We start from the raw sequence: 56,232 nt of genomic DNA, 5'->3' as shown, positions 1-56,232 counted from the left end.
TGTTGGTGAAGTGTTAATATCTATAAAAAATTTTTAATTAAGCATATTTTATAATGCAGCAATTCCACTGATAGGAATTTATCTTATGGAAATATGCAAGTGGCCAAGGACACATATACAATGTTCACCGCAGCACCATTTGTCATGGCAAAACATGTAAATATCACACATCCATCCAGTGGGAGAGTGTGTATGATAATGGAGAGTCATGATCTTTGGAAAGATCTCTAAGCTATAGTAGTAAGTGCTAAAAGGAGCGGATCAGCAATTATAGAATAATCTCATTGTCTTATAGAAGGTCAATATAAATATACTGTCTCTGTGTAGTGTGCTTTTAAAGAGTGATCTGAGAGGCTGTGGTTGGCTTGAAGCCCTCAGAATGTCTACTGAAAGAGCACAATTTAAGAAAAAAAAAAAGTGATTTGAGAGGAATTCCAATCAACTTGGGTTATATCTGGGCAGTGAGACTGGAAGTTGGAATATCAGACTCTTCTTCTTCCTTACATGATATTCTATTCAATTTTGATTAAAAAAAATTTTTTTTTTTGGCTGTACCCTATGGCATGCAGGATCTTAGTTCCATGACCAGGGATCGAACCCACTCCCCCTGCAGTGGAAGCATGGAGTCTTAACCACTGGATTGCCAGGGAAGTCCTTCATTATTTTTTAAAACCATGAACATGCACTTAAAAAAATATATTTTATTAGGCTGTGACGGATCTTAGTTGCGGCATGTGGGATCTTTTGTTGAGGCACTGCAGGCTCAGTAGTTGAGATGCGTGGTCTTAGTTGCTCCATAGCATGTGGGGTCCTAGTTCCTTGACCAGGGATCAAACCCATGTCCCCTGCATTGGAAGGTGGATTCTTAGCCGCTGGACCACTAGAGAAGTCCTGAACATGCACTTTTCCAATTTGTGTGTCTTTAATTATTACAAAAAAGGTTTTTAAAAAGGTTTTCCTTACCTCAAGATCATAGAAATACTCACCTATATTTACTTTAAATTCATGTCTTAAAAAAAATTACTTATATGCTTGAATTAACTCACTCAAGACTATAGAATGGGGTTACATACCTAGAATTTGTTGCAGAGAATGGTTGTTTCTTAAAAAAAATTTTTTTGGGGGGTCAGGAAAACAAAACATACTATTTGTAGAAAATCTAGACAAGGGTAGAGAAGAAAATAAAAACCATTGGCAACTCACAGAAAATCTCAGTTAACATTTTGGGACATTTCTTACAAGAAGCAGGGTGCCCAGAAAGGTGGAACCTGGAGTCTTTTCATAGCTTTTTGTTGATGCCATTTATGGGGGACAAGAGGAGTTTGGTGGTTTGGGCTTCTTTTGTTTGGGAAATCCAGCAGAAAGGGTCATATACAATGGTAAGGCAAGTGTTTACCCATTGTTCATGGAGAAAACAGTGAGGTCGCCTTAATCCTGCAAGCAGATGTTACAAACTCAGATATGAAGTATTCTGCCATAGTGAGGATCAAGCGGTCTTTTAGATAAATCTTTTCTTCAAGGGCAAAGAGAAATTGGTTTCCTGGAAGAGTCTCGAAGTCAACTGTCTGTCCCTTGCCACATAATTACTTCAGATGGAATATTCTGTCTGTGTGGAGGGCATACAGAGTCATGTGGGCCACAGATGGCTTGTCTGGGCCCAGCACCCCTTAGCAGCACACGGGGGGATTTAGGAATGAGGAGCTGCCTGGTAGGGAAGGGCTGGCTCCAGGTACTAGGTGTGGCTGATGCTGCTCTGTCCTGGTGACTGACAGTGAGCTGTTTCTCAGGTGGCCCACATTGTCCCCTGGCCCAAGAGGTCACCTTGCATGTGAAAACACTGCAGGACAGAGCCTGGTGGCAGAATGAGCAGACTCTGGTGACGGAAACCTGCCTGGACCCTTGATCTCAGCTTGTCGGAGGTGGAGTCCAGAATTAAACCCACCATGCCAAATTCCTTCTCAGAAAGGAAATACCATAAATATCCTGTAGGCAAACAGTTCTAACAAGGAAATGAGGTAATCCATCAGGTTCACACAGAGAAAAGGGCTTAAGAAACCAAGAAATTAAAAGTGGAGAAGGATGTAGACTTCTCCGAGCCTGCCTGGCAAGAGGTAGAGATCAACAGCTTGGTAATAACATCCTTAAGCCCATAAAAGCAGAAGGGAGAGTGGGATGGATACCTGGAAGTAGGAGACAGAAATAAGAAAATGCGATCCTGACATTTGAAGAAAATATGATGCTTCTCTAAGTCGTTTTAACCTCCTCAGTGATGACATCCACTAAGGGAAACAGAAGGAAGAACAGCCAGATTGGGAGATGGGTGGGAAATGCAGAAAGCTAAGGGGAAAGCTGGTCTGGACCAACTTCCCAATCTTCCATAGATAAGGAAAACCAAGGCCCGGAGACAAGATCTAACGTTCCCCACAGACCCGCACTCAAGGGCTAAGACTCTTGACTCCCAACTTAATGTTCTCTAGCCCTGTCCATCAGGAGTGATCCAGGGCTAAAAACGGAGGAGGGGATTAGAGTCCTGGCAGAAAAAAGCAAAGTTACACACCCAAAAGGGATCACTCCTGCCAAGATCCATCACTTCTCAGCCTTGGAAAACTACTGGTCTGTTTTCGGACGGGCCATGCAGCATTCAGGATCTTACTTCCCTGATCAAGGACTGACACTGTGCCCCCTGCACTGGGATCGCAGAGTCTTAACCACTGGACCACCAAGGAATTCATCTACTCAAATGTTTTTGAGCCTCAATAACTTCACCTGTGAAATGAATCAGGAGGCTGGCAATATGGTAGGTGTTTAACAGGGAGTTCTTTCACTGCTCTCTGGACTATTTACAGCTGAAGAGACACTGCTGGAAGGAGTTAGCATAAAGAGAGGCACGGACATCCTTCGTCCCTCCCAACCTTCCTTGGGCTGGTCAGAGCGCATGGCAGCACCGAGTTGTGAATTGGCCCAGCACTGCTCTCTGTCCAGGCATTCCTGACCTTGGCTTGGCAAGCCTGAAGTGCCAACACAGACTGTATTCATTCACTGCACAGCCCCCTACCTCCATGATGAACTGTCCAGAGTTCCAGCCACAAGGCCAGGGCTGTTCAGCCTGCACAATGCCCAGGTGGCCTACAGATGGCATGGGGAGGCAGTGAGTGTTGAGTATGGCAGGTGGGTGCTCTGAACAAGTCAGCCCACACCTTGCAACCTGGGCTAAAAGAAAGCCTTCCCAAGGCCCAGCTTGGCTGGTCACTGTGAGATGGGCTGGGGCCACCTGGGTCCCCTTCAGGTCACTGTCCAACTCTATGCTCAATAGGAAATCCAAGGGCTGGAGGGCCACAACCACCCCCTGGCCTTCTCACATCCCATGGAGAGTCTGAAATAACTCCTAGAAGCCTAGACCCTTCCACACAACCTCATTCCTGGCCTTCCTATCTTAAAGTAAGAATTTGAGAGCCAGGAGAACTTCTGGTTGAAATCTGAGGGCGAAATAAGGGCAAGAAGATGTGGGGCAAGCCCAGAGGCTGAGGTGCAACTAGAGGGTGGCAAGTCAGAAACCCAGTCGTGCCTCACTTTATGACAACAGGTAGCTGTAGACACTTAACTCTGTTTACCCCTGGACCGCTGAAGCTTACAGTTTATATACCCACCCAACCTGGTATGTCCAAGGTTTGAGTGCATGTCCACAGCCACCATCTCCACCTCCCTTTCTGGGGCAGCACAGCCTTCCTCCTGACCAAGCCCTGGGCCAGGGGAATTTCCCCACTGCCAGGTACCATTACAGGTCTAAACAGATCCCCCACCCTTAGCTACATTCTAGGGTGACTGAAGTCAGCAGCCCTGGTAAACTGAACTGCCTCACAAGAGCTCCTGGAGCAGAGCCCTGGAGTCCTGCACCCTGGTGCCCACGAGGTCTCTACTGGCCTGTCCATCCCTGGGTCCTCCCATAGAACAAGCTGAGTCTGGGGTCGGGTGGGGGGGGTCCTCCACGTTTTATTAGGGATACGGCAGAAGCAGAGGCTGGAGGCAGAGCAGCCGCGTTTTTAACAACAGATAAATTAACCGCAGTGTGGGGATGGGGGTGGGTGGGGGCTGGGTCAGACGCTTTTATATATATATATATAAAAAACAACCAACAAAAAAGGACAGACAAATGGGCCCCAAAGATATGGGGTAGGAGAGGGCAGCACCATCCAGACAGCGGGGAGGACCAGGGCAGACAGAGAGAGAAGGCAACGTGACCCCTCGCCCCTAAACTCCACCAGCACGGGGCTGCTGAGGCAGGGGAGCCGCCAGGGTGGGCGGAGATGGCACGACCGGTGGGCAGGAAGCCCAGCACCACAAGATGGCTCAGCCTGAAGCGGGAGTGGGGGCCGGGACACAGCGGCCTTGAACCCCTCAGTCCCTCAGAGGAAGAGCCGTACTCTGGGTGAGAGAAAGGACCAAGGGTGGGGTCTCTCCCTGAGCTGAGAGCGGTCATCTCCTCCACAGCAGCGGCAGCGGCGGGCAGTGGGCTGTGCCGGGAACCCCCTTCACCTTCTGGTTCATCTGCCTCCTTGGTCCCTTCAGGGCGGGGCCCCGGGGGCGGGGCTTGAGGAGAGCCGTCCAATCCGTGGTCTCCGCCTCCAGCGCGGGGCGTGGCTGCCGCTGCCACTCAGCCTTGACTCCACTCAGCCCTGACTCCCGCAAGAGGACAGCGAGTCGTAGAGCGAGTCGCTGAGAGACTCAGAGGTCTCCAGCCCCGGGGGTCCCCCGCTGGCCACTCTCCCTTCCTCGCCCACGTCCGATGTACTAGGGGTGCGGCTACCCCCAAACGCCGGGCCCTGGGGCGCAGGGGCTGGGCGGCTGGGCTCCAGGCTCCGCTTTCCATCCACGGGCAGGGCCTGGGGGAAGGAGGGCAGGCTCGGGAGCAAGTACCTCTCACTTCTCACCTCCTAAGAGGCTCTGCCCGCCTGAGCGGGGCACTGCAGAGGACGGAAACTGGAGGCGCGACTGAGCCAGTCCTACCAAGGTTCCGGAAGGGAGAGAAACCCTTTCCCCAAGACGAGTGTGAAAAGGCAGGGGGTGGGCTGTCCAGACGGGCATCCAAGGGGCTGACCGCTGAGTCCTCCTCCCGGACAGGGCGGTACCTCACCCCTCGTCATTCCCCGCTGCCCTCCAGTGCCGTTCCCTTTCCCCTTCCGCCATGCTCACCATGGGGGTCCTGGGCAGCCCCTCCAGTTGTCGGGGTGGGCATAAGAAAGGGTCAGAGGAGCCGCTGGTTGCCCTGGCATTGGGGAAGGTCCAGTTCTTGGCCAGCTGGACTGGAGGGGGTGGGCCTGGGTCTTCGCAGGGATCTGTCCGGGGACAAGGGGAAGGTGGGTGTGGGCGGAGCTCCCAGAAAGGCCCGCCCACCCCCTGCCCAGGCACTCACCGTCTGGACAGGTCTGATGGCCCCGGTGGCCTGGGGCAGTGGTGAGCAGGGCAGGGAAGGCCGGCATGCTGGGGTGCCTCCCGCTCACCAGCAGCTCCTCTATGCCGGGCACCTCACGCTCCAGTGTGTGGGCACGGCGGGGGACTTTGGTAAGGGGTGGGGGCCGAGCTGGGGGCACCCCAGGTGGGGGCTCCAGCCGTGGTGGCTTGGTCTTCGGAAGATTCTTGCTGGGGGTCCCATTGCTGCCATGGTCTGGGGGTGGGAAGGTCCCAATGCCACTGTCCAGGGTTCGAGTCAAAGAGCCACAGGCTGGGGAGGGGAAGGGAGGGGATGTGAGGCTCAGGTGCCTCAGCCCCTCTGCCTTTCTCTGGCTTCCTGCCCCAGCCCAGGCTCCACCCTTGGACACCCTTCTAGCTCCACAGGCTCTCAGCTGTCCCTGCCTGCCCTGCCCCATCGCCCCTAGTCTTGGGGAAGAGGACAGGGCAGGTACCCTAAGTGACAGGGAGATATTCCTGGCACTGTGTAGTCCCAGTGCCCTCTGGGGCTTGGCACCTGCTGTGGTGACAGGAAGGAATAAAGTGAACAAGGGGTGAGGGGCAGGTCCCAGCCTTGGCCCTTGACCCTGCTGACCTGTGAAGTGTGAGGTGGTCACTGGCTCAGCCAGACTGTCCTCGGAGGGCATCTCTTCTCGCCTCCCTGGCTCGATGCTTGGCTGTATGGGGTACAGGAGACTTCAGAGCCCCTTCTTCCTCCATGCCAACACCCTCCATCAGGACCCCTGGAGTACGGATCTAAGAGTCCTGGCAACCCGCCAGCCCTCAGAAGGCCCTCTCCCCTCCCCATTCTCCTTGGAGACCAGAAATACATCCAGCAGCCTTCTGGCCCCAGGGCCTGGCAGGGCCACAAAGCCAGGGCCTCCACCCAGCCCCCGCCCCTGTAACTTACCTTCCCAGGAGGTTTTCCACAGCCCTGGAGAGGGCCCACCAGGCCATTTCGGGGCCCACAGGCGGGCCAGGGGTTCTTGGGGTCAGAGGACACTGGCTGGAAATCACCATACTCAGGTTTGGGTTCCCGCCAGCTCTTGGGGGGCAGTTCCTTGCCATCCACCCTAGGGGCAGGCAGTGCAGATAGAAGTGAGGGAGGCCCAGGCCCACCCACACATTCTGGCCTCACTTCCTCCAGTGGGCCTGGGTTTAGAGAAGTACCTACTGCCCCCTGCTCCTGGAGAAGAGAACATATGCCTGTTGGCTTCCTGCATCAACTCTCCTGACACCAGGAATAGGCCAAGACCCCAGGGGAAACCCAGAGGACCAGCAGGGGCAGGAGTGATGGGAGAATGTCTCCATAGCTACCTAGGGTCAAGCCTACAGACCTTTCTGATATGTCCCCCAGTAGAGAACAAACATGGTCACATCCTGGTCCACGTGACACATCCTGCCTACTCTAGCTGACCCTGCGTGTACTTGTTATCCAAAGCATACTCTGCCTGCAGACAGACAAAGCACATTCTGCCTTACCTGGCCCAGACAGAGCAACCCCCTCTCTAAACCACAGCTCCCTTTGCTGAGTCTGTGGCAAGTGCCAAAAGGCAAATGGAAGGGAGCCCTCCTTGTTCTACAGGATATAAAACCCCGGAGGGAGACCTGCATTAGCCCATGGCTAGGTACTAGCATTCTTAACTACCCTGGACCCCAGACACGCTGCCTTACCTGACTCGAGGTGATTCAGGGAAACGTTGACTGGTAGCTCTTCTCAAATGAGAAACAATCTCAGCAAGCTAAATGTCAGACAGCCAGGGAAGAAGGGAGCTGGGGCACAAATCCCTAGCTCCTTGTTTGAGGTCCTGACCCCTCCTCTGGGCTGGGCCATTAACCCTCAGAAGATTTGGTGCCATGTCATCTGACCTCCTACACTCCTTGACCTCTGGGAAGCCCCAGTTCCCAGGAAAGGCAGCCCCAATCCCAGAGTGCCTGGGGAGGGCAAAGTGTCCCCAACTACTGAGCCCCTGCCAGCCAGTCCCAGCTCTCACCTGTTGAGAAGCTGCTGCATGAAGGTGTCTGCACCCTGGTACATGCCAACCAGCTGGCCCTGCCCCTGCCCCAGGCCTGCACTGGTCCCTGGTGCTGGGCCCCCGGGCCGAGGCCGGGCCCTGCTGCTCAGGTATGCCTTTTCTTCCTCCAGGGCCCGGCGCAGGTCTTCCGCCTTAGCCATCAGCTTGGAGATGTTGAGACTCTCAGCCTCCAGCTTCCGGGCTTCCATCTTGACTTCCTTCCGGAGCGGGGAGCCCCCGGCCCCTTCCTTGCCCTTGGTGGTCTCTGTGCGGCGGTTTAACGCTGGCAACTTGCTCTTCTTAAGGCCAAACCAGCTGGCGATGCTGCTGGTGTTCCGATGCTTGGCCTCGGTGCCGGGGGCCCGCTCCTGGCCCTGGAGCCGCAGCATGTTCTCCTCGATGCCCTTCATCACCTTCTCCTCAATGGCCGAGTGCGGGGCCCGCCCTTCAGGACCTGGGCCTGGGTCTGCAGGGCCAGGTGCTGGGGACATGGGCTGGGCCACGGTGCCGCCACAGTCTGCCCAGGGTGGGCCCTTCCCCTTGTCAGGTTTGGGGGGCTCCTTGGTGGCTGGTGGGACCACAGGTCGGGATACCACCTTGGTGGGTGACTTTGAAGGCAGCTTGGTTGGGCTGCTGTGGGGGCTCTTATTGGGCTTGCCAAGGCTGGGGGCTGAGGTTGGCACTTTGGCAGGGGTGCGGGGTACCTGGGGGCACAGGGCCCCTGCCAGCCGGCTCTTGGCCAGCTCCACTTTGGTGAGGCAGCTCCTCGGTGAGACAGGCTCCAGGTCCACCCGGGCCCCCATGGAGTGGGAAGAGTAGACTCGGGCCCCAGGGTCCCCCAGGAGCCCAGATTCCTGTTGCTTCAGGCTGCTTGTGCCTAAGGCCACTGCCCCCCGCAGGGGCCCCTTGGCTTCCGGCTGCTCAGGGGGCCTGGAAGCAGGGGGTGCTGTGTCTCCAGTGCTCTCCCCTGACTTCCCTGCTCCCCGGGCTTTCTCAGTGCCAGGTCTGACTGGCACCCCATTCTTTTCTGGGCCCTGAGGCCCCTCGGGGCCAGTCTTCAGTTTCCCCAGGGCTGCCAGTCTGTCCCGCAGAGGCGTGTAGCCAGGATCCCCAGGTCGCCGTCCTGCCCCCTGGCTGGGCTTCTTGGATGAGCTGCCTGGGCCCCTGCGGCCAGGAAGGGGAGACTCGGAGCCTGTCTTGTCTGAACTCTTCTCCTGGGTGCCCTCATAGGGGCATGATTCTGGGTGGCAAGGGCTGGAGGGGATGCCAGGGCTTCTGAGGACCTCAGGGACCCGTGGCACCTCCAAAGTTAGTTGTGGGTAGGTGGGCACCTGCAGAGGAGATGGAGGCGGCTCTGGGGAAGGCCCCCTAAAAGTGTTCCGGGAAAGGTCCAGAATGTTCTCATAGCAAGGAGACACCGTGGGTCCTGGGGAAAGTGTAGCGGACAAGGCTGGCTGGGGAGGTCTGAGCTGTGCAGAGTCAGGGGTCATGGAGCAGGGTGAAGGGCTGGTGGGCAGGCCCTGTGCCCCCTCTGGGGACAGTTCTCCGCCCAGACCCTTGCGGGCCAGCAGTGGGGAGGGGCTGCCGTCTGAGCCACTGTTCCGACAGGGTATTCTGGAATTCCGGGGAAGCTGGGGGCTAAGCTGGGGGCCTCCTGGGCTGGGGACCTTCTCTGAGGCTGGAGGCAGCTTTAGAAATTTGAGACCTCTGGCTGGAGAGGGCAGAAGGGGTCCTTGGGCTTCCCCAGGAGAAGGGGGGCCAATTTGGAGCTTGCTTTTCACCTGAGATGAAGAGTGGGGGTGGCCAGGCCGTGAGCCCAGGGGGGTGTCCCCTGCGCCCATGAGCATGCTGAGGAAGGGGAGCGACCCCGGGCCCTCTGAGGTAGCACCAAAGCCTGGCCTGTGGGCCTCTGGGGCACCCCCAACCCAAGCTGACTTGGGGAGGCCTTTGGACTTGGACAGTTGTGGGGGTCCCTGGTCTGGGGAGGATGGCTGCCTGGGACCTGGGTGGTCCCCGCTGAGTGGGCAAGCAGCCCCGGCCAAAAAGGCCTGTAGGTAAGACTCTGTGTCTTCAAGGAGCTGGCCCAGGTTCAACTGCTTGCGGGCCAGGGCCCCTAGCAGGGTGTCTGGGCTGGGGGCCTCATTGGGGTCACCGGCCTCATCAGAAGAGGAGGAGGAGCTACTGCCTGGCACACAGGGCGGCCCAGAACCAGTGCCCTGGGCCTGTGCGGAGCCCCTACCAGGGCCCCAGGGCCGCCCAGCACCCTCCTCCTCCCCTGGACCCCCTAAGAGGCGCTCCCAGTGCAGCAGGCCTCCCAGGCTGCCAGGACCTAGTAGCAGGTAGGGGGCCCAGGGAGAGGGTTCAGGCTGAGGCGGGCCACAGAGCTCGCCATTGATGGGCTCTGGGGAGCCAGGACCCTCGCCTGGAGGCTGCCAGGGAGTAGCAGGTGAGCACAGGAGCAAGGGGTCCGTCTCTTCCAGGGCTCTCAGCACCTCCAGGATCTGCGCTTTCTTTCGAAGGAATGGGGAGAGGGCATCCAGCGCTGGGGGTGGGGCGGCTGGGGGTCCTGGGCCTCCTGACCGCAGCTGCTGCTCCCAACACACCTTGGGGGACAAATGGCATGAGGAGGAAACCATGTGCAGGCCTGGGCCCCAAGCTGGCATAACTGAGCTGGCATAACCTGAGCTGGCCTGGTTTGTCTGTGTCCCCAAAAGGAACTGATGGCTTCTGGAATGTGCTGGAAAGTTTCCTCAAGAGTTTGAGTCCTGGTTACCCTAGCTGTCCTTCCTGGCACACTTAGGGGGCACCTATCTTCCTTCCTGGTTATCCCAGCGCTACCTCCTACCATTATGGGTCAGGAAGGCTGACCATCTATACCCCTGATATCTCTGTTTGCCCCAGGGGAGGGAGACCCATCCATTTTTTCAGGTTTTGGAAAGAATACAGATTCAAGAAGGGGATATGATGTGGCCAAGTCCTCAGTCAGTTGCTACAGGCAAGCCCAGGCCTTCTCAGGTCAGACAGCTGTCCTGCTGAGCTGATCCCCGGGGAGAAGCAGATGGAACTACTCCACTGTGAGCCTTTTCCTGCTTCTCCCTGGCCCCTTCTCAGGCCTGGTCCAGTCTGGTACAGCGGTTAACTACCTGGGCTCCTGAGCCAGACTGTGCGGGTTCAAGACCCAGGTCTATTGCTTCACTAGTTATAAGACTTTCAGCAAGTCATTTAATCTCTAAGCTTCACTGTATCATCTGTAAAATAAGATGGTGATTGTGTTTAAATCTCATAAAATAAGATAAATGGGACCAGATAAACAAAAGAATGAATGAATTGGACTTGGATAAATAAATACGTGTAGGATTATAAATGCATGCCAAAAATTAGCAAAAAAGAAAAAGATAAATGAAATCCAGGTGTCCGGCACAGTGCCTGGCACAGAGTAAGAGCTCAGAAGTGTTGAGTCTGACTGCAGTACTAACACGTTTACTCACAAGGCCAGTGGTTAGGGGCGGGGATCTGTTTTTTTTTGGTATGAGGCTGACAGCTGAGGGCTCACACCCAGCCTGGATGAGAATCTGTGTGCCCGGAAGCAGTCCTTCCCCTGAGACTTGTTAGGAAACAGTCGTGGAGCATCAGCTGACGAGCCCAGTGCCAGCGGAGCCACAGACCATGGAGCCCAGCCCTCCTACCTCTCTCTGCCCAGCGCAGCGCCCCAGAGGCAGCGAGGTGGCCGGTCCCTCGGCGGAGCTCAGGGAGGGCGAGGCCGGTGGCTCTGAAGGCGGCTGGAGTGGGGCGAGTGGGATCTACAGGGGAGAGGTGAGGTTAGCACAGATGCTGTCAGCCCAGGGCCCTGTGCCCTCAGGGAGCTAAGGCTTCCTATCCAGGGGCAGGCGAACATCCTTCCCTGCTCCTTCAGTGATGTCTTCTGGCCCAAGATGAGGCTTTCACCACTTGGGTCAGAGGTACCTTGGGAGACCCCAGCACAGGCAGACTGAAGAAATGCAAGCTCAGGGGGCGGGGCAGGGAGGTGGGACCGGGCAGGGGCCTCTGGAGAAAGAAGAGTGCCCCAGGGGCTGCAGGGCAGTGGCAGGACTAACCCAGCTGTCCGCCGAGCCTCCAAGATCCTCTGCTTTTCTGTGGAGCCTCCTCCCTGAGTACAGAGAGGGTGAGCCTCGAGGCCCTTTTCTTTTCTGACCACCTGTGGCCCAGCCTCCACAGGAATGGCTGAGACTAACGGAAGCGGTGTTGTTTACTGGGTCCTGGAATAGAGATGGTGGCAGTTACTACTTCCATCTCCCCTGAATGGCCTCCGCTCGGAGGATTACCAAAGTTGTACTTAATCACAGATCACTTCTCTCTCGTTCCTCTTCTCTTAGGCACCTTGACGAGACACAAGTCCGCTTCAACTCTCCCCTGTCTCTTGCACTCCACAGCTGTTAAGTCCTGTCTCTGTGGTGTCTCTGCCTCCCCTCCGGCCGAGCCATCCGCAGCGGCTCGTTTGGCACGCCATCCTCACAGCTCTGGCCTGAAAGCTGCTCAGCATTTCAGTCTCCCTCACCTGACCGCGTGGCTATCCAATTTGTCTAAAGCATCTCTGTGCTCGCAGCCTCCTCTGCCAGCCTCCACTGACATGTCTGAACTCTTCGGTCGGCATTATAGCCAGATCTACTGGTTCTTCCCTGACACCGTCCGCAGCTTTGTCTCACTTCCTCTTTACACAACCTTTGCTCAAGTCCGGCTGAACAGCTCTCTGCTCCTTAGGATCCCCTGCTCTGTTCCTCTCACAGGGCACCCCTTTTCCCAGACCCCTTCTGTACTCTTTAAAATCTCCTGTCCACCAGAATTCCCTGGTGGCCCATGGTGAGGACTCTGCTTTCACTGCTGAGGGTGTGGGTTCAATCCCTGGTCAGGGAACTAAAATCCCACAAGTGTCATGGTGCAGTCAAAAAATAAAGAATAAACAAAACTAGAATAAAAAAGTAAATATCTCCCATCATCAGGGCGCAGTCACCTCCTCAGGGCACTCTCTTTGGCCCATCTCTGATGGCCTCTCCTCCTCCCTGGGCTTTTGGTCAGCACTGTCACCCTCTGCAGCCCTGCCTTAGTGTCTAGAAGCCCCAGCTCTCTCCAATTCCATGTGTGTTGGCAAAGGCACTGCTTACAGTAAGAGCTTAATTAACATTTGTTCAATGGAGCTTCCATCCTAGCAAAGCACAACTTGGAAATAACATTAATAATGATAACTAGCTGCTAATCATTAACTACTACAGGTCAAGCACTAGATATTATCTCATTTCATCCTCACTACAGCCTGCAATATAGGTATTTTTATCCCCATTTATAAAGGAAAAAAACCGATGATTTGTATGGTTAAATAATCTACCCAAGGTCACACAGCTAAGAATTAGCTAAGTTAGGGACCAAACCCAAGTTTATCTGAGGCCAAGGTTCGTGCTCTTTCCATTACGTCATGTTACTTCTGGGGAAGATAAATCCATGGTCCCAAACCCCAAAATTCATTAAAAAATCTCCAACTCGAATCCCAGAATTCATTTACTAAAAAACAAACGATTTCAGGATGATCTATGCCTCTGCTATCGTCAGGCACTGAGAAGAGTGTGGACAGGGTGAGCTTGGCTGGTGTGATCTGGCCTCCAGGTCAGCCCATGGCAGGGCCAGGACAGGACACAGGAAGCTGCAGAGTCACTGCAGCTCAGACACCCGTGTCTGCACCAACCTGGGGAGACAGAGGCTTCATCTGCCAGGGGTCAGGCTTCCCAGGGAGCTGAGGGCATCCTGCTCAGGGTTTGGGGGGCCAATGGCCACCTGGTTTGTATCCCAGACTTATAAATTTAGACACAAACACACACAAGGTGTTTCTCTTCCTGGCAAGTCAGGGTAGGTGGGGGGTGTGCTGGCTGACCTCAGAACCCACTGTGCACCTTGGGTACGTGGAGCTGCTCCTGATTCTCCACAGGCACACCACATCCTTGGGGCTTCCAGACAGAGTGGACCCCATGTTACATGTTTACTGAGCCCAGGGTTCACTACCACTAGCCTCCTGCTTCTCCCGGGATAAGGCAGGTGTCAGGGCTGGAAGCAGCGATGAGCGTCTGTGGCCAAGACTAGGTTAGCGGGTGGGCAGATGCAGCCGGGCATGCGCAGAGTCATCCGGGTGAAGGGCCTTTCCTAACCTCTCCATGACACCAAGCACTGGGTGCCTTACACCCGGCCCCACCCCTGCCCCTGGCCAAGAAGAGGAAAGGCAGTGGCCAAAGGGGCCTCGTGGGAGCTAGCTTGAAATGACTGCATTTTCAGCATCCACCCATCTCTCTACTCAGGGCGGAGGAAGCAAGGACTTTCTCTGTCAACAAAAAGGGACACCAACTGGCTGGGTGTGCAGTACCTGAGAAGTGGGGGACAGCCAAGCTTAAGGGGTCTTAGAAGTTTCCCCTCACCTAAGGCTCAGATCTATCAGGCGAGGTGGGCCTGCCCTGGAAGGCCACAGCGCCCAGAATGGAGGCCAATGACTGACAACCTGCTTCTGTAGGTGTTTGGGAGAAGAGGGGGTGATGATGACAACAGGGCTGAGTTGGGAGGTAGGAGGCTGAGATGTGAGGAAGGAGGGGGAATCGCATATGCCCACCTGAGGGAGGGAGCCCGCTGTCAGCTGGAGTTTCTGCTGAAACAGGGCGCTCAGCATCTGGTTCTGCCTTTCCAGGTCAAACACCCTCTTCTTCAGCTTGATGCACTCCTCTCGCAGGTCCTGCCGCCCCCAGGAGGCGGAAGAAGGCAAGGCGGTGGGGAGAGGGAGAGTGGTGTGAGCACAGTCGCTTCATCAGAGCAGGGGGCACTCCTGCTGGGCATGCGCTTCTCTTGCAACCTCCTATGAAGGAGCTGAGCCTGCCTATATTTACGGCTCTCGCATCTTCTGGGGATGGTAAATCTTCTAAAGTTTACCACTCCTGGTCGGAAGTAATTCCATTCCCTTTGGCAACTTTCTCATCTCTGGAGCCAATCCTCTGCCTCTTAGAAACCACACATCAAAGAAGGGCTCATGTAAGGCAGAGGAAGACTTGGGGGTCAGAGTAGCCCACATGTCAAGGAATCACCCACAGTACTTGAGTCAATATTTAGATGTCACCTTATGGTCACAACATCAACACTGCTATCAGGGCTACAGTGATCTGGAGAAACTAGCTGGGGCCTGGATAATGGAAGGATTCAAGCCCAAATCAAAGTTACTATTGCTTGGAGACCCGGCCTTACCTAGCGTGGCCCCGGCTCCAGGTCAAACAGTATGGACTGTCCAAGATAGAGAAAGGGGACCCTGCTGGAGAGCCAAGAGGCCATTTCCACCATCCTCGATCCCCTAGCTGAGCAGGCTCAGGGGTCCCCAGGAAGGACCTCCCCTGCTGTGCCCGGGGCCTCCTCCCAGGGCATCTGGGCTCAGGTCAGAGGGTATGAGTGTCTCCTGTGGCCTTTTACCTTTTGGTTCAGCAGTGCCTGCACCACGTGGTTGGCAACCTGGGGAGAGAAAGGCAGAGCTGAGGAAAAGCTGTCAGATGAGTGAGTCCCTGCCTGGAGCCTGGAGCCGACAAGCTGTGCTCGCCACAGGCGGCATCAGCCCACCCACCTCGTCCAGACAGCGCTCGTAGGTCTCCCGCTGACTTTCGTTGGCTTGGGCGAGTGCTGAGTTCTCTGCCTGCAGGGAGGAGGAGGAAGGTAAATGGGCGGCCAAGCGATCATTCTTCCCAGGGCAGGTTCCTCTTGGGAAGGAGAGGCAAGGAGTCCAGTAGCTCTCTCCCTGCCCCAGCTCTTGGCTCCGGGGTGATTCTGTCAGGGGCGAGCATATAGAGACCCAGGGCATCCAGAAGGCAGAGCTGAGACGGCTGGTCCTTTGTTACCTCGACTTCAGTCCATGAGGCTGGAGGGGCTGGGGAGATACAGTGGCCAGGAGGACCAAGGTGGGAGGTGCTAAACGTTACCCTTATTTCCCTGGGGAGAAGGCAGAGGAGGCTGGAGGGCACAGGGCAGGGTCTAGGAATGTGGTAAGAAGCCTAGTTCATGGATCCGTACCCTGGTCCCTCAACGCCGGAGACTTTTCCTTCTGTGGCCTCTGTGGCCACCCCTCTCCTACAGCCGGGGCACGAAAGTGGGGTAAAGAAGGGAGATATCTGGGGGTTAGTACAGCCCCACCCTTGTGCATGCCTCTTGTCCTGAGCTGGCACGAAGGCTGGAGAGCCAAGAGTAAGGAAAGGGCGTCTCAGAGGGGCCTGCTAAAGAAATGTTCAGCTCTGCTCCAGCCTGGAAAACCAGGCTGAGAGGAAGGTTGCCCCGCACCTCCAAACCCACCCAAGCTCGCAGGGCTCCGGCCGGCTGCCCCGTGCCCCACCTCCAGCTCCCGCAGCCGGTGCAGGAGCTCCTGGCAGGTGCCCGGCTCCGCGCTGCCATCACCACCTTCTCCTGGGTTCAGGTTTCCAGGGCTCCCGGCTGACTGGTCCATGGCCTCCGACATCAGGCCCTGGGGGTAAGTGAGAGAAGCCCCGGCAGGCTACTCCAGGGCACAGGGAGGCGAGCGGAGGAGGAGGTGGACAGAGACAGAACTTGTCAGTATCTCCGGAGTTGGCATCCCTGTGATCCCTGTGCCTTGGACACTGTAACAACTTGGAGTCAGGCTCAGATTCTTGCTCATGGGACAGACACATAGACATGCTCTTCCATCTCAAGAATAGAGACCATTGTTTTTATAAACTCATGACTGCCCTTGCCCTCTTACAGATTACACAGACACTGGTCAAGAGCCAAGAAACCTGAATTCTCCGCTGAGGTTGGTCTCAAACTGACACTCTGTATCTTCCTGGCAGAGCCTGAGGTGGCCTGCAAGCCTCCAAGCCACCCTGCTCCGGGCCAGGCCCCAGCAGAGCAGCCTCTGTGAGCGCTGGGCCCTCTGTAGGGGTCTCTTGATACCCATCCCCCTTCCACTTTTCCAGCTCCTTCCTACTCATTTTCCAGGGCCCCCACGCCAAGGCTGAGTCAGGTACTCCTCCAGCTCGGCTCTGTAAATGTCCCCCCAGACTGTCAGCTCTGCGAGGGCAGGGACACTGTCTTCATTTCACTGACTAGATACCCGATGTGATACCTGGTGTGGAAGAGACCAACTGATGGCTGAACAGGCTAGTCTGTCATTGCCTGAACACAACAGAGCCAGGTCTCTGACCTGTATCACATTATGTGATCCCGGCTCCCTCCCCACTCCGAACTGTTGCCATAGTGACTGGCTTTCCTTGATTAGTCTTCATCTTCCATTTGAGTTTTAATTTTTCAGGTAGAGGAAAGTACTCCTTTCCTTCCTCTATACAAATACTGTCAAAATTTCCAGTAGATGGGAAACCCTCCCTAATGCAAAAGGGTAGGGGTCCTTAGTCTACCACCAACTACTTGCCTCCCTGACCCCCTAAAGCTCCCACAAAAGGGGCTTAGGGCTTTTGGACCAAGGAAGAGGAGCCCTCAGCAGCTCACCTACCAGGCATCTGAATGCTTTTTCCTTCCTCCCCTGTGGGGCAGAGGCTGCCTCGCCCAACCCAGCCCTCCTCCAGTCCCCACCACCCGCACACCCAAGTTCCAAAGCCCCTCACCTGTCTCTGCCTCCTCACCCAGGCTGGCACACTCACGCACGCAGCCAGAACGGTCACCTTTCCTGAGGAGACACAGAGGGAGACAAGGTCAGCCATGCATTTAGTGGCTTCCTACTGCCTGGCATCCTGGACCAGTGGGATAAACAAGCCAGAGAAAATCCTGCCCGTATGAAGCTTCCATTCTACTAGGACTGGCAGGTAATACCAGAGATAAACCAATGAACCCACATCAGGTCCTGAGAAGGCACTGAAGGTGACAGCGAGGCAGAGGCCTACCTGCGTGAATGGGCAGATGAAATCCTGGAATGGGAAAAGCATTCCAGGGAGAGGGAAGAGGCAGTGCAAACGGCCCCAGCTCTTAGCCAGAGGGGAACGAACAGCAACCCAGCATACGTCATCTGTTTCCATTCTCACAGCCACAAAAGGGGCCAAGTGCTATTATCGACACATATTTGAGATGAGGAAACCGAGGCAAAGGAAGCTACACCTGCATCCTCGGAGTGTATCCTGCGCGCTGGGATGTTCTCCTGTGTCATGGATCACATCTGATTCTCCTTTCGACCTCGTAAGGAGGGTGACGGGGGGAGGTGCCAGCCTGCTCTGAAGCAAGCTCCAGAGACAAAGGATGCTGCCCACACCATATGGCTGGTTCACAGAGCACAGTGGGCAGGCCTGGGCCCCCTTCCTATGCAGCCTTTCTGTGCATCCTTGTCCTCTGTGCTCCGTGCACTTAGTCTCAGCATTCCCGGAGCTTTGCAGTCAGACAGACCCGGGTTAGACGCTGGCTCAGCAAAATCAGTTTCCTCATCCCTAACATGGGGATAAGAATACCTAGTCCAAAGGGCTGTTGGAGCAGGAAGTGAGATAATGCATGGAGAGAGTCTTGCATGGACTCTGATAAACGAAGGCTTTTCACTCTGGCAGTTCACCTAGAAGCAGACCCTAAGTCCCAGGTCCCTCTCCCTGGCGGTCTTTAAAGGAGGGCTCCTGAAGATCTGAAGAGCTGCTCCTCTGCCCTGCCCGTAGGGGCTTCCTCCTCTCCGACCCCTTCCCTGGCAGCCCTCCAGCCCTCACTCTCTTCCACCTGATACTCTAGAAAGAGAAAGGGAGGGAAGAGGAGAAGGCTTCTTTCTGGGCAGGGGTGGAGTGGGGAGGGAGAAAAAACAGGCCTGTGCACAACAATGGGAAGGGGGCTTCTGAAAAGTAGAGAAAAAGGAGAAACTGTGCAATGCTTGTTTTTGACACTCCACCACAATCTAAAGTCCTTTGTTATTTTAACATCATAAAAATGTATTGAGTTATAACTTTGTTTGCTCATAACATTATCATGCTTGCTATATTTAGAAATGGACAGACCTCAAAAGAAATGAAAAAAAATCAGGAAAAAGCCTCCTTCCCACATACACAAACAGGGGTTAAAACCAAAACAGGCCTCAGAGAACCAGTTCCAGCCCACCCCGTGTCACTCATCCGCGGGCCACCATCCTCTTGCCAGGCGGGGGCTCCCCCTGCTCTAGGAGAGGCCTGTCCCCACAGGTCACCAGCATCCCCTCAACCTCCTCATCACTTATGTCCCCAGTGGACACCTCCAGAAATAGAGGGGCAGGGGCGGGGAAGGGAGTGCTTGGGAGGGTGAGAAAAAAACAGGAGGATGAAGGAGGGGAGAGGGATGAACAGGGCTGTGTCCGGAGGCCACAAAAGGGAAAGATAAAGTGGTAGAAACCTCCAGTGTTTGTTTTCTTCACACAACCACAGAAACCAAACTAAGGGTGAAGGTGGTTTAAGAGGGTATCTTTTGCTAAAATAAATAAACGAATGAATGAAAAACCATCCAGGTCAGGCATGAGGCCTGTGTATGTGTTGAGGAGGGTGGGGACCCAACACGCCAACCACCACCACCCTCGGATCTGAGCCCCGGGGAATCCCAAGGCAGGGCGGCCTGAGTCCCACTGTGAGCTGGGGAGGACCCTCCAAGGGACAAGCCACGGGAGCACACAGCTCAAGGGTGTCAGTGTCCGGGTCCGAGCAGGGCCTGGGAGAGGCTCCAGACATGTCGGCTGAAGGCGGGCTGTGACTCAGCCCCACTTTGGGGAGAAGTTTTCTGCCCTCAGCCCAAGTGGTCTGGCCAGCTCCGGACGCTGGGCCTTCTGTGCGTCTGCACGGCCACAAGATGAGGGCAGGAAGCTGTCAGCCCGGATTGTTGAGTCACTCGGAAGAGGCCTGCATTTAAACTTGGCGCTGGGGAGGCGCATGCTGTGAGTCTGGTCTCAAGATCTCTAGACTGAAAGCTTGCATCTTTAGCCTCCTCTGGGGAAAATTATGATCCAGAGCAATAATACCACCTCTAGCTCCCAAACTGAGCCCAGTTAGGAATTTGGCCCTTGAGAGTCTGAGGTTTCGAACCAAATCTCTTGAGAAGAAAAACAAAAACCAAAACCAAACAATCCAGGTCAGTTCCCCAGTGGTTTTCCCTGCAGGGTCAGTGGGGTCCCCTCCCCAGGGCCAAGCACCCCCATCCACCCTCAGGCCCCACAACTGCTACTCACGGCTTCTGTGCTCAGCCCCACCTGGAGCCCAGGAAAACCCCTGGCCTGGGTTTTTCGGGATGGCCCTGCTTTCAAGCATTCCTCTGGGGGCCCCACAACATATCCCGGGTGTCTGATATGGATGTGGAACACAGGACGCTGGCCCAGCTGAGTAGGGATGGAGCTGCAGCGGGTGGGAGCTTGAACTTGAATGGGGAGGCTCTCCCGCCAGAACTGCCAACGGGCAACCCCGCCCTCCACAAAGGCCTGATTCAGAGGGAGGTGACCTCAGTGCTGAGGGGAGGCGGGGAGAGGAAGAGCAGGGCCTCTCTGGCCCTCCTTCAGAAGAGACTGCGAAGGGGGATCAGCTGCTCAGGGGTTCTCTGGGTAACCCAGGGAAGGGGCAGGTGCGCCCAGTGACTGAGCGAACCTGGGTGGTCGCTCATCTCTTCAGCCTGGTCAGGCATGTTGGGCAGCCCTGCAAAACGGCTGTCCTGGCCTTTCAGGCAGCCAGATCAAGGAGGGGGAGCCCGCCAGGGCACAGGCAAGAAGACCCCCCTCTGTAGTCTCAGAGTCCAGGTTTGGGAGGAAGGGGCCAGAGAGATGGCAGCGAGCCGGTCCTCTAGGCTCCTCACCCTGGCCCTTCGCCAAGGCCTCTGGGCCCTGATGAGCCCCTCACTGACCAGCTGTTCCCCCCTGGAGTCCTCTAGGGGAAAAGAGCCAGGGGCCAGGGGGTGGGGGAGGGGCGGGCAGCTGTGGGAAGGCAGAGACGGAGTTGGCTTTACTAACAGAATGTCCGTGTAATCCAAGCGTTTCCCCCTCTGCTCCCCCCCATCCCCCAGCTGCTTTCTGGAATCCCCGTCACACCCAGGAGTCTACTTGTAAACAGCAACTTCTTCACCCACGGCAACACTCCTTTCCAGACAAGATCTGCCCTGGGTTGAGGGTAGGAAGAAAAAAACACAGTGAGGACTGAGGCCCCGGGGGCATTCCCGGTCTGAGAGTGGCTCCTTCCTCTGGCCTAAAGCATCTCTCTGCCCCAAGGATCCCCATTGGTCTCCCCCACCCCCTCACTCAGGGCCAGAGGCAAACAAGAATTTCCTTCCCTCCTCCTGACAACTGGCCCCAGGACACAACAGCCCTTCTGAGGGGCAAGTGTCCATGGGGAAGGGGCCCACTGCACCCCTCCTCCAACTTCCTCCTCACAGGCACTCCAAGAACCTCCAGACCATGGTGGAGGTGCTTTCAAACCGACAGTAGGTCAGCCAGGGCAGGAGGAAGGGCAGTGGTGTTGCGAGCCCAGAAGGCTTATAGATGTTGATACCCTTTGTCTCTCCTCCCCAGATCCTTTCTGTTCCCCGTTCACAGCATCACCCAACAACAAAAGCAGCCGCTGAGGGTGCGGAGAGAAGGGGCTCCAGCAGACTCAATGGGTTTATTTATAGGGCCACAAGCCAGGGGCTCTGCAGCCAAGATGCCTAGCCCCACTCCCAAAAGTCCAGCAGGCCCAATCCTGGCCGGGCCAAGGGAACTGGAAAAAGCCTCAGGCCAGATGGTTTGGCTTATAGTCCCAATAGTGCAATTTATTTGCTCTGTGACTTTAGGCAGATCGCTCCGTTTCTCAAGGATTAGTTCTTTCATGCCAAGTGGAGGCTGTTCTAGAACAGTGGTTCTCAAAGTGAGGTCCAGGGATCCTGAGGCCCTTTCAAGGAATACACAGGGTCAAAACTGTTTTCACAATATCACTAAGACATGATTTGCCTTTTTAACTCTCTTTGTCTCATGAGTAGGCAGTGACATTTTCCAGAGAGTACAAGATAACTGATAGCATGACAGACTGAATTCAGAAGCAGATATGAGAATCCAGCTGCCTCCAATTAAGTCAGACACGACAGATTTACAAAAATGAAGAACAATGTCATTCTTTTCACTATTTTTTGTTTTGGAAAATAGATAATTATTTCTCATAAAATATTAGCATGGGTTATTGTTACCTTAAAATGAATTACATATTCAAAACTCTCAGTTCTAATTTATATGACAGTGAATGTCAGTAGGTATAATCCATGTGAACCAAAGCTCTTTGGGGGGGTCTTCAGTTTTTAAGAGTGCAGAGAGGTCCTTAGACTCAATAGTTTGAAAAGAATCACTTTTCTTAGAACAATGTTATCCAGGAGAACTTATCGTGATGATGAAAATGTTAATTCTGTGCTGTTTAATAAACATGGTAGCCACCAGCCACATATGGCTACTGAGCATTTGACCATGTGGCTGGTCCAATGGAGGAACGGAATTTTAAATTTAAAAAGCCATATGCAGCTGGTGGCGACTATACTAGACAGAGAAGGTAGAAGTTCCCTGGGTCTCTTGACTTTAGCATTCAAGGTCAATGCTTCTTTCCAGTCCAGAGGCTACCAGTAAGGAAGGACAGGCCCGGATACTCCTGTCCCCAGGCTTTAGCTCACATTATTTCTCACTCTCTCTTCACTAAAGGAAGGCGATCTAAGCCAGATGGGCAGTCTTGCTAGCCCTCTTACCGAGGCTTAGAGATGCTCTCTCATTGTCTGTAACAGCTACTTCACACCTTCGCCAACCACCTCATACTTCTGGTCTACCATCTTCCCTAGTTTCCCAGAGGACTGGCCATCAGAGGGGAAACCCCTGAAACCTCCTGCCACCACCCTCCCATCCTCTGTCCCTCCTCTCCTCCTCTTTCCCCCAGCAAGGCCAGGACTTCCTGTTCCAGACCCTTCCCAACTTCAGGGTCTACTTCCGGAATGGATCTTTCTCATCTACCTTCACAACTTCTCAGGTACTTTCATCTTTAAAGTGATTTCCCCTTGACATTTTTCCAGACACTGCCCTCTTTTGCCTTTCACAGCCAAACTTCTTTAAAAAAAAAAAAAAGCCATCCTTCCTTCTCATTCTTTCCTCAACCTGGTCCAACTTCAGTAACTGCCACAAGGCTAAATCCTACAGCATCTCCAGTCTCCACTGCTTTCTCAGGTGCTTCTCTGGTGGGTACTTCCTGCTGGACTGTTTTTTTAAACCTTAGAGACATAGTTCAACTCACACACAACTCACAATTCAGGGGTTTGAACCATATTCACAGATATATATATAGATCATGACCATAGTCAATTTGAGAACATTTTCATTACCCCTTAGTTACCATCCCCTCATGCCCAAACCTAAGAAACCACTAACCTATTTTCTGTCTCTACAGCTTCCCCGTTCTGGACATTTCATATGAAGGGAATCATATAACAGGTGGACTTTCATGACTGGCTTCTTGCCCTCTGCATGTTTTCAAGGTTCATCCCTGTTGAAGCATGTATCAGTACTACATTCCTCTTTATGGCCAAATAATATTCCACAGTATGACTATGCCACAATTTATCTATTCAGCCACTAATGGACATTTGAGCTGTTTCCACTGTTTGGCTATTATGCACAAAGCTGCTCTAAGCACTGCTGTGATAGTTTCACATGGATGAAAGCTTTCATGGGTATACACCTAGGAGTGGGACTGCTGAGTCATACAGTGACTTTAAGTTTAAATTTTTGAAGAACTGCCAGCCTGTTTCCCAAAGTGGATGCATCATTTGAGAGTCCCATCAACAGTGTGATGGGATGTGCAATTTCTCCATGTCCTCATCACTCGTTATTGTCTGATTTCCTAATTCTAAGTCACCTTAGTAAATGTGAAATGATATCTCATTATGGTTTTGATTTGTTTCTTTGATTGATGATGTTGAGCATCTTTTCAAGGGCTTATTGGCCACTTGCATGTCTTCCATGGAGAAAAGCCTATTCAGACCCTTTGCCTGTTGTTTAATTGCGGTATGTGTCTTTTTTGCCATCGAGTTGTCAGAATTCTTTATATATTCCGAACACAGGCCCCTTATCAGATATATGATTTGCAAATATTTTCTCCTGTTCTGTGGTTGTCTTTTCACTGCCCTGATGGTAACCACTTCCTCCTGGACAACTGTTCCCTCGTCTACCACATTTCTCCCTTTGCAGCCATCTTCCACCTCCTCTTCTGTTATTTATTTGTGAGAATATGCGTGTATACTTTGTTAACATTTTCCTGATGGCTGAGAGGTAAAGAATCTGCCTGCCAATGCATGAGATGTGGGTTTGATCCCTGGGTCAGGAAGATCCCCTGGAAGAGGGAATGGCAACCCACTCTAGTCCTCTTGCCTGGAAAATCCCATGGACGGAGGAGTCTGGCAGGCTACAGTCCATGGGGTCACAAAGAGTCAGACACAACTTGGTGACTGAGCATATGTGTACACTTTAAAAAAAAGGAACGGGAGTTCCCCTGGTGGCTCCGTGGTAAGGAAGCTCCCTGCCGATGCAGAAGACACAGGTTCAATCCTAGGTCTGGGAAGGTCCCACATGCCTCGGAGGAACTAAGTCTGTGCACCACAACTACTGAGCTGGTGCTTTAGAGCCTGTGCACCACAACTACTGAGCTGGTGCTTTAGAGCCTGTGCGCCACAACTACTGAGCTGGTGCTTTAGAGCCTGTGCACCACAACTACTGAAGACCACGAGCCCTAGAACTGTGCTCTGCAACAAGAGAAGCCCCTGAAGTAAGAAGCCCGAGCCAGCCACGAAGAGCAGACCTGCTCACAGCAGCTAGAGAAAGCCAGAACGAAGCAATGAAGACCCACCGTAGCCAAAAACGAATGTGTGTGCTACATCCCTCCAGTTGTGTCAGACTCTTGGCAACCTTACAGACTGTAGCCCACCAGGCTCCTCTGTCCACAGGGATTCTCCAGGCAAGAAACTAGAGTGGGCTGCCATGCCCTCCTCCAAAGGATCTTCTTGACCCAGGGATCGAACTCGAGTCTATTAAGCCTCCTACACTGGCAGGCAGGTTAGTTACCATTAGCACCACCTAGGAAGCCCTAAAGAAATAAATAAGACTTAAAAACAAAACGAAACAGACTTTATTTGGATCTTATGAGTTTCTCCATTGATGTCCTTTCCACTGGTATTCTATCCCAAGACCCAGTACGGGATCCCATGTTGTGGTTAATCACCATGACTCCTTAGTCTATGATAGAAGACAGTTCCTCAGTTTTTGTCTATTACCTTCACACTTTGGAAGGAAACTGTATTTTGGAGAATATTCCTTAATATGAGTTGGTTTGATGTTTTCTCCAATGAGATTGGGGTTATGGATTCTAGGAAACAATATTACAGAGGTGATGTGACCTTTGCAGCACATGCTATCAGGGGGTATGTATACATGATGCTGAGAGGTCTTCTTACTAACGATGTTAAACTTTGATCACTTGGTTAGGTGGCATCTATCAGTGGGCTTTGCATCATAACAAGACTATTCTTCTTTTGTAATTAATAAACATTTAGGTGGGGGCAACCCTTTGTGACCATGCAAAATCCTATTTCTGCTTAAACTTTCACCCACTAATTTTAGGATTCATCAGTGGAACTCGCCTCCAGCAATTACTATTGTGCTCTAAAGATAATTTTTGATTTCTCTCATTCCTTGTAATTTATTAATTAGAAGTTTTCTGTAAGGAAAAGCTGTCTCTTCACTCCCATTTATTTACTTAATTACATATTTGTATCATATGGACTCACAGTATGCATTATTTTATTCTTTGGATTATAATCTTAATATTATCATTACCACTTATTTTTACTGCTTAAATGCCAGCTTTGGCCATTCTTTCAGGTTGGTTCCTGTGTCCTTTCAATATGCTTTCATTAAAAAAAAAAAAAACTGGGCCTTTCCTGAAGGTCCACTGGTTAAGAATCTGCCTTCCAATGCACAGGATGCAGGTTTGATCCCTGGTCAGGGAACTAAGCCATGCGGCACAACTAGAGAAGCTTGCAGTCCACAACAAAGAGCCCTCATAGCCCCCAAAGACATATTTTTAACATTTGCTTACTTTCTGGTATAGAAGATGTCCCAGGCTTATCTTGCATTTTCCCTGCCACAATCTCTTTTTCTAGCAGAGCAATCTTCTTTCTAAAACTGTAAATCTGATTGTGTCCCTTTCACGTCAAATCTTCCCATGACCTCCTAGCTTTGGGGACAGATGAAAGCACTCAAAGCGGCCCTGGAAGCCCTGACCTGGGCTGGCCCCAGAGCAACATTCTTCTGAAAAGCTGTCCTGGGCTGACGAGGCCCCCACTGATCTCTCATCTTCAAGTGCCTCCTGCAGGATCAGTATTTCAAACTGCAATGCATCCTGTTCTCCAGTACTTCTCTGTGAAGGGGCAACTTCCATGCTGTTAGAAGGGGAGCTCCTTGAGGAGGGACCCTGCTTACACTGAAACTTCTGTTCTCCCCGCCACTTCCTGGCACCGAGGCCCTGAATTTGGTGATCTCCTTTCAAGACCAGAAAGAAGGTGAGGATTCATCATGTTTCCTTAAAGATTTCCAGTGACCCTGCCCTCTCCGTCCCCCGCCCCCACCCCGCCAAGCGCTTCTGAAAGTCCCATATGACAAAACACATGGCAAAGTGAGAGAGGACATTTTCAGATTTGCCCCGGACACTGATATGATCTCTGCCAAGCTCTCAACCTTTGCCCAGGTCTCAGCGATGCCCTCTGAAAAAGGGACTCATCTATCCACTCTGCAGATTAGGAGGTACAATGCTGGGTACTGGGGGGCAATTTAGAGATGGGTCCCCTCTTCTCAGACTTCCTGGAGCTTTCAGACTAGTCGGGGATGTAAGCCATGCAGGTAGATAGCTGTACTATGAAGGAGGTTCCATAAGAGAAGTCTTTGGAGAACTTTAAGAGAAATATTAGGTTGGAGCTGGAACAGTTTTTCAGAATTGGAGGCATCTAGTGAACTTTATAAATAGGGTTTAGGTACAAGAAAAGGGAAGGGGGTCATTCGAGGCAGCAGGAGGCAGAAATCTCTGGGTGTGCATGGAAACAGTGACTCAGTGCAGCTGGACTGAAGGGCGTTTGAAGGTGAGTGTTTCCTGCTCCCCTGGTCCATGCTAGTTACTAACTCCTCTCCTATCCCCTGACCGAATAGGATAGTCAGCATCTTTACAACAACCTGGATGTAACCAGAGGCATATGCTGGGTCCCCCAGGAGGAACCAAGGCAGAAAGGCTCCTGGAGATGACGGAAGAGCTGACAACTGGAACTTCGGTGATCTGCTCTCAGACCCGAGAAAAAAGGGCCTGGAAGGCCACACAGCCTGTTGGTGCTCAGGCTGCACGGCAGGCCCTGAAGAGATAGGCATATACTCTGCTAGCCTCCATACCCGGCCTCTAGTGCTCACACCCCCAAGCCCCATATCCTAGCTTCTTTCTTCAAAGGGAACAGCCTCCGGCCAATCAAGTGCCTTCCGCACCCAGGCAGCTTTAGTGTCGACTCAGTGGGTGCCATCTGGCCAGGGCCCATGGGTGACCTCCTAAGCTGCCAGCTCAGCTCAGGGAGAAGTAGCTCTGTTCACCCACAGGCCCCGCTCATCCATGCCCATAAATATAAGCCAGGCTTCCTGGATTCTGACCTGGCTCAGGCATACTGCATGCCCCTAGGTGAAGCCTAGAACCACCCCGACTCAGTTTTCTTATCTGTAAAATGGGGTGAACTCTGACTCCTCTCTTCCCACAGGGCACAGAAGAGAAGGATGAGGTCACGCCTGGAAATGGACTGCAGCTGAGAGGTCCCCTTGTGTGAGGTGGGGATATGTGTGGGTGAGGAGCTTGGCAAGACCGTTAGGGAGAAACCCTTGGCTTGGATGCTGCCCTCCTCCTATGGGCCCCGTGGGCTTCCCAGGAAAGCAAGGCGGGTAGAGAGGAAGGGACAGCAAAGCCAAGAGCTTGAGCTTCCTTCTAGCCCCGGGGACAGGAAGTGAGGTGCCGTCTGCAGAGGAAGTGAGAGGCAAACACCCCCCAACTTCCCCTCAGCCTGAAGTGGAAAGGAAGGCTCTAGCTTCAGGAGCTCACAGCCCCAGAGCTGGGGAAACTGAAGGTAATGGGGTGGAGGGGGCAGGCAGGAGGCATTTTTGACACCATCTGCCAAGAAAAGATGGTCTCTTGTCTGAGACACAGTAAAACTTAAGGGGTCCCGGACAGTCCACAGATTGGGGGAGTGGGCAGAGGAGCACAACCGAAGTCAAGTTGAAAAACCCAGCTTTCCAGGTCACATGGGACCATTTCTGCAGTGCTGGTCCCAGAACCCTGCCCCAGCTCTGTGCTATGCCACGTGCCTGCCCCCAATATACACACATCCCACCGCACACCAAGGTGGATTGGGCCTCTATCTGGTCTGACAATACTTGTCCTTTCTTTGCAGCCTCCATCACAGCTTTAATTCTATAACTGCTTAATTTTTGATTAAAGCGGACTTCTGGGATCCCCACTGTACCCCCGGAGTCTGGCATCACACTGAACACCTAGTAAGAGCTGCCTGGAGCTTGAGCATTCCTGAGAGGCTGGTTTTGGCATCTGAATGAAGTCGGGTATACAAAGATAAATGAACCCTGCTCCTGGCCTGGGGTTGACTGGGGGACCCTGAGGTGGGTGCTAACGGACAGAAATCAGAGACCCAGTATGGTGGCAGAAGAAAATGCTCTACAAACAAATATTGCCAACAGGTAACAGATGAAAATAGTACACACTACCTGCTATCTTTGGGTAAAGGGGGAAAAAAGGATATTCGTATTTGGTTTTCTATTAAAAGATGGGGGATATGTAAGAAATTAATGGGACTTCCCTGGTGGTCCAGTGGTTGAGAATCTGCCTGCCAAGGCAGGGGACACAGGTTCGATTTCTGGCCCAGAAAACTAATATCCCACATGCTGTGGGGCAACGAAGCCGTGCGCCAAAACTACTGAATCCACGTGCTGCAACCACCGAAGCCTGCACGCTCCAGAGGCTACCAGCCACAACAAGAGAAACCGCTGCAACTAGAGAGAAGCCCTCGCAGCAACAAAAGCCCAGAACAACCGAAAAGAAACAGAGAAATTAAGAAGTGATCATCTATGGGGGGAGATGACACAGTGGTAAAGAATCCGCCTGCCAGTGCAGGAGACTCAAGAGACCCAGGTTTGACCCCTGGGTCAGGAAGATCTCCTAGAGAAGGCAATGGCAACCCACTCCAGTATTCTTGCCTGCAGGAGCTACAGTCCACGGGGTTACAAAGAGTTGGATGTGATTGAGCACGTACACCACCACATGGAGGAAGAAGAGGGTGGAGGTCGGAGCGAGATTTCTCAATATATGCCTTTTTGTATCATTTGGATTTTTCGATTAAAAAAAAATCTAGTGAAAAAAAGAATATAAACTTTAAAAAAAACTGTTAGAAGGAATAACACTTGACCATGTGATTTCTTTTTTTTTTTTTTTTTTACCATGTGATTTCTAATGCCCCTCCCGGGTAGGGCCACCTATTCTCTTCTCATGTTAGGAAGTAAGGACCAGGCCCCAGGGACGAGGGAGGGGTGAAGAGGTCTCCACGGGGGAGTGTGGGGTCTGGCCAAGGCACACCAGTTTCTTCTCTCCCCTTTCTTCCCAGCAGTGTCTCCGCAAGTTTGGGGAGAGGCCCTCCCAGCCGTCGGCTGTGGTGTGCCTTGGTAGCAACAAACTATTCAGAAGTTAAATTAGGGCCACTTCCGCCTAGCCAAGAGCTGGGTTCATTCTCATTCCTGGGAAAGGGGTAAGGTTGGCCAAGGGCAGAGGTAGGAGTTTGGGCAAGGGGAATGTTTGGGGCAGGTGGGGGTAAAGTGGGGTAAAGGGCTCCTGAAAGTGCCTAGGGCTTCCGAGGGCAAGTTCTGGGGGTGTCTCAACAGATCCTCATGCAAAAGGGCCAATTACAGCCCCCACATCAAGCCAGCTGGGGATGAAATGAATCAGCCCCTGGGAACTGCGGCTGCCGAGGACTCCAGCGCCACACCCCAGGAGCTGCAGGGCCCCTCACATTCTCCTCTAGGAAAGACCTCACCACTCTCTTACCCAGAGGGTCTGCAGGGAGGGACCACTTCAAGCCCTGCATTAGAGAGAACTGCAGACCAGCACCCCAAGCGGTACTCAGCCTTTCAGGCAACAGCATGAGCAGCACAATGGGGTGTTTCTCCTTTCAAAATACCTATACTTAAAAAAAAAAGCTCAGTGAGTCTTGGAGAACTCCCAGAGCTTATGGACCAGCGTAAGGTTCAGGGAGCTGTGCCTACTGGGCTCGTCTCAGCAGCTGCTGGATTTTTAGAAATCAGGACTAACAGCAATGATAATTCACCTTAATAACAAGCTGGCCTCCCTGGGCCTCTTTCATCTGTGTAACTCCCAGAGAAGCGAAGATGGTAATTATCAAGCAGGTGCCACACCCCAAAGATGATGTCTTATTAATCCATCAGCAACAGACTGGGAAACTGAGGCCCAGGGAGAAAGACTTCTCTTACAGGGAGCTAAGGATATAGGATGCCGAGGGCCACTGTGCAGTGAAGAACCAGAGGTGCCCGCCCTGTACCTGCCGTGTTTTGGGACGGTGCTGAAGACAAGGGTGCTTCTTTCAGAGGCGGCCAGACTTGAGTTTGGGGGGAAGGTGAGGAAGACCCCAAATATGTCCCAAGCCCCCTCCCCAGACTACAGCAGAGCCTGGTGGTAGCCTTGGCAGGGAGTCTGGGGTTTTGATCTTGAGTCAGAACACATTACTCTCCAAAGCATCATCTCTGCAATGTACACAGCCACTGTGGGGTAAGTGAGGGCTCAGCTCTCCAAACAGCACCACACCACAGACCCAGTCCATGAAGTGGGAGCAGGGGGCACCTGGCAGCCGACTGGCTAGATCAGATCAAAATCATCTCAAGTGTGGAGACTGCTTCTTTGGGATCCAAGCCCATCTCTGCAGCCCCCACACACCTTTGGCACTGATCTTAAAAATGAGATTTTTCCTACAGCAAAGCCTGCTTAGTTGGTCACTGCTTCAGAAATCCACAAGGAGGCTCAGCTGGTCTGTACCTCGAGGAGAGTGGGCAGAGAATCATAGAAGACCAAAGGTATTTTCCCACTGTAGCCACGGGGGGAAACAGCAGACACTGGAATGTGCATGGAAATAGAAAGGTGAGGCTCTGAGGATTTCCCTGGGGGTCCAGTAGTGTAGACTTCGCCTTCCAGTGTAGAGGGGTGTGGGTTCAAACCAGGGAGCTAGGATTCCACATGGGCCAAAAAACCAGAACATAAATAAAAAAAGCGATGTTGCAACAAATTCAATAAAGACTTTAAAAATGGTCCATATAAAAAAAAAATCTTAACAACAACAACAAAAAGATGGAGGGCATTGCAGCTTACTACGTGCTTGGTACCGTGAGAGATGCTGGGAACAGACAGAATCTCAGCTCTGGGGAACCATAAGTATCAAACCAGGCAGCAACCAATGAAAGACCTTGTCTTCCAACCCTCCAGGGCAGAGCCTGGGGAAAAATATTAAGGGTGCTACTCTAAAGAATTTGAAGTTGTTTTTCTTCAGCATGTTAACAGAGCTGACCAGAGCCCATGGGGGACCCTGAGATAAAACTCTGACCCACTAAGGGCTTAGGTCTCCACAATCTCAGCTTCAAGAACTGCCCTCTCTGCTTTAAATCTGGCCTGGCCCCTTCATGCACAAGAAATTTAAGGCAAATGGTACAACGTAAAACAGCAGACCAGAGTCAGGAGCCCTGCTTCTGACACTCGCCACTGTATGAATCACTTCCCCCTCTAGATTTCACTGCACCTCCTTTTTTTTTTTTTTTCTTTTCAGTTTCCCCATTTTTAACACGAGGGCGTTGGACTAGACTGTCTCTAGGATTCCTTCCAGCCTGTGACTCTATGTTGTTTTGATGCTGTGGCAGATCCCAGATTGATTTACATAAATTTGCATGTTCAATCAGAAATCCTAAACTCCCAAGTATAGAAAATCCAATCAGTCCATTAGTGCAGCCAGACTGAGGGCTGAAGGAGCCTGCCAGGTTTGGGAGAGGACTGTCAAAGCAGACAGTGTAGTAGTGGTGAATCAGGGGAGGAGCCGGGGAGGCAGGGGCAGAAGCCGCATTTGTCCTGAGAGATGTGCTTCTGGTGACCCAAGGCTGAGGGGGCCGGGGACCCCTCTTCGGCTGTGAGGCAAGAGTACTTTCTCCTGCTTCTAACGGGGCCTCTGGCTGGCCAGCCTCAGAGCCACACCCCAAGAGGAAACAGCAGCCTCTGCCTAGCAACAGCCGCATCCTTCACTCTGACAGGGACTCCACCATTAGCTACTTTCTGGGAAACTGACCTTCCTGGGAGCTTCCATTCTGCATCCCAGGGGCTCCTAGCAGTGAGGAAGGCTTCCTCAGGGGGGTCTAACCTCAACACCCTCTGCTGTAGCTTCCCTCCCGTGGGCAGCAAGGCCCGGGGAAGAGGGCTCCTGGGGAGCGGGCAGAGGGAAGAGCAGTGCAGGAGAATGTGCTCCACGCGCCGCTGGCCCCATGGCCTCTCTGCCCACCGCATCTCCTCTGCTATCCCCCTCAGCACCCGGAGACCAAAGGCTGAAAACAAACAAGGAGAACGTGAAGGCCTTTGGCTCTTGAGCTAGAGAGCAAGTCCCAACCTGGAGAGCCTGACTCCTGAGCAAGCTCTACCCCGCGGAGGGAAGGAGTCCAGGCAAGGTGGGGTTGGGGCAGCCTCTCTCTGCTGCTGCTGGGCTGGTGTGGCAGGGTCTGGGAGGGTGGCTGGGAGCTGGGGGTGGTGAGTACAGAGGTGTAGTGAGTGGGGCCAGGCTAGGCAACAGCAGTGGGGCTCTCCTTGCCCTCTTCCCATAAGAGAGTGGAAGAGTGTGCTGTAGTCCCTGGCTCGGATCCTAAAACAAGTCCCAACAGCTGAGATGCAAACTGTCTCCTGGGAATCTGCTTACCCTGCTGGCCCTTGGCTGCCTTCTCCTTCCTCAACCCCTCCCCAAAGGCTGAGCTCAAAGACTGGCCTGCCAGGGTGTCTCACCAGAGGCCTTGATGGGTGGGCCAAATCCTAGCCAGCAAGAGTTCATACTCCAAGGAACCAGGGGTGAGCAGGGCAGTGGCTATTCTTAGGCAGGATAAGGGAGTCTGCACCCCTCCAACCCAAGGTTCTAATCCTAAGCAATTTATCTCTCCAAACTTAGCTACCCTGCTGGAGGACCTTCCTCCCCTCCAACTTCACTCATCAGTGAAACCACACAATGTCAAAACGTGGAAAGGAATGGTAGAGCTTTCTAGTCCAACTGCTGGATTTCACATACGGGAAAGGAACACCAGGGAGGCAAACCACTTTGGTTAAGGTCACACAGCAACCTACAAAAGGCAGGCACCAGAGCTTCTGACTCCCAGTTCACAGTGATAGCAGTTTGATCCTCACACACTTTGGTTTCCATTTGCCTGTTGTAGAAGGGCCTTCTTCCCTGCAGCCCAGGCCATCTCCCCCTTCAGGTTCTCACCATCCTCCAAAGGCCTGACCTGGAGAGAAGCTGGAGGGCTCATACCACTTCATGCACAGACCACAGACTGAAAACAAAGTTGAACTACATGGGAATATCTCCTCAAACAGGGATGCAAGTGTTTCTCTGAGGTAAGAAACCCACTAACCCCAGGTTGTTTTCAGAAGGTCAGGGACCCAATATGAGAAGTGAATTGTGTTATCTCCTTTCTTGAAAGACAAGGAGTCTCCCAGTCATCTGGCATGTCTTGCAAGAGAGGGTCTGCAACCGGGCTATTGGGTTAGGTTCATTTCCCCCAAAGTACCGTCCACCGCGAGCAATCGGGGAGACCTGGGTTTGATCCCTGGGTTGGGGAGATCCCCTGGAGAAGAGCATGGCAACCCACTCCAGTAGTCTTGCCTGGGGAGTCCCCAGGGACAGAGGAGCCTGGCGGGCTGCAGTCCATGGGGTTGCAAAGAATCGGACATCACTGACCTACGGAGCACACACACTGTCCACTGAGCCGTCAGACTCTGACCCTTCGCTACCCCTCCTCTAGGACCACACGTGTTCCAGGCATCTGTTTCCACTGCTATCCCTGGCGGACAATTGTGCTTAAGCAGGAGGACCCGTGGGGGGAGGGAGAGCAGTGGTAAGAAGGGAATAGAAGCTCTGCCTTTACAGCCAGGCAAAGCGGCAGCCTAAGACCCCTGGCTTCTCAGGAAGGCCGGCGTTTAAGAAGTACCAGCTGGATAGGCTAGTGGATAGCGCTGAGACACCTGGAAAACTAGGCCTGTGGGAGATAAGGGTCCTCCGTGCCCTTGGGGCAGCGCCAGGGCCGGAGAGACCGCGGGGCCTTGGGCCCAGGATCAGGAGACCGAGACTGGGGTTCAGACAGTCGCTTTTCTAGTCGGTCTAGGCCAGGGGAGTGTCGGGCACAGATAAATTCTCTGCATTCTTCTGGCACCGCAGCCAGGACCCAGAGAGCCTTTCCTGCAGGCGCTGCCCTGGCTCCACTCCCTGCCCAGCCCTTCTCCCTTCCTCAGCCTCTTTAGTGTTCAGCCTGCCCAGCTCCCTTTCTCCTTTCCGCAGCCCCTCAAAGCCACCGAAGAGTCGTTCCGGGAGACCCCGAGCTCTCCGCCTCTCCCCACCTCCCCCACGCCCCACCGCCCCAGGCCACTGGGACTGCAAGGAGTGAGTAGAGGAGCCCGAGGCTCCTCTCCGCGCCTGCGCTTTGGGGAGTCTCCCCCCAGGAACAACCTGGCACCGCTAAGCGGCACCCGGGCGGTGGGATGCTGGTGGGGTGGGGTGCGCAGCTGGGGCAAGGTCAGAGCTTTTAAAGGGGGAGGGAGACCGGCCCCCCGGAACATCCCCCTCTCTGCAAAGTTTCCCTTCCGGGGCCACGGAGTGTGCGCGAGGATGGCGCGGGGGGCGGGAGGGCGTGGGGTGGGGGTGGACAGAGTCGCGGCTGGTCCCCCCGGGGTGAGTGCGGCTAGCGCGAGGGGACGGCAGCGAGGTCCGGCAGGAAGCTGCGCCGCCCTCTCCGACCCAAGGCTGCCACGAGAGTCTTACCCTCCATACCTCCCACCCTCGGCCCGGGGCTTACAGACCCTTCACTCGCCGCCCTTTAAATTGCAAGTGGGCCCAGAACTCACCAAAATCAGGTGCTGAGCTGGGCCAGGGCAGGCCTGATCCGCCGGGTCCATGGCCGCGGCTCTGGGGCGGGGGGCAGAGAAAAGGGGGGGGTGCTGGGGCCGCCTCTTGATGTCAAGGCTTTAAAGGGGCCAGTGAACCCCGCCCCTCGCTCAGACCCCGCCTCCCCCTCCCGCGTAGCCAATCCACGTTCACCCTGGATGCGCGCCCCTCCCAGCCCCCCTCCCAGCCGCCTCCAGATGTTCCCAGGACAAGAGCTAAGTCCGCCCGGCTAGAGCGCGCTGCTTCCGCCCTGGAGGAAAGGACCTCCCTTACAGGCCATTCCCGCCCCCACCCCACCACCCCCCGGATAGAGAAACAGTCTTCTCAGACCTGGCAGAGTCGGGGCTGGTAAACCTCCCCAGTGCCAGGATAGGAGAAGCCAGGCTGGGCCGAGCGGTGGTGGAATGGGAGGCATCTATAGCAGAGAAAACTAAGTAGGTCCACGCGGGTTAGCGGACATGCGCGTCTGCTTCTGTAGGGCTGGGCGTGCACGTGTATATCTGGTTTTGAGCGTCTGTGTTTGTAATTCGCTTTCCTGCATACGTGTTGGGTGTAAATCTAAGGGAAGAGGCTTGAGTGCCGCTTGGCCTTAAATGCTCCCGCCACCCTTTTACTCCTTCCGGATCAGGTCCTTTTAGCACTATGGAAATCTGAGCTCTGGAAACTGGCTCTGCCCCGCTCAGAGCAGTGCTGGTCTTTTCCTCGCTAGTTAAAGAGGGAAGGCTGAGCAGAAAAAGAATACAACCTTGTTCTCAGCCACTTGCTGTCTCAGTGGGGACCAGATCCTTCCTTGTTGAACTGTTTGCTTGAAAGAGGAAAGGCCAACAGCCCACCTAGGCCCCTGAAGGGCCTCAGAGCTCCCTTCTATAGGATTCTCATTGGTCCTTGGTTAAACAGCTATTTGCCCTTGTCTGGATACCATGTAAGCTGGCCCGTTGATGCTGGTTCTGAAGTGGATTTAGCAGAGAAATATAAAGGGATCCCTAGCCACAGTCTCTGCACATTTTATTAAAATTGGGGTATATTCCCACTCCAGTGTTCTTGCCTGGAGAATCCCAGGGAGGGGGGAGCCTGGTGGGCCTATGGGGTCGCACAGAGTTGGACACGACTGAAGTGACTTAGTAGCAGCATATATCATATTATCCAATAAATGAATATAAGAGTTGAGAGAACATAGGGTGCTCAAATTGACTAGAATTAACCAAGAATTCCACTCTGAAGGAGGCTCGAATTTGAAGGGCAGAGAGAACTTGAGTACCAGGTAAGGACACAAGGAGATTCAGGTAGGAAAAAGCAAATTATCTGCATGGGACAGTGAGCAGATACCAGTGGTAGGGTGGGAAGTGGGAGAAGTTAATGGAGGAAGTTTTGTATGGAGGAGATAATAAAGATATGGATTTGACAGGACAAGTAATAAGTCATTTTGGATTCTTGAGTGTAGAGGTAGCTTGATGAAAAGAGTGCCTGAGGATAGTGATTATTGGAGCCTAGACGATAAGATGGTGGTTACTCCCATCAGATCTCACCTTTGCTTTAAAACAATTTTAAAAATAGATTTATCCTTCAGTTCAGTTCAGTTCAGTTGCTCAGTCGTGTCTGACTCTGTGACCCCATGAATCGCAGCACGCCAGGCCTCCCTGTCCATCACCAACTCCCGGAGTTCACTCAAACTCATGTGCATCGAGTCGGTGATGCCATCCAGCCATCTCATCCTCTGTTGTCCCTTCTCCTCCTGCCCCCAATCCCTCCCAACATCAGGGTCTTTTCCAATGAGTCAACTCTTCGCATGAGGTGGCCAAAGTATTGGAGTTTCAGCCTCAGCATCAGTTCTTCCAGTGAACACCCAGGACTGGTCTCCTTTAGGATGGACTGGTTGGATCTCCTTGAAGTCCAAGGGACTTGCAAGAGTCTTCTCCAGCACCACAGTTCAAAAGCATCAATTCTTCAGTGCTCAGCTTTCTTCACAGTCCAGCTCTCACATCCATACATGACCACTGGAAAAACCATAGCCTTGACTAGACAGACCTTTGTTGACAAAGTGATGTCTCTGCTTTTTAATATGCTGTCTAGGTTGGTCATAACTTTTCTTCCAAGGAGTAAGCATCTTTTAATTTCATGGCTGTAGTCACCAACTGCTGCAGTGATTTTGGAGCCCCCCAAAATAAAGTCTGACGCTGTTTCCCATTTCCCCATCTATTTGCCATGAAGTGATGGGACCAGACGCCATAATCTTTGTTTTCTGAATGTTGAGCTTTAAGCCAACTTTTTCACTCTCCTCTTTCACTTTCATCCTTAACGTACAATAATATTCACAGATCTCAGGTGTTTTGCTTGGTGAATTTCAGCAATAATATAGCCACCTATGTAACCCACCTGAACCCACCAAAGAATTTGTTCATCCACCTGCACAGTCAATTACCCTGTACCTACCAACACCCACCCCCTGCAACTTCCTGAATTTTATCACCATCGTTGTCTGTTCTTAAATATTACATAAGTAGAATCATATAGTATGTACTCTTTTCTGTCTGTGTTCTGTAGCTTAATTATGTTTTTGCCATTCAGCCATGTGTAATCTTTTATATTGCTGAGTAATAGTCCATTGCATGACTGTATCATAATTTGTTTATCCATTCTCCAGTTGATGGATATTTGAGTGTTTCCATTTTGGGGCCATTGTGAATAAAGGTGCTCTAAATATTCTTGTACATATCTTTTTGTCAATGTATTTTCATTTTGAGAGAACTCACCTTATTTCTTATGATAGATAGTGGCATCCTTGGAATCCTTCAGCATTCTTATTCATTCAGTCATTTAACATTTATTGAATATGAATTAATGTTCTAGTCCTGGGTTTTCAACAAATATGAGACATGATGGTTTCCTGAAAAGGTTTAAAAGTCCAGTAAAAGTCCACAAATCTGTTGCATTCCAAAGTCACGTGAAAAAAACCTTAGGAGTCTGCCAGGCATTTCTAACTATTTTTGGATGTTTCCAAACAGCTAAATTTTGGAAGCAAACAAGCCATCTAGATGATTTTTTACTTTACATTCAGATGTTTACCCTTGTTTAATAAACACAGCCAGAATATCTGCACTTGTCAGAACAAGTACCTATTCTCCTTAACTTAAAGGCTTTTGCACACTTTAGACATACAGAGTTTGGCAGATTCTCTATTGTTCACAGACCTTTATCTTCACTGACAGGAGGTGAAAGAAGTATAGCTACAATTGCTCCATGCTTTCTGTCTTAGATGAGGCTTAATATACATTAATTTCTTAATGGCATTATTCACTTATTAAAAATTATACTGAAGTCCCAACATTGGTTTTCTGATCATAAATTGTTCCTTCTTTGTTTCTGGCTGCAATGGGTCTTTGTTCCTGTGCATGGGCTGTCTCTAGTTATGGCGAATGTGGGCTACTCTTCCTTCTGATGTGTGGGCTTTTCACTGAGTTGGCTTCTCTTGTTGCAGAGCACAGGCTCCCAGGTGTAGGGGCTTCAGTACTTGGAGCTCGCAGGTTCTAGAGTGCAGGCTCCGTAATTGTGGCACATGAGCTCAGCTGCTCCAAAGCATGTGGAATCTTTACAGACCAGGGATCAAATCTGAGTTCCCTGCATTGGCAGGTGGATTCTTATCCACTGTAGTGCCAGGGAAGTCCCATTAGTTGTTCTTTACTTGAGTTATCCATGTTACAAAACAAGCTAGGCCTCTTAGGTTTCTGGTTGCTGCAAGCTGTTGGTAATACATGAGTTTGGTGGCATGGTCTAACTGTGCATATAGTGCTGATGAATGACTGGTAGGTGGCATCTCAGAGAACCATGCCCTCACTGTTCACATCAGTACATTGAATGGGGTTCTCTACTTCAATACTATGTGGTCATTCATTTGGTGTTAGGCCATCTTCATTCCTCAGTTTGGCATTGTAGCCATTTGGTTACTGTGTTATTAGGTTGATGGAAAAGTAATTGCTGTTTTGGACCATGAATTTTAAATCATTATAACTAGGCTCAAACACATCTTTATTAATCAAAATAGAAACCATTACAATCAACACATTTTTACCAGTGAGAAATAAGTTTGTTTATTCCTATAGCGTAAAAATCCATGCTTTGGGTTAGATGAACTCTTGAAAAGCATTTTCTGCCTCCTGCTGGTTGTGGAAGCATTTTCCCGACAGAAAGTTGTCAAGATGCTTGAAGAAGTGGTAGTTGGTTGTTGAGAGGTCAGGTGAGTATGGTGGAGGAGGCAAAACTTTGTAGCCCAATTCATTCAACTTTTGAAGTGAATGTTAATTGTGCAATGTGCAGTTGAGTGTTGTTGGGAGAAGAATCGGGCCCCTTCTGTCAACCAATGCCAGCTGCAGGTGTTGCAGCTTTTCGAGCATCTCATCGATTTGCTGAGCATACTTCTCAGATATAATGGTTTCGCTGGAATTCAGAAAGTTGTAGTGGATTAGATCAGGAGCAGACCACCAGAGAATAACCATGACTTTTTTGGGGTGCAAGTTTTGCTTTGGGAAGTGCCTTGAAGCTTCTCGGTCCAGCCACTGAGCTGGTTGTTGCTGGTTGTCATATAAAATCCAATTTCATCTCACATCATAATCCGATGGAGAAATGGTTCATTGTCATTGCATAGGATAAGAGAAGACGACACTTCAGAATGATGATTTTTTTTAAAATTTGTGGTCAGCTCATGAGGCACCCACTTATCGAGATTTTTCATCTTTCCAATTTGCTTCAAATGCTGAATGACCATAGAACGGTCTACCTTGAGTTCTTAGGCAACTCCTTGTGTAGTTGTAAGAGGATCAGCTTTGATGATCCTCTCAATTGGTTGTTGTCAGCTTCCAATGGCTGGCCACTGAGATCTTCATCTTCAAGGCTGTCATCTCCTTTGCAAAACTTCTTGGACCTCCAATGCACTGTACATATGTTAGCAGTTCCTGGGCCAAATGTGTTGTTGATGTTGCGAGTTGTCTCCATTACTTTATGACCCATTTTGAATTTGAATAAGAAGATCACTCCAATTGCTTTTTGTCTAACGTTATTTCCCTAGTCTAAAATAAATATAAAATACACAGCAAGTAATAAGTCATTAGCAAAAAAACATAGAGCAAGAAATGTGCATTAAAATGATGCACATTATTTAAGAATGTATTCCAATATCAAACAGCTAAGTTCAACAATGCAAAATACACTTGTTGGTGAACTGACCCGTTTAGAATTCCTGACATAAGGAGACAGTTGGGTTGGTAACCTGACTCTGACTTTGTTTTTTTTTTTATTTTTATTTTTATTTTTTTTATTAAATTTTAAAATCTTTAATTCTTACATGTGTTCCCAAACATGAAACCCCCTCCCACCTCCCTCCCCATAACATCTCTGTGGGTGACCCCCATGACTCTGACTTTGTTATGTCTTTCCTGCTCAGTAAGAGGAAGAAAGGAGCTGGGAAAAGGCTATTATTTGGTTCATTTGCTGAATAGGAATAGATCTGTGCTCAGTTCAGTTCAGTTCAGTCGCTCAGTCATGTCCGACTCTTTGCAACCCCATGAATTGCAGCACGCCAGGCCTCCCTGTCCATCACCAACTCCCGGAGTTCACTCAGACTCACGTCCATCGAGTCAGTGATGCCATCCAGCCATCTCATCCTCGGTCGTCCCCTTCTCCTCCTGCCCCCAATCCCTCCCAGCATCAGAGCTAGTGCTGCTTAATTTTACATAGAACATGTTCTTTGGGTTTTGACAGCATTGCCAGTATGTGCTTTGAAAGCGTCTACTTGGCACAGATATGATGGATCTGCTCAGGTACTTGAACCTCATTTTCATCATTCAAAAATTCATATTGAATCTTTACCGCATCACAGGCACTGTGCATGTAGTATTAGCTACCTAATAAGGAATTCATGTGAGATATGATAAGTGATGAGATTGAAAAGTTAATTAATTAGTGGGGCAATCATGCTTTATCCTAAAAACAATGCAGAACCTTTGAATGGTATTAACCAGGATGGGAGGAGGGTCATAATTAAAACCGTATTTTAAAAAGTCTAGGTTCGATGAAGGATACAGGATGCTTGGGGCTGGTGCACTGGGATGACCCAGAGAGATGGTATGGGGAGGGAGGTGGGAGAGGGTTTCAGGATTGGGAACACGTGTAAAAAGAGTAAAAAAGGAAAAAAAAAAGAAAAAGATCACTGTGGTTGCAGTGTGAACAGATTAGAAAGAGCAAGACTGAAGTAAGGGAGATCAGATAGAAAGTTTTTGTAGTATTTGGGAAAAATGAGAAACTATGGGTTCTAGACTAGGAAAATGATAGGGGTGATGGAGAGGTGACTTAAAGAAATAAATAGTATTAAAGTCAGCAGATCTTAGGATTGGAAGAGGAGGGAAGCAGAGCACTAAGCCAAGACCGCCGGACCACTCACTGAAACATCAAAAACACCTGTAGAAGAGCAGCTTTGGGAGAGGATATGTTCACTTCCAAACATGTTCGCATTGAAATGCCTGGGAGATGTCCAAGTGGAAATGTCTAGCCAAGCGGTCAGAGCTTCCCTCCCATTGTGCCTCAGGAAAAGGCTCCTGGAGTGCTGTGTATTGATCTTCTCAACTCTCAAAGCAGCACAAGCTCCCTCTGACAGCACAGTCTCGGTAAGGTGGACTGCCACAAAAACACCATCATTTTCCGCATGTGCCATTATGTAGGAAATGCTGGGAAGTACTGATGCATGGTGATGTTAAATACTTCTGAAGCTCAGGAGAGATGTCTGGACTACAGATAAGACATGGTGAGTCATCAGAACATAGGTAATAACTAAAGCCATAGAGTGGAGGAGATCATGCAAAGAAAGACAGGAAACTAGGACAGAATCATTAGGAACAGTAGAGAGGGGCCTGCAGAAACGGAGGAAGACAGCTGGCTAAGTGCTGTCACCAGAGCCCAAAAGGTTTCCAAAAAAATGACTAAATAGTTCCTGAGATTGATGTCAGGCCAGATCAGGATTTAGACATACCCGCTGACTTTAGCCACATGTGGTTGGTGACTTTGACAGAATCAAATTTTGAAGGGTTGAGAAAGATGTACGAAGTAAGGGATGGAGAAAAGAGGTATTTAAAACTCTCTCAAGAATTTTGGCTATGCTGTGAGGGAAAAGTTAGATAGACAGGTGAATGGGACAGTGGGGGATGAGAGAGAATTATTTTTCGAAAGACTCTGCTTCTTAATTTTCAGAAATATTTAAAATTAATTATTTTTTAAAAGCACTAAGTACATACAGTTTAAAAAAAATCAAACAATACAGAAGCAATTATTTGCTGCATTCCCTACCTCCCAAAATGAGCCATTTGAACTTTTGGTTGATTCTTTGATATGATTAAATATGCTTATACTTTTAAAATGAATTCTTTCATTTTTCACTTTTAAATATTGTATTACCTTCTGTGTGTATAGTCTTTTTAAAAGGTAAAAAAATGGGATCTTACCATTCAAATTGTTCTGTACCTTTCTTCTTGTACTTAAAATATCTTGGAGACCTTTCAATATTAGCATATATGGATCTACCTTCTTCTTTTTAAAAAGTATTTATTTGGCTGGGCCAGGGTTTAATTGCAGCACATGGAATCCGTTTCAGTTGTGAACGTTTAGTTGTGGCATGTGGGATCTAGTTCCCTGACCAGGGACTAAATCTGGCCTGCCTGCATTGGGAGCACAGTCTTACCCACTGGACCACCAGGGAGTCCCTACCTTGTTCTTTAAACAAGCGCATAGGAATCCATTTGTGGCTGGGCCATACTGTTTCCTGCTGATGGATATTTACGTTGTTTCCAGCTTTTCACTTTTATCAACTGACTGTAATGGATGATATTGTATACAAATCCTGACATACTTTTGTGAGTATATTCACAGGATAAATTCCTAGCAGTGGAATTTCTAGGTATGTTCAGTAAACATTTTGGATAAATACTGACAAATTGCCTTTCAGATTGGATATGCTAATTTATATTCCCACTAATAAGGTATGAAAATACTTACTTTTCCAAATCCTCACCATCACTGTTTAAAAATTTTGTGAATATCGCTCTAAGTGATGAAAATATTCTTTCAGTTTTTATTTGCAGTAGTTAATGAGTGAGGTTAAACAAATTTTCAGGTGTTTATCTGCTGTTATCATCTTCTGTGCGTGTCTTTTTCTAATAGATGTATAAGAGTTGGTTGTATTATAATGAAATTTGCCCTTTGTCACATGTATTGCGAAGTTTTCCTAGTTGGGAGTTTGTCTTGTGACTTTATTGGATTTTTTTTCCCCCTTTGCCTTAGGTAGTCAAATTTATCAATCTTTTTCTCTATGGCTTTTGGAGTCTTGTGTTTAGAAAGTACTCCAATTTTTTAAAATTACCTTTTTTCTCTAGTATGCTTATGGTTTTCTTTTTACTTTAAATATTTCATCCAGAATCTACTTAAATGGCAAAGAGCATTGTTATTTCTCACTACTGCTCAGAATGACATCTCCATTCCAGACCAGCCAGTCTGTTCTCAGTGAATAAAACATCCATTTCTGTGTACTCTTTCAGAGAGATTAATTTACTTAGCTTATAGGGCATGCTCCTTGTCCTCTTGTTACCATTGCAAAAGCTATACAGTTCTGTCCCTTAGTAGCCCTGGGGGATTGGTTCCGAGACTCCAACTGATACCAAAACCCATGGATGCTCAAGTCCCTCATGTAAAATGTTGTAGTGTTTGCATGTAACCTATGTATATCCTCCATTATACTTTAAATCATCCCTAGATTACATGTCATACCTAATATAGTATAAATGCTAAAAAACAGTTGTAAATATAATGTAAATTCAAGTTTTGCTTTTTGGAAAGTTCTGTAATTTTTCCCTCAGAAACATTTAATCCGTGTTTGGTTAACTCTGTGGATGCAAAACTTACTGTTATGATGATTTTTCCTTTTCTGAAGCTCACCTGATCACATGCTACTATGTATGAGCCTCTCTTTTATCCCCCTCAACTTTAACATAGTTGCTAAAAGAAATCTAATCTTTAGGAGCCTGGGTTTGTTTAACTCAGGAGTCTACAACCCCTGGGCCACAGACCAGGAACCTGTCGGAGGTCTGTTAGGAACTGGGCTGCAGAGCAGGAAGTGAGCAGCAGGTGAGCAAGTGAAGCTTCATCTGTATTCACAGCTGCTCCTCATCACTCACATTACCGTCTGAGCGCCACCTCCTGTCAGATCGCTGGCAATATTAGATTCTCATAGGAGCCTGAACCCTAAGCCTAGAGTCAAGGTGGAATATCCTGAGATTGCCACAAAATAGAAATAAAGTGCACAATGAATGTAATGCATTTGAATCATCCTGAAGCCATCACCCCACCCCCACCCTCATCCATGGAAAAACTGTCTTCCACAAAATCAGTTCCTGGTACCAAAAAAGCTGGGGACTGCTGGTTTAACTGATTTCCACACCCCCGCCCACCCTGCCATAGCAGCTAAAAGCATGCTGCGTATGTGGAAGACATATATTACTTTTTGATTTGCCATAAATGTGTAGTATTAGCCACATGTGGCTAATAAGCATCTGAAATGTGGCTAGTCCAGACTGAGATGAGCTAGAAGTATAAAATACACACTAGAGTTTGAAGGCAGTATTGAAAATAACATATCTCATTAATAATTTTTATTTATATTGACTGCATGTTGAAATGCTAATTTTTGAATATACTGGATTACAGACACATATTTTTAAAGTCTTTCCAGGACCACTCTTCATTCTTATTCCTCAGTTAGTCTCTTGGCATGTTTGGTGTTGGTTCCTAAATTAGTCTATTTTGAGGATAAATAAAGATGATCTTTTCTTGAAGCCAAAGATATTCTTACCATCTCCAAAGGCTCTCCTAGGCCATTACACAATCATTACCCTCTTGGTACTGGGACCTCATTATTATAAGCACTATTTACACATCTTTTTTGAAACTAACTGCTACAGATTTCAAATACATCAGTTCCTCCCCAGAGGTCAGGTAACTGCTGACCTATAGCCTATAGAAATGTTAGGAGGTCAGGTTCAGATGCTGAAGCATCTTCCAAAGCTTTCAGGGACTGGAGATTCCTCATTTACCCATGTTGATGGAACCCCAGCCTGCTCCTTTGGTCACTGGGCCATTTCCTGCCATCAGGAGTTATTTGGGACAGGTGTCACTTGGCTTGTAGCCTAGTCTCACTAGTCAGAATCCCTGTATTAGTTTCCTGAAGTGAAGTGAAGTGAAGTTGCTCAGTCGTGTCCGACTCTTTGTGACCCGTGGACTGTAGCCCACCAAGCTCTTCCGTCCATGGGATTCTCCAGGTAAGAGTACTGGAGTGGGTTGCCATTTCCTTCTCCAGGGGATCTTCCCGACCCAGGGATTGAACCCAGGTCTCCCGCATTGCAGGCAGACGCTTTAACAAATCATTGCAAACTCAGTGGTTTAAAACAACACAAATTTATTCTCTTACAGTTCTAGAGATCAGAAGTCTAAAATCAAGGTATTGGCAGGGCAGCATTCCTTCTGGAGGCTTCTGGGAGGAATCCACTTCCTTGCCTTTTCTAACTTCTTTTCTTGGCTCCCAGCCCTTCCTTATATCACTTGGACTTCTTGCTTCTGTCATTCCACCTACTGTGGTCAAATCTCCCTTTGCTTCCCTCATATAAGGACACTTGTGATTACATTTAGGGCCAACTCTGATAATCAGGATTAATCTCTTGATCTCAAAATCCTTCATCAAGATTCTTACTCAGCACATCTGTACACATCTACAAAGTCCCTTTTGCTATGGAAGGTAGTAGCATCCACAGGCCCCAGGGATTAGGATGTGGACATTTCAGAGGACCAACATGCAGCCTGCCACAGCCCCATATATATTTCTTCACCTTGCCTTGGTGAAGGGAGAGAGCATCAGCAGGGTCACAAGGTTGCAAAGTGTTCTTAAATTAAGATCAGCAGAGAAGCAGGTAAACTCACATCTGTAATCACTGCCATCACCCTGTGACCATCATAACAATCACTCCCTCCCAGCATTGCTTCCTATAAAATATTCTGTAAGCTGAAGCTACACTCCTATTATTCCTCATCTTAAAAAAAAAAATATTCAAAATAGTAAGATGCATGTTTTCTAGAGATGAGATGTTTTTCTCATAAGCCTTTGATCTAATAGGCATGGTTGTGATCCATAGCATGCTTAGAAGATAATAGCACTTTGGTTTAACCATAACCATATTCTGCCACTTACTTTCATATCGTTTAGCTCATCTGAGTATAGGAAAAAGGTCTTGTTATTTCAGTTGTACAGATGAGTAAACTGAGGCTCAGAGAGGTTAAATGAATTGAATAGGGTGGCCATACCATGAGTTACTGGCAGAGCCTCATTCCAAACCTGATGTTCTTTCTGCTGCACTATTCCTAGGCCACACTCGATGCCAGATTGCTGAGAAGGATCTTACCTTGGGATTTTAATACATCCTGGACTAAGCCTTGGAATCCTTACTTCCTGAGCATGAAGTCCACTCTTTGGAGGTCCTATCCAGAAGTCAAAGCTAGAGGGAAGATTGGGAGTTTCAGAAATTCAGGGAAAGGTTATGGATGCTGGCAAGTCAAGAGTACAGTGAGGGTAGTTAGCACTTACGGAGACCTATCAGAGTGTCTATGTTTGCAAAATGCACTTATTTAACTGGAAGGTGGCAGCAGCAGGGCTGCTACTAGGTATTAAACATAGAATTAGGCCTGATTGATTTCTGTAAGGGAAATTCTAAGAACATCAGGCATAGCTAAGAGTGGCCTGGCTGGGTCTCTTATTCCCAGGTCTGAACACATAATTTGAAGCAGCATAGTAATTCCAAAGCATATGCTTTTTTACACTGTTTTTTTGGAATCTCTTTTCAGTCTTGATTTCTCTGACATTTCAAGGCATAGTAGCCAAGGCCCAGTCTCCGCAACTACACTGCTGCTGCTGCTGCTGCTGCTGCTGCTGCTAAGTCGCTTCAGTCGTGTCCGACTCTCTGCGACCCCATAGACAGCAGCCCACCAGGCTCCCCCATCCCTGGGATTCTCCAGGCAAGAACACTGGAGTGGGTTGCCATTGCCTTCTCCACCGCAACTACACTGCCTAGGTTCAAAGTCCAGCTCTGCTGCTTACAAGGTGTGTGACTTTGGGAATCACCTGTGTGACTTCAGTCAACCTGTGTGTGCTTCAGTTCCCACATCTGCAAAATGAGGATAATAATAGTGTTTCTCCCATAGGGTTCAGGATTTTAAAAATTATGTTGTCTGGCATATGGTGCTTATTATCTTTTCCTGTTTTCTCTTTTTCCCTGTTTCTAACCAGACCTCTTTTGGTTGTTCCTATTTTCCTCACTCAAAAACTATTAGCAGCCCTCAAACCTAGGACCTTATCCCCTATTACATCCACCTATTTTGGGAATTTACTACTCAAAATTAAAAGACGCTTACTCCTTGGAAGAAAAGATATGACCAACCTAGATAGCATATTGAAAAGCAGAGACATTACTTTGCCAACAAAGGTCCGTCTAGTCAAGGCTATGGTTTTTCCAGTGGTCACGTATGGATGTGAGAGTTGGACTGTGAAGAAAGCTGAGCACTGAAGAATTGATGCTTTTGAACTGTGATGTTGGAGAAGACTCTTAAGAGTCCCTTGGACTGCAAGGAGATCCAACCAGTCCATTCTGAAGGAGATCAGTCCTGGGTTTTCTTTGGAGGGAATGATGCTAAAGCTGAAACTCCAGTACTTTGGCCACCTCATGCAAAGAGTTGACTCATTGGAAAAGACTCTGATGCTGGGAGGGATTGGGGGCAGGAGGAGAAGGGGATGACAGAGGATGAGATGGCTGGATGGCATCACTGACTCAATGGTCATGAGTTTGAGTGAACTCCGGGAGTTGGTGATGGACAGGGAGGCCTGGGGTGCTGCGATTCATGGGGTCACAAAGAGTCGGACACGACTGAGTGACTGAACTGAAATGAACTGAAATCTCAATCATTCTATGTGATTCTATGCTCCTCTCTTCCAAACTATCAATACAGGCCTTGGAATGAACATCTTATCTCAAATATATATTTGGGAAACATTACTCAAAAATCCATGCCAAAGGCTAAGCATATTTTCCTCTCAACTTTCTAGTTTCCCCATTTTTACAGTATCCTGGATAGTCTTTTGCTCATTCATAGGTCTCCCTTTTCTTCTCAGTACTTGAATTCTGGTGTATTTCTCTTTTGTCCACTCATATCTTCATTCAACAAGTAATTCCTGGCTGCCTGCCATGTGTCAGACATTGAGTTAGGCCTAGATATACAAAAATAAGTTGAGCTTGAGGAGCTCAGTCTCCTGGTGGTGAGGAAGAGGCATCAAAACAATTATAGTATGATGAGGTAAACACTGTAATAGAGGCTTCCCTGCAAAGTCCTCACTAGAATATAGTAACAAATGTAAGTACTATAGTAGTTGGGGAAGATTTGAGAAAATGTAACATCTGAGCCATCTTTTAAGACAAACTGTTGAACCACATTGCAAAGTGGAAGAGTGGGGAGAGCAAAGGCAAGCAGGAGTCTGTGCTATGAAGTTCAGTTCAGTATGGCTGATGCGTGGAGGAAAGGCATGAAGATTAGCACTGTCCTATACAACTTCCTGCAACAATGGGAATGTTCTACATCTGCGCTGTCCAATAATCTAGTCACGAGTCACAGATGGCCACTGAACACCTGAAATGTGGCTAGCAGAACTCAGGAGCTGAACTTTAAATTTTATTTCATTTTATTTAATTTAAATAGCAAGCAGCTACCTTACTGAACAGTAGTCGTTAGGCACTGGATAATGGACAAGACTCTAAGTACCTGGAAACCACTGAAGATGTACCTGGAAACCTTTGGTAGGCACCAGCCACATGGATGGAATTAGTGGAACTTACACATTATTGGTAGAATTTACTGGGCTGTATTTCAATGTGGGAAGTATAAATGAGGAGAATTAACTGAAATTTGTAGCTTGAACAATGAGTGGATGCCAACAACTGAGGAGATAGGATTAGGTTTGGAATAAGGGTATGAGTTTGCTTTGGGGATATGTTGGATTTGAGGTGCCAGGTAACTGTCTAGGGAAAAGTGTTAGTTACTCAGTCATGTCCGACTCTTTGTTACCCCATGGACTGTAGCCTACCAGGCTCCTCTGTGGAATTCTCCAGGCAAGAATACTGGAGTGAGTTGCCATTCCCTTCTCCAGGGGATCTTCCTGACCCAGAGACTGAACCCAGGTCTCCTGCATTGCAGGCAGATTCTTTATTGTCTGAGCCATCAGGGGAATGTGACTACAAAACAGGGAAATATTAATCTGGAACTGTGGAGGTGGGGCTTATAACTATTGGGGGTTGTCAGCGTATAGGCAGTTGTTAAAGGTATTGGAACAGAGGAAATCACCCCAGGAAAAACGTGTAGAAGAGGCCTGGATGGACACTAAGGAACCCCAAGCGTCACAGTATGGTCTGTGTCAACTTGCCTCAGAATCATATGGGGTACTTGTTAAAGTTTCCTCATTGTGGATGTATCTAATGCCACAGAATGCACGCAGAATGTATAGCTAAAACTACATTTTATGTTACATTTATTTTACCACAGTAAAAAAATGCAGAAATAAAAAAAGTGCCCAAACCTCAAATCAAACCAAAATCTTAAGCCCCATTTCTGACCCAAATCACTGTTTCTGGAGATGAATCCAGGACTTCCTGGGTAATTTTTATACAAATTAAAACGTGAATCAATTGCTTAAGGGACAGAGAAAATTGCTTAAGAGATTGGAAGAGAATAAACGGGGAGAGGTATGACAGAAACCAGGGTGAGTGGTTCAACAAGGAAGGAGTCGATAGTGTTGAATGATTCCATGGCTCAGGAGGAAGACTGAAAAGAGGCCTCAGAATATGGTGTTCAGTGGTCACTGATGAATGGGATAGAGCAGAGGCTGTGGCATCCTTTCTTTCAAGGGCTTTGCGTATGTTTGGTGGTGAGGAGATGGAGGGAAAGACTGCATAAGGTTGAGAGGGAGACAGGACAAAGGAAATTTGGTGGTTCTGAAGATGAGAGAGAACTGAACATGTTGGTAGGTGGACAGGAAGGAGTCAATAAGGCCAAAGGACACCAAGAGGATCCTTAATAAAACACAATTTGGGAAGGGTAGTATAGGCTGGGATCAGGAACTTAGGCAGAGGTTATTTGGGTAAAAGATTATTGGGCAAGTCAGAAGTGAAAACAAGGGAAGAAGAAGGGTTCAAGACTGAGGGCAAGAAAAGACTTCCTGACACCGCAAACAAGAACGGCACTAGGTTATGGTCAGGGCACCTGCGTAGATTAATGGAGCACGAAGAGTCAAGAGCCTGCAGAGGGGAAAAGTCTGGAAGAGTCACGAGGGTAAAAGTGATCAGAAGAAGCAATATAAAAAGACTGAGAAGTAGTATTGGAGTCTAATTGAGATTGGAAATGGCACCAACCATACAATTATCCTGCACAAAATAGAAAAATTGGTTTTCCTAAATGAAGGTTTTGGTTCCATCCTCCTATTATTTAGGGACTGCTCTGGCTTCTGCTCCCTCATGCATAAAGTTCAAATTCCTTAGTAGGAACTTTTCCTAACTTCTCCTTCAAGAGGTCCAACCTCTAATTGGTGGTTCAGACTCTCTTGTTCCCTGTTCCTCCCTCTTATAACATCAACTCTGAAAACAGGATCTTAGGGATTTTTAAACTCATCAATCTAGTTTCCCTTCTTAGCTAGGTGTTTTGTTTTTCCATCTTTTCTCCACCAAATCTGTTTCTACCTTCCACTTTCCCTTGGAATAGACTCATGGGTGTTTTAAAAATGGACACCTGACAGATATCAGTGACACTTGTTCCACAGCACAGATGCTACAGCCATCCAACTGCAGGCTGCATTTTGTATGCGCTTCCCTGCGTATATTCCCATCCCCATGGTGGTACGTACCTCCATGCTGGTGTGCTTTGGCAGAGGTCCCTGACAAAAAAGTCCCAAATTAACTTACTGACTGGCATGTTTTCTGCTTTGAGCTTGGGTGAGGTTCTTTTTCTTGAGCTGAAACCTCAAGGGGAAGAGTGGTAAAAGGCAGAAGTTTCTTTTCCACTCCAGATTCACAGGGTATTCTCAATCATACTCAAGTCACTTTTATTATATATAATTGTATATACTGTATACAAGCCCACTTCACTCATTTCATTTGTACCAGTTGAATTTTGAGTTCATAATTTAAATCTTTTAAACACTTTGTAAATGCTAGTCAATGTATCTTGGCTAATACTGTATCTGTGACTGCCGTGCTCAGCCTGGGCGTGCTGGAAACTTGATCTGCTCTGGAAAGTTATTTTTCCTATCAAAGCTCTCCTTTAGACAGGCCAGTGACTTTTTATTCCAGGCTGTATTGTGAGGTTTTGCCTCATAGAACAGGATAAGTCTAGAAGAAAGCCTGAAGAAGGCAGATCAGATTCAAGTAGCCCAGGGAACAGACACATTCTAAGGCTAACCTTGTCTAAGTTTTCCTAAATAATCACCAAAAGTAGCCCCTTCCATATCCCAGAAGCACTTTCTCCAGGTCACCTCCTGCCAGACAGCCCAAGTCATTGCCCCTCAGATATAGTCTCCTCAGGGATCATCCCCCCAAATGGGGAAAAGATAATGATTTGTTTAGTTCCATGTCCTGGACACTTACAAAACTTCTGCCAGATTTGGAGGCTGCCTAACTACCAGGAGTTAAGGAGAATGAACTTAATTTTTATATAAAACTCTTTCAATATCTCTATCCTGGTCTTACTGCCCTCCCATCTCACTCTCTCCAGACTCTTATTCTGTTCCGTTCTTTTCCTTCTTCTATCAGTGACTCAGGGATCGCATGAGTCTCTGTGGCTTGTTTTGTCCTGAAGAGCAGAAGGCTTCGGTCCCAGTTGGTGTTGCCAAAGCAGCATACTAATTCCATGCCATGGTCCTGGGTCAAGATCTGCACAATCTGACTGGCCATATCACCTCGGATGGCTAGGGAGCGGAAGTGGTCAAAATCATGGAGGCCCAGCTTCCGGAGACGCCTTGCAGCTGCCCGGTAACACTTCCAGGGCTGTGGCTCCACAAGGAGGTAGCGGCATAGGGAAGAAAGGTGGGCCAGGAACTCCCACAGGCCTTGGTCCCCATGGTTCAGGTGAATCCACATGGTTACTGACATGCAGAAGCCAATATCAAAAACTGAGCGTCCAAACTGGCTCAAGAAAGAGCTCAGGAGAACTTTCCGGGTCCTTTGATTCATGAAGTCCAGGGTAATAAAAGTCAAACCATCAGGAAAAGGGCATTCTTTTTCAGCTCGTTCCACCAGGACTGGATCTATGTCGCAGCAGAGGAGATGGAGTTCTCTTGAGGCATCTAAGCAGGTCTCCCCATCATGTAGGGAAAGGAAATGTTTGTATAGAGCCACACTCAGATCCTAGAGGAATCCAAAAGAGCTTTGTCATTGCGGCTCTCAACCAGTGAATGGAAGAGAAACCTGTATCTCTTAGCTTCTCATTGAATCACCTACTCCTGGCTTTATGGGATGTAAGGTTCTTAAACTATAGCCTAAGGAGGTTGCCCCCTAAAGTTTTCCACAGAGCCCTCCAGGGGTCTCAGGCTATAATGCATCATCTCTATACCTTCCTGACACTGATGGGTTGCATGGTTGAAAATTATAGCCCAATGGATGCAGCAAAGGAGTCCAGAGCTGTATTTTCCAACTTAAGTAACATGCTATCTTTTTTTGTGTGTGTGTATCTCATACCCCAGGGAGGAGCAAAATATTTAAGGGACATAATAACCATGCTCCCTGCCAGGAAGGTGAGGAAGAGAGCAAGCACCATCTCATAAAAATCTACTTCTCAGACTTGTGGTTGGGAAAGTCTGGATTCCAAAAAGTCCTCATTCAGCCTTCACTCTGCATCTTCAGTTTTACTACATGTCTTATACTTCACCGCCCTCTTTTGAGACTTACTCTGCTTTTGTATCCATTATCCCCAAAAGTCACTGCGGACCTCCTTCTAGCTAAATCCAATGATTTGTGATTTTTACCACCTTAGCACCTTTTTGACTCTTAAGTCACTATCTTCTCTCTCTAACTTTGACTTCTATAACCATTATAACTAACTCAAATTTGTGTTCTAATCTTTTTTTTCCAAGGCATTTTTCTATTCACTACCTCATTTGCTCTGTGCAACAATCCTGTGAGGATAATATATAAGCCCTTTGTACAGGTGAAGAAAGTGTATCTGGAAACAACCCAGATGTCCAATAATATTAGCAGGGATTAAGATGGTATACCAGATAGCATTTAAAAATGAAGGAATTCAGCTCAGTGCAGCAACATGGATGACTCACGCAAACACATAATGCCGAATAAAAAAGCAGGACACAAAAAGAAAATACATGGCAAGCTTCCATTTATATGAAGTTTGAAAATGTATAAAATTAAACTACATTGTTTAGGGATACAAAAATAGTAAGCTATAAAAAAAGCAAGGAAACAATAATAATAAAAGTTGAGCTCTCTGGGTAGAGAGGGGGGTTTATGAGCAGGGAAAGGCATATGGGAGACTTCTTAGGTTGCTGACATTTTATTCTTGATACAGACATTAGTCATCAAAGTTTCTGCTTTATAATAATTCATAAAGTGTGAATTTATGTTTTGTGTACTGTTCTCTATGTGGCGTAGTTCACACACACACACAAAACCCCTGTATTTTAAAAATTATGGTTCAAAGGACAGTCCAATGTCACATGGTTATTACATGGCAAGATTTAGGCAACATTAAGGTCTTTACTCCATAACAGACATCTCATACTTTAATAGGCACTCACATCACCTAGGGATCTTACTAAAATAAAAATGTTGAATTAGTAGATCTGGGTTGGGAACTGAGATTCTGTATTTCTAATAAGCTTCCAAGTCATGCTGATGCTATAGTTCAAGAACCACATTTTAAGTAGGAAGACTCTCTAGTATTCTGCTTAAAAACTTCTTCCTCTCTCTGTATTTATTTGTTTCCCTCCTCCTAGCTGATCTTGGGTGTACCACATTAAAAAAAAATCTTTTGACCATGCATGCATGGCATGTCGGACCTTAGTTCCTTGACCAGGGATCAAACCTGTGCCCCCTGCATTGGTGACTCTTAAACCACTGGACCACCAGGGAAGTCCTGCGTGTATCCCATGTTTGATCAGTCATTTTCATCACATCAGTCCCTCCTCTACCACATCTTTTAATATTTTCCATCCTTAACTCTTGAATCTTAGAGTCCCCAGGAAGCTTAGAAAAAACGAAAATAGACTCAAGGTCTCAATCCCCAAGTGTCTGATTCAGTAGGTCTAGAGTAAGGCCTAGTTATTAAGATTTAAACAAAGTACCCCCCAAATTATGGCACATCTATACAAAAAAATATTATGAAGCTACTAAAACAGAATGTAGTGACATGAAAGTGAAAAGTGAAGCCGCTCAGTCGTGTCCAACTCTTCGCGACCCCAGGGACTGTAGCCTATCAGGCTTTTCTGTCCATGGATTTTCCAGGCAAGAGTGCTGGAGTGGATTGCCATTTCCTTCTCCAGGGGATCTTCCCGACCCAGGAATCGAACCCGGGTCTCCCGCATTGCGGGCAGATGCTTTACCATGGGAGCCATCAGGGAAGCCCGTAGTGACATGAGTGATCTCCAAATTACTAAATGAAGACCAAGGTGCAAAACAGTGTGCTATTATTTGTAAAACTAGAACTGGTGAGATATTTATACATACACAGATGTCTGTGTACACATAGGCCACATACTCGAGAAATTATAAATAGCAGTTGCCATTGTGTACAGGAAGAGGCTTTCCTGGTGCTCGGACATAAAGAATCTGCCTGCAGACCTGAGTTCAGTCCCTGGGTCAGGAAGATCCCCTGCAGAAGGAAATGGCCACCCACTCCAGTAGTCCTGCCGGGAGAATTCCATGGACAGAGGATCCTGGCAGGCTTACCGTCTACGGGTTGCTGAGTTGGACACAACTGAGTGACTATCATCATAGGAAGAGGAGGATTTAGGGTTAGGAGTAGAGACTTGCTATGTATCCCTTTGTATGTTGAATTGGGGGGGGGTCTTAACAAGTATTAATACAAGAATTTTTTTTAAGTGCAAAATAATAAACTCCCTAAATATATAGCCAAGTTTAGGAGCCACTGCCCTAGTTAACTGCAACTGTGTCTTGGCTCCTAAGGTGCACATATAGCACTTTCGACTTTAAAATCTATTGTGGTTTCCTAATGCCTTTCATGAAACCCCAAATCTTATATCCAGTTTCTCTTTTCCATTGCTTTTACCCCTCTGATTTCATATATCATCACAGTAGAGAAATGTCTGCAAAGGATAGCCAGACACCCATCTCTACTCATTCCAGCCTTTAGCCTGTGTTCAAATGCAACCCTCCCTCCCATTTACCAGCTGTGTCCCTACAGCCCTCAACCTTCTACTAAGGTCTCTTCTGCCTAAGTCCAGAAACAGGGTAAAATTTTCCTTACCCCCTTCCCCTCCTGGTCTGGAAAGGAGTGACGGTACTAACTTTGTGAAGCATCTGTAATCACGGGGTCAGAATGCCTGCTCCTCTAGGATACCCTAGTTACTACAAATAGGTGTTAGAGAGACACTCCGCTGTTTTGCTTGTGGTCTGACTATAATCATTCTTATGCCTAAAAATACTTTGTGGTAAGAAAATGTGGCAAAGCCTTCCTCTAACAGGATGCTTTATTTTCTTTCTCGATCCTCTGCACTGCACTCAGCCAATTGATCGCTTTTTAACTATCCACTTGGCTCTGCACTGTTTCACACTTATCTTAATTTCACGCATGATTCTGTCACCCCGGCTCATCTCATCCAGTAAACCAATCCCAACTCCACGCTTCCAAACGTGGGTGTCAGGCAGCCCCCTCTCCTCCAGCAAGTCGCCAGCCACGCTGGACAGGAGGCAACAGCCGGAAGCCCAGACACTTTGGCCCTGCCCACCCGGGGTTCAGCAGTGATGCTGCAAGTGCGGAGGCGGGGCGCAGGATTCCGAACGTATTTGAAAATGATTCCTCCCCCAGATTCCTAAAAGAGATGGTGTTAGGACCCCGGAGGTCCTGTAGCAGCAGCGAGGGGTAGGACGCTAAACCTTTAAACTCATTTTGGGAACGCTGTGAGGGTGTAATACCACGCCCAGGCCGAAAGGCCCAGAGGACTTGAAGGCTGCCAACCTCTCGGCTCAACCGACGTCCGATCCCTCCCCCGGCACTCACCCCGGAGTTACACCCCACGTCGAGCCCCAGGATCGGCCTTGTGTCGGGAGTCTGAGGAAAGAGCCGGCGAAGCAGCTCCGGGGGTAGGAGGCGGAGCCGTTGCTCTGGAGGGTGGAAGCGGGAATAATGAGGGAAATTTCCGAACGGGGCT

General features: G+C 49.4%; 2 protein-coding genes across 3 annotated transcripts in view; both read right to left on the bottom strand.

Moving 5' to 3' along the window:
* Positions 1 to 4,034: 4,034 nt before the first annotated feature.
* Positions 4,035 to 34,744, bottom strand: NCKAP5L (NCK associated protein 5 like). 2 transcript variants are annotated; one of them, XM_068970159.1, is made up of 13 exons: positions 34,682 to 34,744; positions 17,096 to 17,157; positions 15,853 to 16,011; positions 15,094 to 15,162; positions 14,946 to 14,984; positions 14,104 to 14,223; positions 11,147 to 11,260; positions 7,440 to 10,063; positions 6,356 to 6,518; positions 6,041 to 6,122; positions 5,411 to 5,719; positions 5,191 to 5,333; positions 4,035 to 4,880 (listed from the first exon to the last, which is right to left on the bottom strand). In XM_068970159.1, exons 3-13 carry the CDS (start codon positions 15,973 to 15,975, stop codon positions 4,668 to 4,670), a joined length of 3,999 nt encoding a protein of 1,332 aa, XP_068826260.1. In that variant the 5' UTR covers positions 15,976 to 16,011; positions 17,096 to 17,157; positions 34,682 to 34,744; the 3' UTR covers positions 4,035 to 4,667. The 2 variants fall into 2 exon arrangements, with proteins under 2 accessions (XP_068826260.1, XP_068826261.1); XM_068970160.1 differs by having other exon boundaries at positions 15,853 to 15,981; positions 34,682 to 34,735.
* A 16,262-nt stretch (positions 34,745 to 51,006) lies between these two features.
* Positions 51,007 to 56,232, bottom strand: part of BCDIN3D (BCDIN3 domain containing RNA methyltransferase) — a 5,309-nt gene continuing 83 nt past the window's right edge. Inside the window, exons 1-2 of the mRNA XM_068972106.1 lie at positions 56,082 to 56,232; positions 51,007 to 52,237 (exon numbers count right to left, since the gene is read on the bottom strand). The exon at positions 56,082 to 56,232 is cut by the window's right edge and continues 83 nt beyond it. Coding sequence (XP_068828207.1) covers positions 51,593 to 52,237; positions 56,082 to 56,232 — 796 coding nt within the window. The 3' untranslated portion in view covers positions 51,007 to 51,592. The remainder of the gene's footprint in view (positions 52,238 to 56,081) is intronic.

The sequence above is a fragment of the Capricornis sumatraensis genome, chromosome 4, assembly GCF_032405125.1.
Source record: "Capricornis sumatraensis isolate serow.1 chromosome 4, serow.2, whole genome shotgun sequence".
In the NCBI taxonomy this organism is placed as follows: domain Eukaryota; kingdom Metazoa; phylum Chordata; class Mammalia; order Artiodactyla; family Bovidae; genus Capricornis; species Capricornis sumatraensis.
Note: the sequence above shows the minus strand (reverse complement) of the source record. Positions and strands in the feature narration are given on the sequence as shown.

What these genes read in the sequence shown, in the direction of transcription:
- NCKAP5L (XM_068970159.1), bottom strand. Translation starts at nt 15,975, where the DNA reads ATGTCGGAGGCCATGGACCAGTCAGCCGGGAGCCCTGGAAACCTGAAC. An exon ending in GTGGAAAACCTCCTGGGAAG is followed by an intron (nt 6,123 to 6,355) that starts GTAAGTTACAGG and finishes TACCCCATACAG; the next exon opens with CCAAGCATCGAGCCAGGGAG. An exon ending in GACCACCTCACACTTCACAG is followed by an intron (nt 5,720 to 6,040) that starts GTCAGCAGGGTC and finishes TCCCCTCCCCAG; the next exon opens with CCTGTGGCTCTTTGACTCGA.